Source organism: Triplophysa rosa, linkage group LG15, assembly GCF_024868665.1.
Source record: "Triplophysa rosa linkage group LG15, Trosa_1v2, whole genome shotgun sequence".
NCBI lineage: Eukaryota > Metazoa > Chordata > Actinopteri > Cypriniformes > Nemacheilidae > Triplophysa > Triplophysa rosa.
Window position 1 is genome coordinate 10,441,469 of NC_079904.1, and position 72,089 is coordinate 10,513,557.

General features: G+C 39.1%; 1 protein-coding gene across 2 annotated transcripts; it reads left to right on the plus strand.

Annotated features, from left to right (window-relative positions):
* The first annotated feature begins 24,906 nt into the window (after positions 1 to 24,906).
* syndig1l (synapse differentiation inducing 1-like) lies at positions 24,907 to 59,406 on the plus strand. Of its 2 annotated transcripts, none has more exons than XM_057353740.1 (4): positions 24,907 to 25,574; positions 30,571 to 31,140; positions 42,903 to 43,040; positions 54,528 to 59,406. In XM_057353740.1, exons 2-4 carry the CDS (start codon positions 30,676 to 30,678, stop codon positions 54,684 to 54,686), a joined length of 762 nt encoding a protein of 253 aa, XP_057209723.1. In that variant the 5' UTR covers positions 24,907 to 25,574; positions 30,571 to 30,675; the 3' UTR covers positions 54,687 to 59,406. The 2 variants fall into 2 exon arrangements, with proteins under 2 accessions (XP_057209723.1, XP_057209724.1); XM_057353741.1 differs by having other exon boundaries at positions 24,907 to 25,237.
* Positions 59,407 to 72,089: the final 12,683 nt, after the last annotated feature.

Sequence of the window (72,089 nt, forward strand, 5' to 3'; positions counted from 1 at the left end):
CGAGACGTTGTTTCGAACCGACAGATGGGGTTTGACTTCAGAACCTATCATCTTCTGACTATTTTGAAAAGGCCAATGAAATTGGCGAATGAAATTTGCATGCCGGACTTCGCCCTGGATATCCAGGTATAAAAGGAAGACGGCATGCTCATTCATTCACCTTTTGGGCTGAGGAGCCTGAGAGCATCCCTCGACCGCTGCAGTGGGCGGCCAGCGTTGTGGCATGAAGGACACAACGTCTCGTTCCCTCCATCAGGGAACAGAGGTTATAGCCGTAACCAAGACGATCCCTTTCTGTCGGACTCTCGACATTGTGTCGAACCGACAGATGGGGTTCCTCTGGAAAATGCCACGGCGCTGTGCCGCGTCACAATCTCTAGTGAAGCGATGCTGACTGGCCTAGGCGTGTCAGACGTGAGCACTAGCGTGAAATTGTAACCATCCAGTGGAGAGGTAGGGGGTTCCAGAGCTTTTAAAAGGTGGGAAGACCCTGCCACCGGCCGTTACGGGTGGAGCCTTGTTTCTCTAACAGCGATAAGCCGCCAGGCACCGTAAGGGCCACTGGGTAAGCGGTATTTCCTCACTGAGGAAACGCGCTACAGAGACCACTTCCTACCGTGGGGAGTTTAGTGGAGACCAGCATGGTCTTGCCAGCAGGGGAAAACTCATGGGAGAAATGTGCGGACTGAAGGGAGTACCGCAAGGTGGAGGTCCACCTAGGGAAGGTCATGGGTTGCCGAGGTGGGAACCAATCATGAGGATACATCAGACGGAACCGCCCGGTGGGGGGGTTACCACGTTTGGAGCACTAGGTCTGGTTAGAGCTATGCGGTAGATAACTCAGCTGGTACCCAGCCTAAGGGGGCAGGGCTGGTCATGGAAGGTACTTAGTGATGGATGGAATGCCTATTCTTCACCCAGTGGGGGAAGAAGGGAGGCGGAAATAGCACACTGACCCACCTAGAGGAAAGAGGGGAAGGTGCTTTCCACAGGCGTATGCCCTACCGGTCGCCGGTCTTACCTGTTGCCATGCAAGACACGGGCTGACACCGGTTCTACGCGGAGGCTGTAGAACCTCGCAAAGGTGTTGGGCATAGCCCAACCCGCAGCTCTGCAGATGTCTGCTAGGGTGGAGTGTGCCCTCACTGCCAATGGGCACGGGCGATCTTGGGATCGGTACGCCGTAGCGACGGCGTCCACGATCCAGTGCGCCAGTCTTTGTTTGGAGACAGCCCTCCCCTTCTGCTGGCCTCCAAAACAGACAAAGAGCTGCTCAGAGCTTCTGAAGCTCTGTATGCGGTCCAAGTAGAGGTGCAGCGCGCGTACTGGACACAACATCGCTTGATCGCTTCCTTCGCCAGAAGGGTGGCGACCTCGGCCCGAAGCACGGGAGCATCCCTGCCTCTGACTGAGGTTGAGAGGATGCCCCGAAACTTGGACGGGCATCTGGCGAATTGGATCATGTAGCCGAGACGGATCGTTTTCCCTAGCCACCGTGACGGCCTGGGAAGCCGTAGCCAGGCTCCCAGCGACTAAGACAGGGGGACTAGGGGTTTGATCTGCTTCATCGACCCCCCGGGGGGTGGTTTGATGGTTGGCAGTGCGGATCCCTCGCTGTGGGGAGGAGATCGGCTCTGCTGACTTACCTGCCCAGCGATGACGCAGCTCAACGCACCATCTGACTGAGAGTGCTGAGGGCTGCTGAGTGTGCTCAACGTTGTGTCTTGCCGTGACGCAACGCCGAGTTGCCGACCACCGTTGTGTAGAGGGTGAGAGCGGCTGTAATAAAAACCCAGAGAGAGAGGAAACTCTTTTTGTGAGGATGTGGGTGCTAGCCCCTGGGGGGGCCCAGCAGATGTTGAGACGGGGCAGGGACCGTCCCAATCTGATCGACCAGCGATGGAATGGCTGGGGGCAGGCCCGATGGTAACACTTGAGCTCCCTGTGGTCCTCCTGTCAGGGCCGCTTCTGCTCCCGCGGCAGCTGCTGATGGGGCGGTGGTCTCCTCCTCGACGTCTTCTTCCAGGAGGCCGCCTGACTGGGGGGCACTGGAGCCGGCAATGAGGAGGACCGGGGCTGCTGGGAAACAGACGCCGCACGGGATCTCGAAGGCCGGAAGGGGCAGAATGTGTTTGATGGCCTCCGTCTGCTTCTTCACCGTTGAGAACTGCTGGGAGAAGTCCTCGACGGTATCACCAAACAGCCCACCTTGCGAGATGGGTGCGTCGAGGAAGCGAACTTTCTGCACAACGCATCTGCACAAGGTTAAACCAGAGGTGTCTCTCCTGGACCACCAAAGTGGACATCGTCCGACCCAGGGCCCGCGCGGACACCTTGGTCGCCCATAGGGCGAGGTCAGTGGCGGTGCGGAGTTCCTGCATTAACCCTGGGTCGGTCTTACCCTCGTGGAGCTCCTTCAACGCCTTGGCCTGGTGGACCTGCAGGATGGCCATGGCGTGGAGGGAGGAGGCAGCCTGGCCCGCAGCAGAGTAAGCTTTTGACACCAGAGATGCCGAAAACTTACACGCCTTGGACGGGAGTCTATGTCAACCTCTCCAGGTGGCCGCCGTCTGCGGGCTCAGGTGCACCGCGACGGCACGCTCCACCTGGGGTACGTCGACATAGCCCCTGGCTGCCCCACCATCGAGGGAAGTGAGGGCAAGTTTGACGGGAACGAGCTGAGGGGCGTTCCAAGTCTTACTAAGCTCCTCATGCACCTCCGGGAAAAATGGGGCCGGGCGCGGCTTGGAGTCGCGCTCTGACCCGAGGTACCACGTATCCAGCCGCGAGCATTGGGGGAGAGGCGGTGCGGTGCATTGCAACCCAAGCTCGCGGCGGCCTGGGAAAGCATGGTTGACATCTCGATGTCCGCCTCTTCCTGGGCTCAACCCCCCGAGGGAGGGAGCTCTGAGGAATTGTCAGGATCGGATACCAGTAGGTCGCCCTCCAATGCTGCAAGGGACATCTCATCATCGTCATGCACTTCCGAGTACGTGGCAGAGGAACAAGACGGGGTAGGACCGTCTCCTGGGGGCCTGTGGCTGATGGATTGACGCTCACGGTAATCCCCATATCAACCCCGCCGCTCACCGTAACGGATGGCAGGGCCGTAGCCACTGCTGTCACGGAACGGGAAGCTGACGAGGTGGCGGCTGTGTCCAGAAAGAACACAGCTACCCGTGACTGCAACGTCTGGATCGCCATCCGCCCGCAGTGTCTACAAAGGCTTCCTCAGCGTGCTGGATACCCAAACACCTGAGGCAGACATCGTGTCCGTCCCCCTCCTCGATGAGTGTGTTGCACCCACGAGAACAGCGGGCCATGCCGCGCTGGAGAAATTTGCTCTCTTAGATGTGATAAACACCTCTGGAACTGCCGAGACGCCTAGGGGAAGTCGTTGCAGGAAGGGACAGTCCGCTGCACCACGTCGTACGAATCCACAAGTATTCGAAGATCAGCGTAGATCAGAGTTAGGATCATAAGATCGAAGGCTCAGAAGAACAAAAGGTGAATGAATGAGCACGCCGTCTTCCTTTTATACCCGGATATCCGGGGCGAAGTCCGGCATGCAAATTTCATTCACCAATTTCATTGGCCTTTTCAAAATAGTCAGAAGATGATAGGTTCTCAAGTCAAACCCCATCTGTCGGTTCGACACAAAGTCGAGAGACCGACAGAAAGGGAACTAACGGTACTGTTTAGCGTGTTGACAAAATGTTTATATGCTCTCCAACTTGTAAGTCGCTTTGGATAAAATGAATAAATGTAAATGTAAGTAGCTATTGAAGCTTTAAACAGGACATCAGATGCCCGTTTTCCACAAGTTGGTACAATTCTTTAGGGTGTGTGGACACCTGTGAGCCTTTACAGCCAAACACAGGGCAGAGTATCGCTTCATTGTCCAAAACTTGCCGAAACTAAATGTGCAGCCATATAAAGAGATTTCGTATAGATGGTTTCATCGGACGCAGGTGCCTTGCCTGATGTTAACTTCTGGTCTGTTTGTTTGTCAGTCTGGCTAGTGGCTAATAATATAACTATTTTATTTAATTTATATTAATTTATTGCATTAATATTGTATTGAATAATAATTGTATTAAATTAACAATTTGTTAAATGGGTTTAATGGGTCATACTTTGTCACATTTAAGTTTAGCCAACTAACAGTTTTTCTGCTGGTAACCCGCTAGACTTACTTTTAACTTGCTAGCTAATGTAATTTACTCATTTCTTTTGCTTGTTATCAGAGATAATCTACAGGGACTCTTTTCTTTGCGGATCTGCACCGGAAGTTAAGTTTGGGCCACAAAAGCGTGCATGCGCAGAAACGTTATTTATGATGTTGCTTTGAAACCGTCAATATGGCTCGGAGGTGGTTTTATTCAAATAGCTACAGAAACCGGCTGCAGATTGAAACAGTTCCAGACTAAGACGGCCCATACCAAACTGGCTGTGTATTTTCTTTTCAGCCTTTCTCAGCTGGCAGACACGTCAGAAACCTAACAAAACGCAGAAAAGCTAAAAATGCAAAAGCTCCTTCAAACACAATCTCACAGGAATTTGCAACTATTTTTCAAGGTGGCTAGATCGTATGAATTCGTACGACGGCATTCGTACGTTTTAGTATGATTTGCTTTCACATCAGTGACGTTAGGTTTAGGGGTGGGGTTAGGGGAGGGGCTTTAGTATAGCTTTTTTCTAATAATCATACATTTTTGAACGATTCATCATTCAAATTAGCCACATCGTGTTACGAATTCCTGTGAGATAAGGTTGAACATACCAATAACCACAATGGCTCAGTTATTCATATTTGGATACTTTAACATGTTTTGTTACTTGTGAGCACATAGCTTACATCCAAACATTCAAAACATGTCTGAAATTCAGAGACTTAAATCCAGATCTCACTACTGTTTTTAAGAAAATTGTGAAGAAAAGGGACTGTTTTTAAGTTACAATTAGTATGATATTCATGCAACGCTCTAGAATTATAGATCTAACTAGACTTATTGATGCCACACAATTGTGCAGACAAAAGATACTGTCGTTCAGAACAGTTTAATGAACTAGTGGAAGATCAAAGGCTTGCAGAGAGTGGATTTATAGTAACAGAGTTCCCACCCACAAAGCAGATTGAGCTGACGTGGATCCATTAGCACATAACACTTTGCCTGTGAAAGAAAATCCAAACAACTCATCTCATCATGTTTTCTGACCTAATGCAACCGAAATAAAGAAATCTCAGAGCAAGCCAGAGCAAGGTTTGTCCCTGTTTGTACGAAAAGAGATGAAAAATGCAAATACATAGTGTGACTATGAAAAAAATCTCATCTGTTGTGTCTTATTTTTACTGTAGACACAAACATGGCGTTTAGGTGAAGCAAAACAAGATAAGTCTTTAAATCATTCATCCACAACTGGCGCAGAAAATATTTCAGCATCAGTATACCACAATAGGGTGCAATTGGTATGTATAACAAAGAATGAAAAATGATAGATTTAATATCCAAAAGCTGTTATAAAACAGGGCAATGTCTATATTCATGCAATACAGAGAACCTAGACAAAAGGTCCTCCATGATTAATAATGACCCTTTTCTGAGCTATTAGGCGTGAATGATGACATCAGGGTTGGTAGGTGTTTCATCTGCGAGCGGGGACTATGCTTAACTTCTTCCCCTGTAAATGAGCATCTCTCCTTCTCCGCACCTGAAGATGAATGTGCTTTAGCCTCCGTTCAGAATTAATAAGAGGATGGGAAGCACTGCACAGACCCATTCTGCATGATGAAGACTTCAAAATGACTTTTAAATGAATGCCTTATCCATCAATGCTCCAAGATGTCATTAATACAGGACATTTTCTGTCTTTTTTTCTCTTTCTCACCCTTTCACGGTTGGTTTGCTCTCTTATTTGTTCCAGATTTGCAGCAGAGTGCTTTGCATGTCTATGAGGAAGGTTTATGTGCACCAAAGTTAGGTAATGAAATGTTCCAGTCCAACAGTCTTGGGTTACTTATTCACTCAATGACGACTACGACAGGCAATGCCAAGTGTCAAAAATGCAACCTAAAGTACATCATTTTTTCTCAAATCTACATTCTCATAACAAAACAGAACAAAGTCAGATACTGTATGCTACACTTTTTAGTTCCCCGTGAGATGATTTCTCTTAAAGATTATTTCTTTGTGAGTATCAATAGTTTGTTTCATAAAGCATAGAAGCGGCACGATTCTATTTTTTTCCCAATCCATTCTTTTGAAAGTTACTGAGGCAGGAGAGGCTTTTCTAGAAGAGGAGCGGTGGGATTTATTAAAAATGATTTGTGGTCTCAGTAAAATTTCAAGTATCTTTGCTCCGGTGTTGTAGGACTTCAGGGATGATGTAGCTAAACTGCAGATGGTACTGATGTGCTGAATGGAGAATGGGTTTGAGTCAGAGGTTTAGAAAGGTACAGTACATCCTAAAGTACATGCTATTTTATTCTTAATGGGAAATTGAGGACGATCCCTTTAAGCGTTAATGTTGAACCAGAGGCATATACTGGCAAATGTTGTTTACATTAATGATTGAAATTTTATAACAAAGATATAACAACACATAAGAAAGTATTTTGCTTTTACCAATTATAATTTTTGTTTCTATGATTATTCTGTATAAATGTAACTCTATTTATCTCAGTTGTGTTGCCAATTTTGTGATTATTGCCTGTACTGAAACAATACATTACATTTCTCAAAACAGTTCAAGTCATGTGTTATTTCTAGTTTTTGAACAAGATCAATGTATTCTGTAATCGATGTAGATCAATGTGGTCCACTAATGGGCAATCTATGCTAACACTTAGAGGAAGGAGTTTAATACCCTACAGTACTTTCTGTACCTGACATCGCTAAAGTCAAATAGAAAAAGGAAATCGCTTAAATTGGACAGGCACTTGACACGCCATCTGAAAGGTCTCAGATCTCTTCAGCACCTTAAATAAAAAAACCAAAGAAACCTTCAATTCTCATACCATGAAAAATTGTTAAGGGTTGCGCATAGCTTCCTGAATGCCACAGCTGTGACACGTTCAAGTGTTTACCACCTGATGATGTCACCTTTTAAAAAAAATCCATCCTTTTGAACATCAACAGCAGGTGAAACCATATCGTGATTGTCCCTCAACAACTACAGAAGTGGCTCTGACTGGCTGAGGTGTTACTGTGTCTTGGGTTCCCAAGGCAGGCCATTCACATCCATCTGCCTGAATGATGTGTTAAGAGCTCAGCTCCAGCCACCGCTTCTTCATTCTGACATCTTCCATCCCCTAAAACTCACAACGGAGACACTTCACTTGAACAGACATTTAAGGTCCTAAATTTAACGGTAAAGCTTGTGTTTCTTAAGGTTTCTACAGTGCAGAGGAGCACATGCTGAGTTTTCTTCCTTAAAGTTGCTGACGGGTTGAAGCAATGGACCTTAATTGATTGGGTTGAAATATGAGGTTGTGGTCACAGTCTATAGAAGGTAAAAATGACAGATTTTTCACTCTAGTAACCTACAGGTTTAAGAAAGAGCAGGAAATAGTTCAAAGCCAGTTGCTTCAATATGACCAACCGATACCATACTGTAAGCTACTGTAATACTATGCAAAAAAGTTTTACTAACCACCCACAATCAAGTTAGATAATGCATTGAAACTCAGCGCCTGCTGCAATAAACGCTACGCTACTATCGCCCACAAAAAGGTTATTTTATTTAAAGATATGTTCAAAAAATTCTAAAAACAATGGTCAAACTATGTTGAAGTGTAGACACGGTGTAGGTGAGAATTCATTCAGCATTTAAAAAAAATGACTCAAATACTGTTCCTGGATTGGTGGAGCAATGTTGCATAGTCCCTGGAAAAAATGATAGGTTGTCAGAGCATGCTGCATTCTCACAAATAGCACCTCTGATCGAGAAGCAGGGGTCGAATTGGGTTCAACACAAATTTTCCACATGTGTTCACCCCATAAGCAAATTATCAGTAGGCTCAGTAGGGTAAATGTGTTTAATACCACCTGGGCATTCACTCAAAAGCTGCCTTGATGTGTTTAAAATACAATTGTAAAAAACAACAGTATCCTCTACAATATGAACATTTTGAACTTTTGTCTAAATAGATTTTTAGTGTTGCTGGACCACCTTTAATGTTTTACTGATTGTGAACAGCGATTCTGTTAAAAAGACAATATTTTAATTATTTCTGTTTGCTGATGATACAGGATTGATATCGTTGGGATCACATTCAGAGGATTTTTGTCCAGTTGATAAACAATAAAACATTGACAGCCAATCAAAATCCTTTCCAGTTTAAAGGCCTTACACATTTGTGACGGTGAAACAACAGCATGGATAAAAAATAATGCTACTGTCCATTGCTGTGAATGCCAATATAGTTTTTGTTTTTGTTATGAACAGGCCTTTAGTCATACATCCTGAAATAGGCTGCCCTTAATAGGGGAAACTGCAAAAACAGAACGGCGTTAATGTTCAGCTCAAATGTTGCGAAAACACATAAACAAACCTAAATGGGAAAGGTCTGTTGTGTGACTGAACAAATAGATTTAACAAGCATTCTTTTTACATACTCGTGAAAGCAAAAAACAGCTGGAAACCAGGCACTGAAATGAAGTTTTGAAGTTGCCATTTTGTGTCAGATATGTTCAATTTCGAGGTAAAATCACGAACTAGGTTGATTGGATTGTTAGTTACTCACAAAATAAATAATTAGCTTCTTATATTCTAAGTACCTGTCTGTCAACATTTATTAAAAAGCATCTGTTGTGATGATCCTTGTGTTGTATATTTCCTAAATTTAACATACCTGTCACACAACATGCCTCTGCAGTGAATGGATTTTAAAGGTGCAATGTGGAAGATTAGGAGTATATATTGACAGAAATGCAATATAATATACATACACAGTAACTATGTCTTCAGAGGTGTATTAAAGACCTTACATAATGAAGCGTTATGTTTTTATTACTTTAGAATGAGCTATTTCTATCTACAGAGCGTGTTTCCTAAATTCGCTATCTTCTTTGGCAAAGAAGCGAAAACGTGACAACATCTTATGCCAGTTTCACACCGTAATTTCATCAGCATTTATACCGCGCGCAGGCGACGAGTAACCGTACGTTCACACCGCCGCCGTCGAGAGCATCAAAAATCGCTCTGGCCACCCTGCCAACAACGCTGTAAAAAGATTTGTGGACTTCTACGTTCCGATTGGTTGCCACCGAACCGCGTCATAGCTCATTACCATAAAATTGACTTGATTTCAACTCTCCTCAAAGCCCTCAATGGCCAAGACACGTCGCTGCTCGCTGCCGGCTCACATTGAAAATGAATGACTTCCGGCCACTTTGATGCTCTCGAACGGCGGCGGTGTGAACGCACAGTTAGCAGCAGTGCAGGGATCATTTCGGCGTTGAGTCTATTCGCTGCTCATGCTTAATTAAAGCGACAGTGCACTCTCAACAGTCAAAATGCAGATGGATTGACAGGAAAAAGTAACACTTACATTTAAAGCGTGTAAGTGGTGTCTAATGTGTTTTTAACAGTCGCCATGACTTCCAAAAACACTTTTGTCAGGAGTTTTTGGCCGAAACCACAACAGCACATTTAAAGGATTTATAATACAACATATATATATATATATTAAACCTAATGTAAACCCTGTAAGGCATTGTTTAATTCAGATTCTGTTTCAGCCATTACCTGATTTGCATAATTTGTTTAGTGAATCTGCGCTAAATAACAAATCAGACTACATGTGCAAACAAACGGCACAGTCAGTGGCCACAATCTCTTCCTCCGCAATTCAACTGATTTTCCCCCAATGGGTCTAGAATACTCAAAGCAATGGGGACGAGAAAGCAGTTAAATTAAGTTAAATGATAGGCCTACAGTTGTTATTGCAGTCTCAGTTAGGGAAATGATCCTTTACATTTGATAAATGTCCTCAGTATTAAACCAATACTGTGCTTCTCTGGCCCTGATGATACATTCTTTAATAAAAAACATTCTCCCTTTAGCTCAGTGTACAAGCTGACAGTTTAGAAATGGTACATTTTTTATTTCTTTCATTTGCATTATTTACAGAGGGTATAATATTGAATAAACAAATGCTCCATTGATTTAATAATCTCAACAGTTAGTTGTTTCTATACTGCAGTGTGATCATCATTTTTAAATGTCTGTTTGCATCTCATATAAACTAAATCCTGCATACGGCAACTGATAGCGTGATTATTTATTTAGGATTTAGTTTGTGAGAAAAATTAGAAAGAATTGACTTTGCCTTATGGAAATAGATGCAATGTACATCTCTCGACGCTCCATAGCTGTGTGGTGTGGTCAAAGCCTTAATCTTCATGTGTTTGCTTCTTCTCAGAGCGGATTAAAGGAAAGGATCAATACGGAGCTGTTAACAGACTGAGGGAGAAGAGAAAAACAGCATTAACAGCTTAGCAGCAAATATGCAGGATCACTGCGACCACCATGACAGACTAGCTTGTCTGGGTGAAAGACACATCACCACATTAATATCCACTGTTTGTACTGCTCCACTCTGTTTGGAGTGCGTTATTTCTTTTCAAATACTTTATAAAGTTTACCTGCAGCTCAACAGGTGGAGCATGGCACTACCAACATGAAGGTTATGAGTTTGATACCAAGAAAACTGTTACCACAGTTAAAATAAGGACACACGTGCATACCAGTACCTTAATGAGATCGATCTCTAACACAAACAGTAACAGGATTATTTTTTCAATAAAAGTAATGATCAGTTATTCATAGCTCAAATAAAAATGATATTGACCAATCAGCATCCACAACTAAAACTTGATCAATTTTATAAGATGTGCGAAGAAAAACACTGAGGAAAACATTTTATTTCCCTGACATTTTGTCTTTCATTTATCCTTACTATTTGCTGGTAAATGTACACAAAAACATAGAAAGATCATCATTTTATCCAAAGGTCATTTGCTATTTAATTTCTTATTTTCTGAGGAATTTGTTTTTTGTAAAGGATCTATTTTTTTGTTCATATACAGTATATTCATATTGTACTTTTTCAGATATATAATCATTTTGCATAAAATAATCTTCTATTCCCAGGGTACAAAAACAAACACGTTATTTGTTGCTTTGCAGGGGCCACTTCCACTAAGCAAAAAAGCAGCTGATATACTTTGGTCATCGGAAACAGCCACATATTTACTGTACATGCGCAATTTATGGAGAACACTGTGCTTTTAATGTCTCTACAAGGACCTCCTTCTGTATCATGCTGCTTGAAACGGGTAAATAGGAAGGCTATTTTGAGCCAAGCTTTCAGAAACATAATGACAAAGGGAACTAGACCTTTACAGTTGATGATGGAGAAGATGGAAAGTAATGAAGGGAATGTGAAGAAAAATAGATAAACATACAGGGAAGCACTCAGCTACCATAGCTAGGGGTCATTCTTCATTTGCAATTTATTTACTGTCTGACAGCTACATCCATTAGTCAAATTCCCAAAGGAAAACATGCACTGATAAAATGCGTCGCTTGAATGCAGCAGACTGCTTTAAACAAAAGCGTCAGCCAATGTAAGATTGTGCCTGAGATGTTGCTCTTACCTATTCAAATAAAACATCCAACTAAGACAAAAAATAAAATTGCAAGTGCAACTTACACGGCCTGAATTTCTAATTCTGAACTTTTAACATTGCCTATGGTCTTGTTGCTGGAGACTGTTAGGGTGAATCGTTTTATAGCTTATCCTTCCATTCACTGAACACTCGCAATTGCAGAGAGCAGGTGTCTAAAAATACATTTCAGCATCACATCACATCGCTGAACGCTTCTGACATGAGCTGGGTTGAAAGAAGCCTCTGGGAAACAGATTACCCAGTGTGGTTTTTCCGAAACTGTGCTGAGAAAGCTATGCAAACATTACTCTTTGACAGCTGTAATGAGCCAACAACCAAACTTATCAATGCTAGATGAATTCACGAGGAGGAAATCTAGAACTCTGAGCTCCAGAGAGTTATCTGAATCCCAGAGAAAAAAATGTGTAATATTGAGGAAATTACTATTGATTTGGCTCTGCTAGTGTTTGGCTACACCACCCCTCTGCAACACAGAATAATTTATTGTGATGTTCATAAGTATAATAATAAAGGACGCTGTTCCCACTTGAATTTTTTTCTTGAACAACACAGTGAGACCTCAGGCTATTCTATCAATGCCAGGACCATTAAATTCTTTTTGAATCGATTGAAAAAATAAAAAATGTATGGCCCCATGAGTTTGCAGTACTGGAACTGGTTGCCTGCTGACATTCTGTGAAAACTAAAGACAAACTTTAAGCTTTTCTTTTGACACAGGACACGTTTCTCATTGCAACTGCCTGGTGGAAAATAAGTGATCTTGTATGATGTCTTCATCTCTACCAAGTTTACAATATATACAGTACTGTGCAAAAGTCATAGGCACATTAGTATTTTCACCCAAAAAAGACTTTTAAAGGTCAGGTGTGTAGTTTTTTTGGAGGATCTATGGACAGAAACGCAATATCATATACATAACTATGTCTTCAGAGGTGTATAAAGACCTTACATAATGAAGCGTTATGTTTTTATTACCTTAGAATGAGCTATTTATATCTACATACTAGGGCTGTCACGATTATGAAATCTGGCTGACGATTAATTGTCTAGTAAATCGTTGCGATTATGACGATTAATTGTCTGTTTTAGGGCTTTGACATTTAATTCTCATACATTTTTGATTCAGCTTTGAAAAGACCATATTGTTCTGAATATAAAAAATATGTTTTTTTTCTTGTAAATACATCGGAAAATATTGGTGTATCATATATTTAAGGTTTAGGCTTTTACCTGTCAATAATACAACTGCCAAATACTTGTAAATTAAGTAAATTGATCAGGAATTTTTAAGGGTTATGCTTTAGTTACAATAAATACACTAATATATGTAATATGCAGATGCACTACAGCTCCCCCTAGTGTCTTCTATAGAGATGTGCAATAATTGCGATGATCTGAAACCATCGCGATGAGGCCAAACAATCGCAATGAGACGATTATTTAAAAATCCTGACAGCCCTACTACATACACCGCAGATCCCCTTGCATGGAATTCACCATGTTGTTTCTAGAGTAGCCCTAAACGGACAAACTGCTCTACAGAGCGTGTTTTGGTAAATACATTATCTCCTTCAGCAAAGCAGCGAAAATATGACAACATCAGTCCTGTGTCAGCCACTGCAGTGCCCCGAAAGGAAGGGGTGAGGGGTGGAGTGAGCCGTTGGTTAGTTCGCATTCTCACTGCTAGATGTCGCTAAATTTCATACACTGGACCTATAAGCCAGTTATTTATGGAGCCAGAAATATGACAAAACAATCTGAATTATTGACAAGTGTTTTTTAACAAAACTGAATATTATATGGGAGTTAAAATAGTTTTGAATTAGATTTTGATTTCGAATTTGAATTTTTTTTACTTGAATATTGAACATTTGAAATTTAACACAATTGCTTTTTTTTAAGGCAGAGTTTTATAGGCATGCATTTTCAAACAACATATTTTTTGCTCTGAATTCATAGATTGCAAATATCCAGTTTTTTTTAAATACAGCCTCACGTTTTCAAGATGAAGAAGAAATTCGGAACATCAAATTCAATTTTCTAAAATTCAAAACGCAGAAATTCAGATCGTACAGAAAGTAGGTCAGAGGTCGTCCACAGGGAAGAGTAGAAGATCTCGGAAAAGTCAAACGGAGCGCTTTGGCCACAATGGCCAGTTATTTGTTCTTATTATCCAATCAAACTCCAAACATGCTGTTTTGGAGAGTGGAACTTCTTACATTGCAATAAAAAGGATTTACATTTTTCAAATTGCGACCACGCCCACAAGACTACACGGGTTGATCGTTTGTTGTTGCTGCAGCATAGCCAAGCTCATACCACTGCAATCTTAGGCAGCTGCCCGGGATGTGTGCGCTCACTGCCTGCGTTTTTGCCTGCTATGCCTCCACTGTTTGCGCTCACTCCCAGCGTTTGCTGTTGGTGCTTTTACCCACAGTGTGCTTACTGCACGCTCGCTGCTAGCTGCCCCACTATGCGCGCTGGCTTCGAGCGTTTGTGGGTGCATATACATTTAATATATTAGACATGTATACAATTTTTATAAAGAACATTTGTGGGTCCTGCAAAGTCAATAGCCGGGTTTCCATCCAAAGTTGCGAATTTATGCGCAAAATTGGAATATCGCATAAAACATTTTCGAATAAGCATCGTTTCCATCCAAATAGTCAACCGTCACTTCCTAATAAACTGCCACTAAATATCAGTAAGAAAAGTAAGAGAAGCCACTGAATATAATGATTTTCATATAGAATAATACTTGCGCAAGCAGACGATTACCAAACACAATAAATGCGGTGCTTTTGTGGATGTCTGCTGTTTGTGAAACACAGTTGTGACAGTTCTAAGAGGCAATTACAGAATACTTTGACGACTTTGCTCAGGCATTTAAGAATGACCGTAACAACATTTCTCATGCTGTGTAACAAGATCAGTTCTCTGGTTAGTCAGGTTACGCCGTCACTATAGTGCAATTACGTGGCTTTTTGGAGGAATTTATTCGGCAAATGCATTTCCATCTCCCATTATTCGCATTAAACCTTTTTCGCAAAACTGAAAAACCACCTCAAGCGAGCGTAAAAACTTTTTGCGAATTAAGGGTTTTTAATTCGAAATTTGGCGTTTCCATCTCTCGTTTCTGATGCGAAACTTCAAAATGCGAATAAAACCAGAGTCATGGAAACCCGCTTCACGTGGCACGCTGCAATAAAAGTTATGCTTTTTACATGTTATGTTATTACATTTAATGCTACAATAGAGAGAAAATGAATAAACTATGTAAGCTACAGACTGAAATAATAACTTTTGTAATAAAAAAATAGTGTGTAATAGTATTGAAATGCTATAACTTTGATCCAGGACACATTTAACGACCAGCTGAAACAATCTGGACACAACACACGTAAAGATTTTTTCTTATGACTAGAGCCGCTTCCAGTCTTTGTCAGTCAGAAAGCAGCACAAACCTAACTGCTGTGCCAGACCACTACACCACACATTCAAAGACTGGACATTCTGCTGAACCAACAAATCTATCGATCTATGTTATATTCCCGTTTTGTCAGTAAAGCAACCATGATGTTCGTGTTTTTGTATGGTTATGCACTTTCTGTTTCATGCAGATTAAACATTTTGATAATGATAACAAGAGAGCATTTATTCCTCAGGATATAATGTAAGTTTGTTGTGGATATATAGTTCACTATAAATAATATGTTGAATAATATATGACTGAAAACGCCATACCTTAATATCGAGGTGCATTTTGCTGCATTCGTTTTACAGGCTACTGTATAGTAGATAGAAAATGTGTTTATTTTTATTTCATTTAGACTGTATTCACTAAAACGCATAAACTGATAGCTTTTTTATTTTGCGTTGACAAAGTAGGCTATAATTAGCTTAAGATGGAGGTGTGTTCGTTTGCTAAATGAAAATCGTTTTGTTTTAATTGTACCTCATTGCTACTTGTACTTCATATAAATAAATGAATAAAAGTACTTTAAAACTGCAGTCTTTGTCATTTAAAAAATGTACATAGAAATAACACAACAATAGCTTTTATATTTTTCTCCTCGTTTCTCTATCTCATTGTTTGTCTGTGTTCAGTCTTTAGCTGTGAACACATATCTGGCATTGTCAGCCATTATGATCAAATTCCATTCATAATATAGTGAAAATAAGATTTGATTAAACATGATTAATGTTTACGACTGGCATGCTGGCTGCACTGACAAAAAAATTCCTTTAGCCAAAGAATAGACAACAGTACTATTACACACTATTTTTTATTAAAGTTTTTATTTCAGTCTAAATGCAGTCTGTAGCTTACATAGTTTATTCATTTTCTCTCTATTGTAGCATTAAATGTTGTACATAACTTTTATTGCAGCGTGCCACGTATGTCATTGACTTTGCAGGACCCACAAACGTTCTTTATAAAAATTGTATACATGTCTAATATATTAAATGTATATGCACCCACAAACGCTGGAAGCCAGCGCGCATAGTGGGGCAGCTAGCAGCGAGCGTGCACTAAGCACACTGTGGGTAAAAGCACCAACAGCAAACGCTGGGAGTGAGCGCAAACAGTGGAGGCATAGCAGGCAAAAACGCAGGCAGTGAGCGCACACATCCCGGGCAGCTGCCTAAGATTGCAGTGGTATGAGCTTGGCTATGCTGCAGCAACAACAAACGATCAACCCGTGTAGTCTTGTGGGCGTGGTCGCAATTTGAAAAATGTAAATCCTTTTTATTGCAATGTAAGAAGTTCCACTCTCCAAAACAGCATGTTTGAGTTTGATTGGATAATAAGAACAAATAACTGGCCATTGTGGCCAAAGTGCTCCGTTTGACTTTTCCGAGATCTTCTACTCTTCCCTGTGGACGACCTCTGACCTACTTTCTGTACGATCTGAATTTCTGCGTTTTGAATTTTAGAAAATTGAATTTGATGTTCCGAATTTCTTCTTCATCTTGAAAACATGAGGCTGTATTTAAAAAAAATGGGATATTTGCAATCTAAGAATTCAGAGCAAAAAATATGTTGTTTGAAAATGCATGCCTATAAAACTCTACCTTAAAAAAAGCAATTGTGTTAAATTTCAAATGTTCAATATTCAAGTAAAAAAATCAAATTCGAAATCAAAATCTAATTCAAAACTATTTTAACTCCCATATAATATTCAGTTTTGTTAAAAAACACTTGTCAATAATTCAGATTTACGAAATTCAAATTCAGATTGTTTTGTCATATTTCTGGCTCCATACCAGAGGAAAGAAAAATTAGGTCAATTTAAGAAATGAAAGTGGAGATTTGTTGTGTTGAATTCAGCAGCACAGCTCAAGGATGACACGGCTTAAACACATCTCCTTTTGCTTCAATAAATAAATAATAATTAGGAATATTCTGCAATGAGCCGTTAACTTGAGATAATTTACAAAAAAAGTTGTAATGTAGTTACATATAGCAGGCTTGCTTTTAATTTAATTTGTTTTGCATATTGGAGTATCTGGTAACACTCTGCAGACAATAAAACCAGAATAAAATGAAATGCCTAATATCTTACAATAGTACACAAACAGACATCTTTAAAGAAAAACTGCTCACACTCTGCTTTTAATCATAATGTGTTTTTTTCACATTATGATATAACCACTCAAATGGAACTGTATGTTAAAAGTAATTTCACAAGTTCACTGTGGCTCAAAAAGAACACAAGGGAGTTAGTCAAATACAATAACTGGCATACTTTGTTGTTTAGTTTTACATTGTGCAGGCAAGAATCCTAATTTTAAGAACAACGAGTTTGATATAGTGCTTTGGGTTAGTGTAGTAAAAGAAAGCTAAGCAATGTAGTTTATTAGTTCTTCAACAAACTTCAATTTCTTATATTTTCTTTTTTTATTGGAAATAATGTAATAATTCTATTCTAAATAATATTATCAGCAAAGCTGCTGTAATAACAAAACCTTTCTGAATAAATCTAGAATGGATATAAATTAGATTTTTAATCCCTGCTCATCATGTGGATTTAAGACATGTGAACTCCACTGTATATCCACTTTAACACTTTAAAAAGAAAGTATATTCAGTTAATGATAATGTGAATTTAAGATTTTAATTTAGATAGCGAAAGAAATATGCCCCTGGGAAATTGAGAGGATCAATTCCTATTCCAATTGTCTAGGCAAGAGAAAACATTCAGAAAATAGACATGTAGCCTCTTGGCCCCAAATGGCTAAACAAGCCAGACTTCATATAAGAGATTTTAAGAAACATCATGTCTCACCTCAAATAAATGTTGTGAAATTCACAAAACAGCTACGGTCAGAACTACTTCATGTCTTACAACGTGCTTTAGTGTTGTAGCTGACAGAAAAGAATGTAAAAGCCTTCCTGAACCCCAGTAAAGGATTTCAGAATACCTTCACGACGGCCTTCACAAAGGTGATGAGGCCCAAGCCTGATGTCCATGGGTGTGTAAACTCCCAGGTCAGAGCTTCTGGCTTTGCTTTTTATGTATCTTTGTAAAGGCATACAGACTACAGAGAGATTCATTCTGCAGCAAGAGAATGTGCCTCATCATAGGTTTAACTGTGAGAATATGATTAAGGTCAGTCCAATAACACCTGTTCAAAAAGTTGAGGGAGAAACCTGAGGCACATAGCTTCATACAGTACATCCACAATTCCATTGTTTTGGCTGCACCAAAAATCGATGGTGAAGAGATAAGGAGTATGCATGGATGGGAGCAATGTACAGTAAAGACTGCATAAAAACATCCCTTTTTTGGGCCGATACCAACCACAGACCTATGACGTCACAAAGGCATCTAAAAATCCACTGACACATTGATTTTTGAATAAAATGAATATAAACAAGGTTGCAGGTCAGAGTAGGTTAAACCCCAAAACACCTAAAGTATGCCCAGTGCTGTCAATGCTGTACCATTGATTGAGACTTTCATTTATAATATTCACTGTATCTCCATCCACAAGAGGCAGAATTATCTCTGCAGTCAATTTGACAAGGCTGACATGTTCTTTATTAGTAATCTTGCTGCGATTCAGAGCCTTGAGGCTGTGATTATCAAAATACGAAGACTGACGCAGGGATGGTAATGGACTTCTGCAATTTCGATTTCTTTGTAAAGCTCACCTTTACATAGGTCGATAAAACCCAAAAGACTTCATCTTTGTTTTGGCTTGATAAAGCTCACTGGGTGTGAAGTCTAATTCCTTTCATGAGTGCTTGAGAGTTAATGGCGTAGTCAAAGCATTAACTTTAAAAGACAGACATTTAAAGGGCCATAATTATAATATAGCAATCTGTTCTACACATACGCTCTTTGTATGCATTTTTTTCCAAAAACTTGGCTATTAAGCATGCAAATATGGAACGCTGGGTAACTTCTTTCATAACAAGACCGCCAATGTTCAGAAGATTCATAATTGGTTTGTTCTTTAGACTGGTCAGGGGTGCCCAAATGGCCCATCTGTATGCTGTTTTTCACCTACTCATTTCCTTTTTGGATGAAATCTGTAATCTGAAAGTACACCCAAAATCCATTTGTTTGTTATAGAAACAATTTAGGTATCATTGTGAACTACTGTATATTTTCAGTATATCGAGCTTATGAAATACAGAAGCAATAGATGATGTAACAGACCATCATTATATGAAGCAAATTTTTTTTCTATGCTTATCTTGCTTTCAAATTAACTCTGCTCAGGTGCCATCCCTGCTAATCAATATTGATTCCAAATGTGCCATTTTACACATGTTTCACTGCAATGGAAAGGTTAACCATACATCATCATCTTCATGAAAACAAACATCTATTGCCATTGTTTCATGTGGAATGGTCAATTGATTAGCTGATTAGCTTTATTGGTAACTGAGAGAATTGGAAATAGACAATTTGTTCATGAAAAGGGAACAAATGTTTCACAATCACAATATCCACATGGTTTAAGAAGCGGAAAAGCAGAGCTGCAAGCAGCAATTGGAGGGGCTAAGCCCATTATGCATGATTCAAAATCACTAGAAACTAAAGTACGGCAATACCCCCCTATGCGGATATCAACCTTTGTAACCTTCTCAGTACAAACCAAGATCTGTAGCCACTGTGCCTCACCAACTGCAGCTTTGGTGTGTTGCCAAAAACAGTGCTGAGAAACTGCTGTTGTCCTTATAAGTGAATGGTGAATGGCACACAGGTGAAAGGACAAAAAAAGTGTATGTTTGTTAATAATTTTTGTGATAGACCGATATAATGCTGATGTCATGGCTCTGCTTCATTTAGTCATGTTTTTCTTGGTCCTGTAGCAGAGCCATGACAAAGTCTTTGGTTAGGTGTGGAGAGAAACATATTGTTCTTTTGACAATAATATGCATTCTCTCCAGTGTCTCGTCATTGGCCCCGCTCCTCTCGTTTCCTTGTTATCTTTCCCTGAGTGTTTGATGTTCCACACCTGCCCTTGCTCGTTATCCCTCGTTTGTGTTCCCTATATATACCCTCTTGTTTCTTTGTCCTGTGCTCGTGTATTACGTTTGTTGTGCGTGTACTGTGCTCACCTGTTCTATGGATTTACTATGTTGGTGTTTCGTTTTGACCCCGCGTCTCAGCCTTGCCTTGCCTTGTCCTGTCCGTTAACCTGTTTTGTTAAGTGAGTTGTTTTTAGTGTTCTTTGGTTTTTGTCTTGCCCCCTCGTGGGAAGTTTTTGTTTGTTGTATTTCTCTCAGTTTAGTTTTTCCCCATTGTGGGTGTTTTTGTTTCTGTCTTTGTTAAAGAATAAAATCTTATTTGTTAACACCGTCATTGCCTGCCTGCATCTGGGTTCTTCCACTCATCTTCTGACAGCTGCGGCCGATATATGGAAGTTTTTAATTCTAGGCATCGGCCGATATATTTACAAATGGCCGATATTTTTTCTGTTTGGCCGCCATACAGCACATTAGCATTTTATTCATAAAAATGCCACTAAGATGTAAAGCAGGAATTTGTCACTTAATGTAATACGGCCATAGTAAAATGGGTCGTGTAAGGTGGATGAGATACAAAAATTGTATCAATATTGTATTTAAATTGGTATATTTTATTCATATTAAGCCATGTTTAGCTGCTCACAATTAATATAACATCATGTGTGGGCCTCTTCATACGTTCAAGTCTGTTACTAACTAGGCACGAAATACACAATAATTGTTCATTTAGTTTCACCAATTTGCTGTATGTCTCTCAATTACACATTTAATTGCATTTGTTTTATATCGGCCACAGTGCTTTAGAATACAGTTACTCTCACTAAAACTCAAAAATAACTAATGTGTCTCATAACTAATAACTAATGTGTGACTTGATACAAACATCTTCTAGAGGAAATTTTTGTGAAGACTGGATTCAATTTGCTGCAGTTTGATCCAAAAGTTTTGGTTTTCAAACTACATGACTGACAATTAACAAGAAAGCAATTAAGATATTGATTATGTTTATGATTTCTAAAATGTCATTTAAAAAAAAATAATTATACTGTTGACCAAAAACTTAGAAATTGTAAATGGAAGACATTGTTGAAAATGAGCAGCTGTGGTGCTAGAGGGTTTGAATACGAGACCTCAAAATTGGTCAATTTGTGCCCAGACTTTACATATTTTCTTCTATAAATCATAAACTCCCAACCAAAATACATTTTTTTTAAATAAAGACAATAGGGGCTATGCACCCTAATTAACCGCTCGGCACTTGTACTGATAATATTCTTTATTAAATCTAACAGCATACACACTGGGAAATTGGATGTGTCTTGATGTGTCTAATAGTGTAGCAAATGTGAATTATTAGCTCACCTCTTATCAGAGCAGCAGAATTGAACAACGCATACAAAGTTTATCAAGATTCGGCAGATGAGCCAACTTAAGATGCGAAACTAATCCGATCATATGTTTTGCCAATTGTTAATGCTTTAACTATTACCATGAGCAATGTAGTCTGGCTTAGACAACACTGTATATTATATACAACATAAAACTTAACATCTTTACAGTATAAATTGGGTAATGATATCCAACTGAGAATAATGAAATTGCTAAATAACAAATAGTTCAATTGTGCACGGGAGGTGTATTGTATAAAGTTGTCCAATGTGCCTATTTCAGAGATGGCTCAGTACTGTGCCATTTGGATCCGGTGGTGGTGAACATGTGAGCTAGCCTTATAATGTTCTGGGCCCTTAATTTTACTATTATTGCATAGAACAGTAATTATTTATCTACATTTCAGCAAGCATAATGCAAAATGATTGTTTCAGTGACCAGTTTGATTATTCGTTTTTATAGGCTGCACTTATTTCAGTGTCTCTGTGGTCAATTGTGGCACTCTTGCCCATGTGGCGGCACTCAGATGCATCCAGCAGTAACTTGCCCTGGAGCTTGTGCTATTCATCAGCTTATCCACAGAGAGCAGCCTCTAATCTGCCTCACCGACACATCCATTTTGAGGAAAAACTCCTGCTATGCTCGCAAGTGCCCACCACCTTGAGGTCACCTGTAGGGCCGAAGCTAATGGGGTAAAGGTGTTGCTAATTTTAGGGTCAACTGATCCCAGGAGCCCACAACAATTTGTAAATGCTATTATTTAAAATGTAACAGGGCAACACCAAAATACAGTCGAAGGCCCTGAATTCCTAACTGGAGTCACCCATATTGGCTTTGATCCCATAGCTCCTCTTCTGCCGAGCAGAGAGATGGTACATGTACTGTATATTTAGCCTTGTCATGAATATGGATGCTTTTAGGGAGCAAAAGAGAAGCAGGAGTCTGTGATAACACCATGTACCCAGTAATCTGACATGAACTGTCACATAATTTCACACAGGGTCTCTGAAAGGTTTAGTCTAGGTCTGTTGCCTCTTTCAAAATTCAAGCTGTAAAATAATTCATTCATTCTGCTAATGCTACATCTCATTTTTTTCAGTGCATGATGGTTGCCAGAAGACTGAATAATTGAATATTAAAAGATTTTTTTTGCCAATTAGGATCAAAATCTAAACAAAAGGAACATAATGACAGATTAGCGTTGCTGTTTATCAAAGGGAAACAAATCATGTTTATTTAATGAATTGTACACGACAGATGAAAATGTGAAAGTGAATTCTGAAAATATCTGAATATTGCCTGGTTAAATAAGGCCATTCTGGACAGTATTGAATTAGTTTGTTGGCGCGATACAAATGCAATCAAAACAACTTTAAAACAATGGATGTCTGGTAAAAGCTTGTCAAAAAGAGCACATTTGTCTGCATGACAAGTGGACCAGAAACCGTTTGGCCACAGCTGAAATTTGAGATATGCTGGAGAACACTTTCAGGTGTGACAGCCTCAAACCACCCTTACTTAAACCATGAGGTCTTATATCCTTTATTGCACGTGTTTACCGGCTTCAAAAAGGAATTTGGCAATGGAATTCAAAGGAGTTTTAGGTTTTCTCTTGATTAAATTCTTTGTGGTTTGACATGTTTCATTTACGAAATAAAAAACTACTTCAGGGCAAAATGTGGAACTATGTTAAACTCCACAATTCATAGATGTGTTTGAGTATTATGTTTGACTTGGAGATATACCACAAATGTTGTCCAAGTTAAAAGAGACGAGTCTGTTTTTAGACAGTATATAAAAAGTCAGGTTATACAGAATTTTTGCATGCTTCTTACATTGTACATGGAATGGTACTTGTGATTCACTATTGCCCAAAACAACAATACACAGTACCCCGTTTTCTTTTATGTGTAGTACTTGTAAACCTTTTGCTTTTTTGCATTTCCCTCTTGAGTTCTTTCCAGCCGAAAGCGAAACATTTCTTCCCGTCACTGGCTACCATATCAATGTCAAAAGCAATCCCTGCTTCAGAGAAAACACATCCTTAAAGAGTCTGTCCAACTGTAATGGCTGTAAACTTTTACATAGCTCTTTGTATCCCATTCAGGAACGTGCAAAATAGTGTTTGTTAGAGTTATTCGAAAAACCGTGAAGAGAGGCACGACAGACCAGGGCTTCGCATTATTCACAAAATTGTTCTATTTTTCTGATGCCTATTTCCAGATGGACCCCCAAAAAGTGTGTGTGCCCTTAGGATATTCATTTACAGCTCTAATGTTCTGTGGCAAACGGATTGAAGTAATTTCAGCTGAAATAAATTGAATCTAGAGCTCATCGGAAGCTTAAGTTAAGCCTGCAGGTATAACCGCCCTCCTCTTTCCAAGCGAAATGGACACAAGGAGAAAGTCAAAAAACCTCAAAATAAATGACACCGTAAACAGCAGAAGGGGAGAGTGAAATGACGCTGCCTAGCTTTCTGCGAGCCGCAGGTAGCGTGGGAGACGTTCTGATTGATGAGGGGTTTAAAGCAAGGTAGAGCAGCTGTTTGCTATGAGCATTTTTAGGAAAGAGGAGCAAAGCATGGACACATGCCACCACAAAAGGCTAGAGTCTATTAAATCGCTTGCTTTTCACCCAGGGCTTAACTGCTGAATTAAAACAGCCTTTTTATGCACACTGACACATTCAACTTAGCAAGTTAAAAATGACAATCCCCTTTCTGTTCCTTTTTTCCCCGTCTTCTTTTTCTCCAGAAATGATCCATTGAGCTTTGACATCTACAAGCTGTTCAGCTATAGCTGTCTATGTGTCAGTTGTTAACCCCCTTTTTTCTTTTTCCCCTTTCTGATGGGAATTCAAATGGTGATGTTGGATGAAAGGACATCATTCCTGCACCCGGACAGCATTTCTCTCGTCTTTTATGCCCATCTAATTCTTACTTTTTATAGAGCCTCATACAATTTTTTCATTACATTATTTATATGTAGACAGCTGGACAAAATCTAGAAAGCTTCTTTTTGAAGATTCCTTTAAATGAATGCCATTTAAAAATATTTTTAAGTCAGTCAGACATACTCTTCAAAGACACTGACCAATCATGTACTTTTTATTGATTGGTTTTCTTCTTCATGTCACTCTACACTCAGTTTTTTGGACCCTAACAACTAAAAATAAATACATGCATAAATACTATATAATGTTTAAATATGACTGTAATAATTTTCGTCAACATCCTAAAATCTTTAAGGAAACTGTTCCACGCAAACGCATATATTGGCTGGGAGATATTGTCAGGTACCACAGTGACGCGCGCGCGCAAGTCATAAATCGTGTCCTGTTTGCAGGGGCGTGCATCCGAAAGTCCGTCCACTCCTCTTACGACAGACACGGCTACTCAGTTATTAAGAGTGTCTTGCTTTATCTCTCACATCGATGCACACTTACTCTTGAGGAATTTTCACGAAGTGCTTTTAGCAGACTAACGCGACTCTGTCTTTGAAATTACCCGGTTAAAAGCATACGGGCAGATAAAACTGTGTTTTAAGAGGTTTGCACGGGGTTTTGGATAACTTCTCGGACACCTTCCTGAACGCGGTGCTGTCCAGGTGATGTGACGGGGAAATGCCAGACCACTCCGAAGGCATCAGCTCGCAACTACTTTGAGGTGCGGTGCAGCCAACAGCCATAGTGTTTTAAAGGTTCAGTGTTGCTGACAGTAATTCACTTGTTTTCATCAGTCAATTCCGAAATCTGTTGCTTAAGAACTGCTTCAGAACCAAGGACTCGCGTTTATGAGGTTGTTCATTGTTTTGGTGCCCGTGACCATCCTTAGAAACCAGAGGTATTGTTTACCGAGTTTACCAGCGCATCGCTGGCTTATGCAATGCGAGACACGGAATCAGATGGTTTGACATTTCTGTGGAAATCCAGCCCATAGTCAATTTGTAATTGAATCAGATCGGATGAGGACATTATTGAAGCCGGACACCTGGAGACCTGAGGTAAGACATATATGTACATGGCCGAATAGGCGATTGATCACAGTCTTTGTTTCATCAACGTGAAATTGACAGAATTAAAGAACTGATCAATGTACCCTATTCACAGCATCGGGGTATTTGTTAGCTTGGCAATATAACGATTAATGTATGCGTAATGTTGGCTAAGTTTATTTGACAAATATAAACGTTTGGCCAGAGCGTGTTACGTTTTTAAATATCCATTTCAAACATTATTGTAAGTAATTTTAGGCTCTTGTAAGATTGCGCTCTGTAGAGAAAAGTTTTATATTACACTGTTAAAAAACTCAGAGTAAGCATTTATTACTTGTAATTTAAATGAATTCTTATTGCATTGCGCGCATGATAGGTGAATCTTCATTGTTTTGCGCGTATAGTTTTGCGAGTTCAGCGAATGCAACAAGAGTCTACACCTATCTGTGATGTCCACAACACTGTCCAGTTAACGTCCAGATGTATATGTAAGCAAAGCAAGAACTAGCAACTGTAAAGCAACTGTATTTAGTCAAGATCATAATGTTGACCTTATATGTACTTGTGAATAACAGTATAGCTTAATAACATGTAATTCCATATAAAATTGTCTCTTCTCTCTCCTCTGTTTTTCTCTATGTTAGATGAACAGTAATAGTGTACTGTAATGGATACCCTGTAATTATTCACTGTCATCAAAGAGAGGAAAGCACTTTAAAAAAGCAATTGTTCTTTAATCTTCACGCTCTGATTTTTCCCTTCACCCACAAGGTGGATGAGTAAAACCATCTTGGAAATAAAAGAAGCAAATTACTGCGTTTTTGTCTGAGAAATTGCACCCTTGTCTTGTTCATGCTTTGTGTACAGGGCGATTAAAGTGCATGACTAACAAAAGTTTCCATTAGTCATGTTGCCCATGCAGTACACTAAAGCGTGTGCAGTCTGTGTACTATTAGAATTCAGAAGCATTGAGACTCATAAGGGTTAATTGACGAAAACACAGACAGGGGAATTTGATTGCACCTTGGTGCAAAGAGGAAGGTGGTGTAATCAATGAGGAATAAAAGCAGATTGTGCTTCTCTTAGAAGCGTGTAGTTCAGACTGAATTGAACCATGATTCATAAATTGCTAAGGATGAGAATGATCCCAATTTCCTTATTTTAAGATCCTCTGAGAAAATTTTGGGCAAGGTGGTTAAACATGTAAGAGAACTCTATAACCCCCCCCATATTTCATATTTGAGTTTATGAAGAAATAGCCGTTACTGTAAACGGTGATGTGCATTTATGACTAATAACAGAGGAAAGCTTTTGTGGAATGTGTTATATTGGATATAAGACATATAGTTTCATCTTCATTTCCAGTAGTGTTCAATAGAATTGTGATATGAATATATGACTGACACCACAATACTGCAGTGAATCTGTGTGGGCGGTGAATTCTAATAAGGTTATTTATAATAAAAGCTAAACAGCCTTTTGCTCTAACTGTACTGTATATACCTCCTCTATACGGGTGCTTTTCAGACTCATCTGACCTTGATGTGTGATATAGGTACAACTAACAGGTGTTGCTAGAAATCAGTACACAGATGCACACACCATGGTCTTGATTAAAAGCTAAATAGTTGTTGCCATGATCACCATTTTAAGAGGTAGAGCATAAGCGTCTCAAGAGAAAGTCTCTTTACAACTTTCTCTGCAACAGAGAGTGATTAAAAATTTAATTTAGTGCAAAGATTTTTGTTTATTGTAAGTTGTAAAAAAAAGGTCTCTAGATAAATATGCAAACTTCTCTGTTGTGTTTAGTGAATATCGTTGGTTAAATAGGTTTGAGGCAGTTTGTCTTTTTGAGACAAACTCTTTTATTCTGAGCTGAATGAATGAAAACATGAATCATAGAAGACTGTGCTGTATAAATGTTTCAACAAAGGTAATTATGATACTGTCGTGTGAAATGATGTAATTATGCAGTGAATTAAATGTGTATAAAGTGCAATGTTCAAATTAAAACATTTCTAACACTCAAGTTGTATAAATAAAAGGGTTCCCACAACTTATTTAAAATCATCATAGCTTTAAAGTCTGTTCTTACTTTCTGACCTCTTAGCTATAAAAATACACATCAATACTTAAATGTTTTGCAGGCTAGGCCATAGCTCTTTCTGACAAGCAAGACTTGTGTAAAATATCACATCCCCAGGGCTCCACTGACAGTTAGAACCTGAGGGATTTTATCTGTCTTCAATTGCAAGGGGTTATGGTGCAGATTACAAGCATATAGTATAGCAGAAATAGAAATTAGGTCTGCTCTGCCATGCGAACGCAGCTCACATTGATATATACTTAAGAGTTTGGCAAGTGTAGCATGGCCTCATTTTAATTACACAAAAATAACACTTAATAACGCTATCAGACGGTACATTACGTTTTCACATTACAAAACTTAATGGGCCTAATATCTTGAGTTAGGATCCATCCTTGTATAAGAGGTCCATGCACACAATTCAATCAGTACCCCTAGTCTGTTTCAGCACAAATAGATACTTGTTTTATTTATGGGAGGATCGAGAAAGGATGACAAGAAGCCGATTGGAGTGAGGAATGTATCTGCATCAGACACTTTATAGAAGATGCAGGTCGAAACTGACCAGGAATCAATGCGGAGAGAGATGGAAAGGCATTCAAACTGGGAAGAGTAATGAGACTTTCTGTGCGTGTGAGCTGGCTGTATGCTGGTGTTGATACGGTTCAGTTTTAGTTAAATTAAGCATTTGAAATCTTGCACTACATAGAGTTTTGTCACATCATATGCCCAACATCCCACTAGGCTCTAGAATGAGAATGTGTCGCCACTTAATACCACCCGCAGCCAATTCGCAAGTAGCAAACTCCATGGTTCATGGTTGTGATGTAGCTAAATGCAATTTAGGCCATTAAAGGAATACTTCACCTTCAAAATTACAATTCTGTCATCATTTACTCACCCTGTTGTCATTTTAAACCTGTGCGATTTTCTTTCAACTGCAAAACACAAAATAAGATATTTTGAAAAATGTCGGTTACAAAAAACCGTTGGTCACCATTGACTTCTATTGTATGGACACAACCAATGGGGACCAATGGTTTTCTGTTACAAACACTCTTCAAAATATCTTATTTTGTGTTCTGCAGAAGAAAGAAAGTCCTACAGGTTTGAAATGACAGGAGGGCATGTAAATAATAACAAAATTTTCATTTTGAAGCTGAACTATTCCTTTAAATGTATCGCCAAAGCTTCCCGTTTCATTATACAATGTCAACAATGAAAAGACTGCACTTGCCGAGCAATTTAATACAAGCTTCAAAGTATGAAAAGTCTAAGAATAACCAATAATACATTCATAATTTGATCTCTACTGAATAAGCTTTGGTTAGCTCTGATAGAGTAATATTATTGAGCTGGGACAACGCGCTTGTAGTAGATGCTGACTGTGTCGAAACGTGTATTGAGAATTGGGAGAGCTCAAAAACCTCTCCGAGCAGTGGAGTCAGCACTCCTTGATGAATGATCCTACATTTGACAATACGCAGAAGCATCAGCACAAATCAAATTAAAAGATAGGAAATAATCTGCTTTCTATCTTATTGTCTTGCTATTTTAATCACAGATTAATGATGAAGAGGGTGTACAGTATACCAACCACCATGGCCACATGCTGTTTTCTCTAAAATCAAAAGAGTTGCAGTGTGACAGGATTTAGATGTATGGGTAAAACTGATTTTCTCTGTTAAAGAGCATCAGCATTTTTTTTAACAAACCTAAAAGACATCTATTATTTAAATTAATGGAAGAAAGTGAGTGTTTTTCCTCATTAAAAATGTTATTAAAAATTTAAAAACAATCTGGTCATATCAGTAAAAACTATTTTGTTACATGGATCTGGGCTGCCGTATTAAAAGGATAGTTCACCAAAATAAAAATTCTGTCATCATTTAATTATTTATATAATTTATTTAAATCTGCATTTGACTCTTTTTCTGTTTAACACAAAAGAAGATATTTTGAGAAATGTCTCAGTGTTTTTGTGTCTTTACAATGGAAGTAAATGAGCCCAATGTTGTTTGTTACCAACATTCTCTGAAAAATCTTTTGTGTTCAGAAAAAAGAAAGTCAAACCGGTTGGGAATGTGTGTAATGAGTAAATAATGACAAAGTTTTCATTTTAGGGTGAAATATCACTTTAAGTTAACATAACAGGCTGTAGACTCATTTTATGACACATTCACTCACAAAATGAATTAATAATGTCCGACTGTGAATTGCGTGCTTCTACGCAATTGTGCAGTGGTAGCCTAACTGAAAAACTTTCGCTTCAATGTGATGCTGCATGTACAATATGGTGCCAAATGCATAAATGTAAGATGACCATCATATTGGCCAGCACAACATGAGCAAAAAATGATCTTTGAAGATGCACTACATTTCTCCCACTATTGAAAACTGGATGGCAAGTTATTCTCTCTGAAGGGGTCATTGGGCATGTTTGGAATTGTATTGTATTAGAATAACTGTCTGCTTTACCTCCCGGGCCGCCTATTTACAGGGTTGTCACTGTGTGCCATGAGGCGGCAGCGAAAGTTAATTAAAATCTGCCTGATAAACAGATTTTTTAGATTTATCCGCTTAGTGGAAAAGGATCTGTTTTGTTTTTTCCTTTGTAACTGCGAATTGTTTAAAAACCTATTCTCTCAGACTGACACCTAAAATCGCTCAACACACAGCGACAAAGCCTCAATCTGCATTATTTATAGCACAGTTCCAAATAAGAGTCTTCACAATTCAGCTATGGCTTTCGGTTCCACAGACATCATTGAGTTAACTGCATGGCTGCCTTCCCATTGCCGAGCACCTGTCTGTCCCGAGTTCAGTCTTAAGTCATTAAACTTTTCTCTGCATGTGTTCAATAGCCCGTGTCTTTACAGCAAGCTGCCTCACTTTTCTCTCTTCTCACTCCTCCTACAGCTCACGGCCTATTGAACACATTAGCACCTGTCACGTCGGTCCAGCCAAGGTCATCGCTTCTTCCTATATTTCTCCATCCGGCTGTTAAAGGCTCTGCGTCCTACAATGGAAAACCTAAGTGAGCTTCAAAACCCTCTTTTGGATAAGAATACCAAGCATGTGGTCAAGTCCGACTATGGCTACGGGGGCGACTTCCACAGCAACCAGTATCAGGAGAACATTATTAATTATTTTGTGACTGGTGGAGGAGGTGGAGGCGGAGGTGGGGTCGCGGTCACGGGAGGAAACGGCAAGGCCAAAGCACAGCTACTGGACGCCACCTCGCTTCATCTGGCGGTGGAGGCCTTTTACAAGCCAAACTTCATCCTTTACAAGGACGACGTGAGCGGCAAGGGTAAGGATTACAAAAACGAGTGCTGCGAGACCACCTTCGTGGAGAAGAAAGACAAGGAAGTCGCGGTGGAGACGCCCAGTACGGAGGACCCTCAAGCTAAACTGCTGGACGAAAATGAAGTGAAAATCCAGACGGTGTCTTACGAGGTAGAAGAAGAGGAATATGTAGAATATGAGGTAAGTCGGCGGTTTCTTTGCCGAAGAGTAAGAGAACCCTCACTGTTCTGTACTGCTGGATTAATTCATCTAGTTTATGACAGGTGGCCTTAAAGCACAGCAGCTCAATTCTCACAGAGAGCAGCAGCATCCAGTAATAGCCTACATCACAATATGAGACCCTGTCTGATAAGAATGGACATTTTAAAAAGCTGTTCTCTCAAGGTTTAATTCTCCATTTGGGGTTAAATCTAGCTGTAAATTATCACCTTATGTTCCTTTAACATCTGCTGGCTCTATTGGATTATGAGTGACAGCCAACAATTGAATTTTTCAGATATGCTGTTAAAATGGTAAGCTCTTATTTGAGAAGTTATGTTTTATAATACTTTACACATTTCTTAATACCAACACTATTTTTACTACCTATTATAGCTGGTTCTTATTTAGACCTGGAAGCATTTAAAAATTCTGTCACCATTTATTCAGCCTCATGTCATTTAAAACATGCATGACTAGGGATGTAACGATTCACCGTGAGCCGGTTGAAAATCGGTTATAATGAGTGACGATTCAAATCGGTTGAGGCTTGAACTGAATCGCAATACATTTTTTGAACAGCAGGGGCCGCTATTTTCACTGCAAACCTAAACGTGGATGCTGATATTTCTTAAATGCAAAAAAATCCAAGAAAAGCACAGACAGTATTAGTTTGTTTATATAAAAGAGACTTTTTCTATTATTCATTTGTTATAAAATCGCAGTTTAGTTTTGTTATTTGAAATAAAACATTATTTTATTATGCAAAGAAACGTGAAGCATTTAAGAAATAATGCAAGGGAAGTTGTTCATTTCTAATTTGTTTCAACTCATTTTTTAAAAATAAATCGTGAGTAAATCGTGAATAAATCGCATCGTGAGATCAGAATCGTGAATCGCATCGCATCGTGAGCTGAGTGAATCGTTACATCCCTATGCATGACCCTTATTTTTGTGAAACATAAAAGAAGTTATTTGGGAAACGTCTCAGTCTCACTGGGTTTTGTATGTGTAGTGGAGGTCAATGGGGTCCAATGTTGTTTGGTTACCAACATTCCTCAAAATATCTTCCTTTGTGTTCTTCAAAAAAAAGAAAATCATGCAAGTTTGGAATGAAATGAGGGTGAGTGAATAAGAAAATAATTGTCATTTTTGGGTGAGCTTAGTTATACGTTATATAGTAGTTCACCCAAACTACAAACCACCTAGTTATATAGTTCACCCAAAAATGAAAATTTACTTTGTCATTTCAAACCTGTATGAGTTTCTTTCTTCTGTAGAACACAACAGAAGATATTTTGTAGAAAGTTGGTAACTCAACAACAGCGGTACCCATTCACTTGCATTGGACAGAATTTCAATTTTTGGTTAAACTATCACTTTAATTCTAAAATTATCTGATTGGCCAACAAACTGCTAGGGGCAGAAAATGTGAAACATTGCATTACTTCATTCAAACACTAGTTCACACACAGAATGGTTAATGTAATTGTTAAACTGTTGGAAGTGCCAAGCGGTATTAACCTTGAAACCAGAATCATTAAATTCCTTACAATTTTCATCCCTACTTACTTGCCAGTAAGCATGACAAGATTCAATGAACCAAATAAAGCCTTTTCATATTCATTACCTACATGAAATGATCTCAATAGGTAGAGAAGAGCAAATGAGATGGGCTGGGCAATGTTCTGTGCTGCTGATGGGGTATAATGGTGCTGGATGGGGTTCATCACTCTTGAAGCTCACAGAGAGGAAGGTATATGTATGCAGGTCATATCCAGGATACTGGCCCTTTCAGCGTTTCACATTGAGCGTTGTTCTATGCAGAGCACCACTGGAGTTCACCGCAGGTGTCTCATGATAAAAAAGCTGGTCTCCAAATGTGTGGCTCTGGACCTCTGCCTATATACTGTGTGGTCTGCTGTTGTGATGTGATAGTAAACTGTTAGAAAACATGTAAAAATTACATTTTTTAAATAATAAATAACGTAATCAGATTATCAGACAATCCGATTAAATTACATGCTGCATAAGTAACTACAATCCACATTAAACTGATTCATGCCTGCATAATTTGAACCATTATGTCAATTGAAATGAGTGATTCTAAAACTGACTCATCTAAATGGCTAATGATTCAGCTTCACACAATTTAACACAATTTAAGCAAAATTGTCTAAGAAATATGTATGTAGTGCATTAATAACACTATGTTAAAGGGATAGTTAACCCAAAGATGAAAATTCTTTAATCATTTACTCACCCTCGTGTCATTTCAAACATGAATGACTTTCTTCTGCAGAACACAAAAGATGTCATTTTTAAGAATGTTGGTAAACGAACAACATTGACCTCCATTGACTTCCACTGTATGGACACAATGCCACTGGGACATTTCTCTAACTATCTTTATTTGTGTTCCACAGAAAAAAAGAGTCATATGCAAGTTTTAAAAGATGTGGGTAAATGACAGATTTTTTTTGGGGGGGGGTTGGGTGAACTTTATCTTTTAGGTTGTCTATTTTATTTGTATTCTATAGCCTTAAAATTAATCTGTTCTAACTCTTTGGCAGTGAAAGAAGTTAACCTTTGAGTTTGTCTCTAGAGACACCTCTAATCTCCCCATTTTTATGTATTTTCAAGTGTTGTGAAGCAAATGGTAAGAAGTATGTGGACATCTGAACAACACATGTGCTTGTTGAACATTTAATTTGTAATGTGGAATAGGTCTTTAACAGCTTTTACTCATATGACTCACTGATGTTGGGCAATGAGGCCTTTATTTAGGTTTTTATTTGGGTTCAGATCATGGCTTTGTGCAGACCATTGAAGGTTCTATGAATCAGTAAACCATTACTATACGGACGACACTTTGTTTGTAACAGCTGCAGTTAAAACAGCCAACCCTGTTCATTAAAACAGGATGTTCACATGATTTTGCTTCGTAGTGTAAAAGTAAAGTGTGAACCAAGTACTATGCCTTAGTTTTCTCCTCTCTCAGAGAATGCACACGAATGTCTGAGGTTCTTATTTAGTAGAATTGACAGTAAATCTTGTATGGCCAATTTCTTCTAGATAAAAATAGACACTAATGGTCAGAGTGTTTCTTTCTGAAAGTAAGATGTTATGAAAGGACCATTTTATCTCCTTAAAACCCAATTTAAAGCCTTTAAAGCAAATTTAGTGCCTTCTCCTTAGATCTCATCGTCTTTTAGAAAGAATGCACTGAGGACGAATTATCCAGAGAGGATAAAAGGGGAATTAGCCTCACTCTAGACATATTAAATGGGGAAGTGTTCTAAATATCTAAATTGTGTATAAATTGATTTTGAGAGATTATTATTTGTGGATATTATTTGTGGAGCTTTCCTGTGGCTCAGTGGTTAGAGCATGGCACTAGCAATGCCAAGGTCATGGGTTCGATCCCAGGGGATTGCACATAGTCAGAAACAAAAATGTATAATACAACGCAATGTAAGTCGCTTTGGATAAAAGCGTCTGCCAAATGCATAAATGTAAATGGATAACTTGAGAAACTTTAATAAACCTTCTTAAAATGCAAAGTATAATAATATGTAATGATGACAATGATTGTGTTGATGGAAATGATCATGCTTATCGTCCCTGTCCTGTTTTTAATATGCTTAACCTTAATTCGAGCAGTGTATGCAACAGTCGATATTACATATAAAAAGTGAAACTGTGTTTTTAAAGGGATAGTTTGCCCAAAAATGAAAATTCTGTCATGAATTACTCAACATCAAGTTGTTCCAAGCCTGTATAAATTTATTTGTTCTGTTGAACACAAAGAAGGATATTTGGAAGAATGTCAACAACTGAGATTTCTGGGGTTCAACCAAACAAAGAAATTTAAACAGATTTGGAACAACTAGAGGAAAAGTCATGACAGAATTTTTATCTTTAGGTGATCTATCCCTTTAAAGTAGCCAGAATTTACTTTAACAGTCAAAAATACCCCTAACTTTGTTTTGCCATCAATGTGACATCATCTACTATCACATACCATCTGTGTTTCTCTGTTTTTGATTGATGGTTCGTAGGCAGATGATAAAGATGAATGTTATAAATGTTTTTCAGCTGCTAGTCATTTGGATGCAGTTATCATGTGTGTTCGATTGGCCAGACTTTGTTTTTCAAGAATAAGTTAAACTGCAGCATATGGCCGAAAGTAGATCCAATAATTTACAAAATAATTTACATTGCGGACAAAATTTGGCCAGTAAGTCTGTATATTTTCTCTCTTTCAATATTTTCGCTCTTTTAAAAGAAGCCAAAATGATATTCACATGTCTCCAAGGGACTGTGGATTGTTCCTTTACATTCAAAGTGTTTTGTCGTCAATCCACATTGGATATAAAAACTCTTGAAATGCTGCTTCAGCATCAAATTAGATGAAAAAACGAATTGTTGTTTAAAAATAAAACCGAAAGGAAAGCTTCTGAGCATTCAGCTAAGAATGCAATAGAGATCCTCTTCCATTACAGTTATAGAGATTTTAAAATTGTAATTACTTGACCCAGAAAACATTTTTCTTGACTTTGAAATACTAGAAAAGCTGCACTGGATTTCCTCAGCACAGTATGTCTCATTCTGTCTTCTAAACAAACACACAGCTAAAAATGTGAGCACTACCAAATACGTCGTCGTCTTCATCAGAGAAAGACAAATATGTTCTCCAACCACCGTTCATATTCTGCTAAATCTCTGATGCACCTGCAGTTCTTGAGATTAATTTCAGGGCTGTGTCACAACATCAGTCGCTTACCTGTTTTATATAAAGCTCCTAGAAGATTTCCAATAAAGCACAGGGCAAGAAGCAAGTTAAAATGAAATGGAAAAATGCCTTATGCATGATAATGCGGATGTATGTCTGCAAGTTCCAAATAAGCTTAGCTGGGAACGGTTTTAGATAAAATAGTCTAGCAAAAGCATGCAATGTACCTCTACAAAAAGCATACAGTATGCATCCAGAGCAGGCTTATTAAGGGTTGTTGAAACATGAGACAAAAAAGTGAAACTATTATGTGTGAAAGTGAAATTATTCAAATCTGGTTATGCTGTATGTACTGTACTTCAGTTTTTACAGCATTGGAGCTAAGTACAAACGTTATATCGAACGGCTCGTATGTTGCTCTGCAGTCTAAATGAAAAGCGTGGCACCAGGCAATTAATTAGTCTTTAAATTATTAAGATCCACATAACTCTGTAAACACTTACCCATTCTTAATCTCATTACTGTTGCATTGTGGGCGAGAGGGTACGCTCAGTTCCCAGGTGATCAAAGGCTATTTACACAGGCTGAAGATAAATGAGCTGGCTGTGTATTCTGTAGAAAATTAATTTATCATAACTGTTGATGGATAGGTTAGCAAGAGTAAACACTGAATAAGGAATTAATGTGCTAATGTATCTCTGTTAGGAGGTAGCATGTATCAATTACAAGAGTTTATCCAGGGCTAAATTGATGTTTTGTGTAGGGAATTTTAAACAGAACGCAAAGTTCTCATACATATTGTATTGTACTTTATAAAACCGATTTAACCAAACATTTAACATACTCAGATCGAGAAATCCCAGAACAGAAAAGTATTGAGTTTAGAAATATGGCTTTGAAAAAATACGATATTGAGATATTATTCCCTTCACTTGCATAGTTATCATGCCAGCATGTCATTCTGATTATTTGCGCTGTGATTGAGTGTCCCACCGTGGTCCTTGAACGCAGGTCATGCCATACGCAAGTGTGGTCTCGGGGTCTATAAATCAGACGGGCTTATTACCAGCTCAGTGAGGCTGTATTTTATATTTGTCTGGCATTAATCAAACCCCCTGATGAATTATATCCTCATGACCTGCTCTTGAAATGGTGCCAGCTCCTGGCATGACACAACTTAACTACTCTCTGCCATGAGCCGGCAGTCTATAATCTCTGAAACAGTCCCTTTAAAAATGCATGCGGCTGTTTTCAACGTCAACATCGTGCCTGCCGGGACAATGACCTATCAACATCGCCGATCCAGTTGTATGCCCCTTCGTAGGAATATAATTGCCTCTGAGAGCATTTCACCTGACAGCTCTTTTATTTCATGACCCACCCCATCACCCCCAAACAGACACGTAAAACCACACACATACCTTTCTATCAGTCTCTACTGGCTGCTGTTTAAACTGCCTCATTCGTTTTCCATCCGAAACATCTATTTTCATTTGTGCGGCTCTCACCGCCCACAACGGATGCGAAAGGACATTGTAGAAACCAAGGGATAGAAAGAATGCCATGAAACTGATTCTGAATTCATTTTCATTTGAAACTGTTTAAGTCATATTCTACTGTATTGTGATGAAAATGTGTCAGCTGAAGTCACTGAAAGGTATTTGATTAAGCAGCTAATTACAAATGTATATGGATTCAATTATTTCAGCAAAGGAGGGCACTCAGCTACAGCTCGCATACATGACACGTACATAATAAGTTTGAAAGCGCAGACATCGATCACCTTGAAAATAAGGTGACATTTTATTAGCTAAGAGATGGATCGTGATGGGAGGATAGAGAGAATGGGAGAAAGACAGGCCCGTCTTTCTCGTGCTGGGGAGGCATTTGGGTAACATAAATTACATGCTTCGTTTCCTGTGCCTCTTGCCACCCTGAAAGGATAAAACCATCCATTAATCTATCATTACCTGTCAGAAAAAGCTGGCAGGCAGTGACAGCATCTGCAGTCGCAACCCCCCGACAAGAGGAGACCCCCCTTTTTCACACAGCAAAATCGCCAGTGTTAAAAAAGGTCAAATTAACTCTCACAGTGTATATATAATCCACACTTTGATAGTGTGGATTATATATACACTGTGAGTGTTAATTTGACCTTTTATAACACTGGCGATTTTGCTGTGCAGGAGAGGCACCTGAATGGTAAAGGTAAGGGTGGAGGTGGGGTTTATCGGGTCACTCAATGGGATTCAAGGTTAACTTACTGTCACGAATGGTAAGGGGAAGAACCCAAGCGCAGGCAGGCAGTGAAGGGGTTAACAGATAATATTTATTCTTTTACAAAAAACACGAAACAAAAACACCCACAATGGGGAAAACTAAACTGAGATATATATACACAAAACAAAGACTTCCCACGTGGGGGCAAAAACAGCAGGGAACAAACTAAAACCAAACATGACAAAACATCAAAAAACACGGCAGGGTAACTAAGGTAAAAAACACAAAAACTGACAGCTCCAGGACAGGGCAAGAAACAGGCATGAGAACATGAACGGGTACACGTACACATCAAACAGAACACAATGAACAATCCAACAGCACAAGACAAAGAAACATGAGGGTATAAATAGAGAAAACAAACGAGGGATAACGAGCAGGGGCAGGTGTAGAACATCAAACACTCAGGGAAAAATAACGAGGAAACGAGAGGAATGGGGCCAATGACAAGACACTGGAGAGAACGTATATTATAGTCAAACGGACAATAATACGTTTCTCTCCACACATAACCAAAGACTTTGTCATGGCTCTGCTACAGGACCAAGAAAAACATGACTAAGGAAGCAGAGCCATGACAGAAGCCCCCCCTTTAATGAGCACCTCCAGGTGCTCACCAAGGGGTAGACGGACAAGACAAGGCAGACTGAGACAAAGACAAGACCAGACAAAACATGGAGAACAGAATCAGTGGCAAACAAGACAAAATTACAATGGGGTTGGGGTGCGACAATAAAAATAACAAACATGGGAGGGGGGTGGGGCAAAACAAGGGCCATAGGGGGCAGTCCATGGGGGTGGGGAAAGTCCCAGTCCCCGGCTGCGCTCGAGGGCGCGAGTCCTGGGGACTTAGGAGTCCTGGGGGGAACAGTCTTTGCCCTGGGAGTCTCCCAGGGACCGGCTGGAAAGCCGGCTGGACAGGGCTTGACGCCGGTGGAAGGCCGGCTGGACAGGGCTTGACGCCGGCTGGAAGGCCGGCTGGACAGGGCTTGACGCCGGCTGGAAGGCCGGCTGGACAGGGCTTGACGCCGGCTGGAAGGCCGGCTGGACAGGCTTGACGCCGGCTGGAAGCGCCGGCTGGACGCCGGCTGGATCACCGGACTGGACGCCGGCTGGATCACCGGACTGGACGCCGGCTGGATCACCGGACTGGACGCCGGCTGGATCACCGGACTGGAGCGCCGGCTGGTAGCTGCACCGGACTGGACGCCGGCTGGATCACCGGACTGGACGCGGCTGGACACCGGACTGGACGCCGGCTGGATCACCGGACTGGACGCCGGCTGGATCACCGGACTGGACCCGGCTGGACACAAGACTGGACACAAGACTGACACAAGACTGGACACAAGACTGGACACAAGACTGACACAGGACTGGACACAAGACTGGACGCCGGTGCACCGGACTGGACGCCGGTGCACCGGACTGGACCCGGTGCACCGGACTGGATGCCGGCTGCACCGGACTGGACTGCCGGCTGCACCGGACTGGACTCGCCGGCTGCACCGGACTGGAGCCGGCTGCACCGGACTGGAGCCGGCTGCACCGGACTGGATGCCGGCTGCACCGGACTGGATGCCGGCTGCACGGCCGGGAGGAGACCACGCTGCCCGCCGTTGCCTCTTCTTCTTCGCCTAGCCACCCGGCTGGTGGTCGGGTGATGGAAGGAGGTAACGGCACGGCTGGCTCCGGCTGGGACTCCTCGGAGGTGGTTCCCCAGACTCCCTCCTTCCTCGCCTACCTCGTAGGCTGACTGGTGGGGAGGTGCAGGGGTTGAGGAGAGCGGTGGTGCAATGCCCACGACTCCGAGCTGCAGGGTCTGGCCCTCCGGGATAGTCGCCAGCCCCGTAGAAGACCCCGCCACGGACAGTCCCCTGGACTCCTCGCGATCCATCGCGATCTGGAGCTGGTCTACGAAGCCCAGGGGCCTCAACCTGCGCATCTCCGCAGGCTCAAAGGGTTCGTCGAGGCAGCTGTTGAAGATAACCTTCAACTCCGCCTCGTCGAACCCTGAGTGGCGCGCAGTGGAGAGGAAGTCCATGGCGAAGGTCTTCACGGGGATGCCTTTCTGGCGAAAGCCGAACAAGGTGTGAGCCTGGCGGCTCCTAAACGCCTCGTCCGTCTCCTCCATGCTGCCCGCTGGGTTCGGTGTTGGTTCGTGGATTCCGTTTGCATGTGTGTTTGTACGTGCACCCTGTACTCGTGTGCCTACGTCCTGTCTCTGTGGTATCCTGCGGTCCTGTTGGATTTGTGAGTGTTTCGTGTTCACCTAGCTTCCCCTGTCGTGTGATTTATTCCTTGCCTTGTTTTGGTATTTGTTTAGTTTTTGCCCTCTCATGGGAAGTGTTTTGTTTTGAGTTCTAGTTTTGTTCCCGTTTATGTAGTTCCGGTTTTGTTTTGCACCCCATCGTGAGTTTTTGTTTGGTTATTAAAGTATTGTTTTGTTACCTTATCATTTACCTCCTCGTGGGTGTTTTATTTCTGTCCCTTTGTGTGTACAATAAAGTCTTGTTTTGTTAACCCCTTACTGCCTGCCTGCGCTTGGGTTCTCGTTCACCATCATCCGTGACACTTACATTGTTGGCCAGCTACTCAAATGTCGTGATTTTCGAATGGGGAGATGATTACATTTGCTTTGACTTATTTGTTTTTATTTCAATTTCTGGATGCAAAAATGCATTAGCTGTTTGAATCAATAACGGCTACTGAGGGAAAGATGTTTGATTCTACAAAAGTTTCTACAAAATGGTCCATTGGCTACCTTTACATTTGCAAAAACAATTCTTGTTCTGATGAATATTATAGAAGTCACACTGTATATCAGTGTAAAGCAGCAAACCGCTGCACCGCACATAGCCGACTGTCTAACACAAGCCCACTGAAATATTTATATCTTCTTATGTAACATCAGGTGTTTGGATGCAAGCAAAGACTTGGAGCGTAGGAATGACAGTTCATTATATGGACTTAAATTTGCCAGCATTTATAGCATTAATTACAGGCGGCGATAAGCAAACATCAAGTTTCCACAAAGCTTCTTACACCCAACCATTACAGAAAATGAACAGAATTTCAGCTTTTATCAGAACACATTCCAGACCATGTAGCAACTTAACAGTACCTGGGCACGAAAGCCACTCACTCCACCCCCCTTACAGAGAAATCCAATCTAACATCCTGTGCTATTTTATAGAGAGGTAGGACTATTGTTTTCGCAAATAAAACCCTGGTGACAGCGAGATCCCTCACCACCGATGATTGCGGCTTATAGCTGTGGATCAGTGCGGAAATATTTTCCTAACAGCTTTGTTCTCTTCTCACTCTCCAGCAGGTCGTGTTATTTATAGTTACTCAAGTGAATCACTGGAATCAAAGGAGAGATCTGACAAAGTGATACAAAATTCCCAAATAGTTGTTAAGTGGAAATGCTGTGATGTCTGAAAGCCTTTGTGATGACCTGCATTGCATATTTAAACTACAAAGAATATAATTTTAAAATGCATAACATGTATACCACAAAAATATTTTATGAAATCTCATACAGACACAAAATGGTATTTGTTACATTAAAGGCTTCAATTCCACAATACAAGCTCTATCGACAGCATTTTTCTACCACAGAAAAATAAATGTTATTTATATATTTGAATTACTGTAATATATATTAAAATACGTATATACAACATTAGAATGAATATAATAAAGAATAATTTCTTTGACAAAAGGGGTTACATAACTCTTACGTAAAATCGAAATAAGGCCGGCAATGTGAAGCTAGTATTTTGGTTAAAGCACATTTATGAATTATTCAGTAACTCTCCTATTTTGATCTAAATCATCCTTTTTGAGGTGGAACTACTTTTCAGGCGGATGAATATTTGGTATCTGGCTATGATTCCTACAAACTAAGCTTTACAGATTTCACTTCGTTATAATACAGTATTATCACGCATAATGTGTAAAAGTTAGACCATAATAACAATGTTAAAATATTATACAAAATATATATTATATATATATATATATAATATACAATAAGTTAAAATATTCTTTAGAGCTTGTTAATCGACGTCACGCCACATTGAATGTTGCGCCATCTTGGGAGGATGGCTGCTAGTGCGTTCAATGCTGTGTTTTGTTTTTCTAGTTTGATAAGGAAATATAACTATGGTAGGTCGGTCTTGCTGTGTTAAAAACTGCAATAGCATTATGCAGAGTCGTTCAGGAAAAGCCCATAGCCCCATACATCAAACAAAACAAGTAACGGTACATATCAAAACAATAATAGCAGAGGAGTTTTATCCTCCCAAGATGGCGGCGCCACTGCAACATAGGGCGTGACGTCAGCTTCACCTTCTCTATAGCACATACAAGATCATACTAACACATATGTGGGCGGCTCTCCGGACAGGGATTAGATTAAGATAGGACTAGGGTTTAGTTAAATTAGGACATAAGTAGTTTTTACAAACATGCATTACAAAAAAAAACATTACTTTTCGGACACAACCATGGTGTTTACTTTAAGATGTGAGTGCAAGCTGTTTTCAGTTTAGACAGCGCTAACACTAATTTAAGTCTATGTTTAAGTTTTCTAAATGTTCAATGACTGGACAGAGCTTGTAATGAACCTGGAATATGAATCTTTTATGAACACTGGAGAAAATGTTAAAATAACTTAAAAGTTTAAAGCAATGTTCTCATAATGCTCTTTCGTTTTCTACAGACAGATTGTTCCAGCGAGAGTGAGAGCGAGGACAACTTTATCGTCATCCCTCCTCGCGATCACCTGGGTCTTGCCATCTTCTCCATGCTCTGTTGCTTCTGGCCTCTGGGCATTGCTGCCTTCTACTTTTCTCAGGGGGTAAGTGCAGAGCCAAACCATGGTCTATCCATTAGGTATGCTGAGGATTCTGCTCAATATGACACATGACAGAATGAGACCAAGGTGGTCTATAATATCTGGAAAAAGTTATCTGTTAGCATTCTCATTCATTTAAATGGCATTTGCTCTAAGAAAGATGCTCTGGAATTACTTGATTTGAAATCTGTCTTCTTTGCTCATGGCCATTTAGTTTTTTAAGCCAATCACCTGTGCTGTAATTAATATGGTGCTACAGGAAAATTTAATCGCAGATGGCACCTTGAGAACACAGCCTATCATGAGATATGGTGTGAAAATACAGAAAAAAATGAACCATGTTAAAGAATCTGTCATCGGTATAAAACATTTACAATAATACAATATAATACGATTATGATGTTGATTAATCGATTGGTAATCATTTAATTAACAGTTGTCAATTTATCACATTTAACACAAATGCATTCAGTGATTATGCCAGCATATGGTGGAAAAACTGCAAAACTGTATACAAAATCATCTGCCGCTAAAGTGCTCCATCGATCTTGATTTGTGTCTAATGGTATTAACGATTAATCGATTAATTGATCAACAATTTTAATGAAAATAGATTATAATTAATCTCCCATAGTCGGCACAATACAAACCTAATTTTGCATCACCATTACTTAGGGAAGATGCTTTATGGATGCTTTAGTGACAGCTTCGACCAGCATGGACTAAGCAGCCAAACCTTGCTCCCCTATGAGGTGCATATCAAATGGCCCTGTGCAATTCTTTAAAATTCTGTTCATCTCTGTTCCCTAAAAATCCTACAGTCTTCTGTTAGAAAAGAGTTTTGCGATCTTTATCATCTTATTTATTAATACAAAACAGGTGCCTCATTATAATACAGATCAAACAGGCAAACAGCTTTGCTTGTGCAACTGCAGAATTATCGTGCACTTTGTGTAAACATATTTAAACGAACGCACTGATCAGATGGCCGTGACGAGAGCGGCGCCCCTGGTGGGACGTGCTTTGAGCTCCATGTACACATGCCACACAGAACGCTTTCCAACTGCTCATCCCACCTCAGGCTGAGACTCATTTTATTCTTATCTGTAGTTTAGTCCATGGCAGACACAAGCAGGGTAAATTATTTTGTCAGAAGCCAAGATAATTCTCTCGGTGTAATCATGATGATGGTGGTGTTGTTCAGGAAAGGTTCTCAGCATCCTTAGCGTGTGTGTGAGGAGGATGGAAATGAGATGTGGTGGAGATGTGAATGTTTCTGCCCTCTCTCCTGGCTGGGTATATTCCACAGAGAACATCCTGAACTAATTCTTTCATCTTCCCAGCAGCGTAGGGTTGAATGTTCATGAGGTGTCGCCCACCCTTCGCTCCTGACTCCACGTTTTCAGCATGTGCCTCTGTCTTAATTCTCTTGGAAAGCGAGAGAAAATAACCAATGTAACAAATGAAGCATTAAAGCCTTTGAGAATACAACTGATTGATACAATTAATATTGTACAAATACAATTACATATACAGTACAGTAGCTGTTTCCTTTTTCACTCTAGGATGGACGACTTGGAAATGTGGATAATGTTTTATATTATGAATGACATTTAGTGCTGTTTAATATATATCTTCAAACTGATGTATTTCAAAAATAAAAGGCACACATGCTTTCACTAAATACCCAGAGGACATTTTTGCTCATTGGTTGCTTTTTCTAAGCTCAGGAGACATAGTTGTGATTTTCCTATGTTTCTTGATTAAAGGTGGGGTGGTTGATTTGGAAAGGTGCTAACTTTAGCCTGCTAGCACTGAAATTATAATCCCACCCTCTATGCGATTCGCAGTCCAACACCACACCTCCTCCAAACACATGAATGTATTTCGTAAATCCACGTAACGAATTACAAACTAAATCCATTAAATTCTTCTTGAAGTTTTTCCTCTTTCATGATCCAGACGTTTTTTCGTCTGGATTTCGTCTTTTTTCGACTTTCGTTTTTTAGATTTACTTGTTGTCGGTTCAGCAGGAAAGTTTGATTGTTGCTGATTGTACACCATTCTCCCTACATTGACACAGCATATCATGTCTGCGTGAACAGGGTGCGCAGTGGTATGCAAAATACATTGGCTGAAAATGTACACATGACCAGTCACAGCGTTCTGCCAGAACGTTTTGATTGGGCGAACGTTTTTTGGTCCTACGCCTTTCACAGACGTTATATAATTATTTGACCACTATACTTCTTGATTGCTATAAGGATGTAAAGAGATTTCCAACCAGCATGACAAAAAATGCTTCTGGACAGGATCACCCATCCTGCCTTTAAGTGTCAGCAGTTTATCAGATATTTCTCCTAAAATTCTAGGGATGCAAGATATTATCAGCACGCCGATATTATCGGCAGATAATGGCTTATAAATTAATTATCGGCATCGGCCCGATAAAGAAAATAACGCCGATATGCCTCGCCGATAGGAAGCTGTAATTAAATCATGCTTGTAAAAGCAGCACATTTTTACATTAACTGAGTGCGCAAAGAAATCCACCTCTGCGCCCGTCAGCCGCGCACAGCCTATTTATTAATTAACGTTTTTAACTAAAACACAGAGTAAAAATAAAGATGAATCCTGCCCATCGTCCATCGGGAGTAGACTTTGAACTTGAGCTCAAGCGTGCAGAATATGCAACGCGCAGCCCTGTGACTTTCATCTCTGCACACTGCCGTTTTGTAGTCTCCATTTCAAAGACACATATGCTCTTGTTGCTTCTTTAATTAATATTCACCAAATTCATTTTCCAAATGTTTTAAAATTATTTAGTTTATCATCATTTTAAAACGTGAAAAGCAGGGCTCGACATTAACGCTTGTCCGGGACAAGTGAATGTTTTGTATGGGCAAGTGAGAGATAATTTTACTTGCCCGACTGGACAAGTAACTTGAAAAAAAATAACAACAGTTCGACATATATGTAGAATAATAAGAATGTGTGCATTAGACAGAGCTGTGTGTTTGTGTGTAGTGCATTTGTCGTGGTGGTGCTTGTTGTGTGTGACAATAATCAATGGCGCATTGCACTGTCTATGTGCACCCATGTATACATGCGGACGCGGAATCCTGTTATTTAAATGTCATCTGGCTGTTCTGCGTGTTCTGAGTCCGTTCTGAGTGAATTACGTGCACAGTTTAACATACAACACGAGTGATGGTCGAGTATTTTATCTGCGTCTGCACTGTATGAGGATGTGAACACATGAACTTCATCACCAGTCAGAGTTGCTCTGAGAGTTATTTTACGAGCGTTTTACTGTTTGAGTGAAGCTATCTGCAAACAAGCGTCTTCCCGAAGACCCGTCAAAATAAAAGTCCCGTTAAATTGAAAATTCAGACAAAAAATACTGTGGTGTACTATAGTATTTGTTTTTGAAAATTGTAGTGCCCTTGTAGTGAATTTATAAACACTGCATACTATAGTGAAGTTCAGAAACACTATAGTATCTAAGATTTTACTGCAGTTTACTATAGTATACTACAGTAATTTATGTGGACAAATATACCACTATTGTATAGTTAAAAAGGAAAAATACACAACTGAGAAATATTCAAACAAATTTAGGTAATCTAAAAATGATATGGCCCAAATTTATTCATCTGTATGTAACATTAATGTCTTTTGTCAGTTACCTGTCTATTCATGATGAACTGTACTTGCGTATTTTTTTTAATGATGACAACAGACGATTTATACTCCTACAGTTTGGCCTGTGCTACCAAACTTTAAACCTTTCTAGCACCAGTGCTATGTGCAAAAAAAGTTAACCTACAGCCTTAACACTAAAGCCCATTGCACATTGAGTCCGAAATTTGCGTCCGAAATTTCCGCACGTTAAAAAATAAATACGACCTCACGTTGTGTCAATCACATTTACACACTGCCTCAGATATTTTCGTCCGTCATAAAAAATTCTTCTGCGTTTTTCGCATCCGTCAAGCATTTTGAGTGGCCTTTTTTAACAATTCAGAGACACCGTACAAACAAGAGCCAAATACGAAAAACGCATATGAAAATTTCGGACTGTATGTGCAAAGACCTTAATAATAATAATTACTGTTTGCCTTTGTTTTATAGCAGTCACGGAGAGTAGGCCTATAACCAAATTCAGGCACCCAAAGCGGAAACGCAGCGGATATGCCCGGTGTAAAAACGCCCGGTGGATAGACAGCATATATCGGCATCGGCTTAATTGAGGTGGAAATTATCGGCATATCGGATATCGGCAAAAATCCAATATCATGCATCACTATAAAATTCCTTAGGAGAAACAAAAATAGAGGCAAATGAGAGATGTCTAAGAGAGTCAAAACTGAGATTGTGTTGAGAGAAGCTTGGGAAATCTTTTTATTGTCTAATTTAGGTATCAGCTTTGTCTTCCCATATTTCTCCTAAAATCCATTAGGAGAAATATGAGTAGACACAACTGAGACATGAGAAATATCGGAGACTTAGTTGAGATTCTTATTTATCTCTCATTGTAGTATCAGCAGTGTCTCAGATGTTTCTCATAAAACTTTTTAGGATAAATAAAAGTAGACACAACTGAGACATGAGAAAGTCATGAAAATAAGAAAAACTGGAGAACTTTTTATTGTTGTGTTTTTTATGTGAATGATGATGATGATATTCGGTTGTTAAGTGGTAAGGAATACCGTTTCCGGGTCCAAGCATCTATTCATTTTAAGTGGGGCTACAGCTTAAATGGCTGTTAATGAACAATGTTTACTCACATCACATATTTAAGCGGACCATTTAGTAACTCACAGTATACAGTCTCCAGGCTTACGGAATCTCCGACATCCATTTTTGAATAACTTATGAAAAATGAATCACTGACTGGCCATGTGGGATTTCGTTATGAAGATAAACGCTAGGATCGTGGTTTTCCGAAAGTTTTACAGCTCATGTATATTAGCATTTTTTGTTGTTTGCCTATAGCATCTTATTGAGCGTTTGGACGCAGTATACGACCTTTCATATATGGTGCCGAATTGTTTTTCACATTCATTGGACATGACCGTAGGATGAGAGACAAGAAGGGAAGACAACACAAGAGACTGAGCTATAACGCCTCTGCGCACATTCATTAGCACGATTCAGAGGCGAGAACAGTTTGTAATCGTGCTGCCATGTCGTACCTGGAGAACCCAGATGCAGGCTGCGGTGAAAGGGTTAAATAAACAAGGATTTATTAAGAAACAAATACAAAATACCCACAAATAAAAAAAAACACGATGGGGCAAGCAAGACACGACTGTACTAACAAAACTGAAAACAAATACTTCCCACGATGGGGCATAAAAGGAAAACCAAAAACTAGACTTTACAATTAACAACACGATGAGACAAACCAATGACAGGGAATGAACATACAGTACAGGTTTCCAAGGTAAGTAATCCAACAAGGTATCCAGGACAGACAAGACTCTCACCTAGTGTTGGCACAAAAAGATTCAGCACAAGACAGAGGACACAAGGGCAATATATAGGGAGACTAACAAAGGATAATTAACAGGGGACAGGTGTCGGGAATGAAACACTGATGGAGAGCTAAACCAGGAACGAGAGGGAGGGAACAGAGACGCGACTGGAGAGAGCATGTGGAAAGACAAGTGGGCCAAAATGCTTCTCTCCACATTAAACAGGGGATCCAGCCGTGATTCTGCCACAAGATCAAGAAAGACATGACAAGATGAAGCAGAACCATGACAGTCCTGGCTTAAGCTAAGACGTGTCTGTGAAACTGTGCCTAAATGTATTGACATTACTGACATGACTTTATTTAGAGTATTACTTATACACAATGCACATTTCTTCATATTAAGCCTGTGTTTTAATAAAAATTTGTACTTCTAATGTCACTTTTGATAAGGATTTTATGATTTTTTTATAAAATCAATCTTTCAATGCAAGGTATGTGTACCTGAAGTATACTTGCAATAGTTCCACTTTACCAAAATCAAATACACTTATCCTAAATGTATCTTTAGTTGGACTTCAGCACTATTCTATGCGATCTCATGTTTGATTTTCCTTTCCTCTGGGTATTTACAAATTTACATGTACAAATGAGTGATTACGGAAACCTTCTTCACTGAAATACAAAACTATTTTATAAGACAAGGAATGATCTAATGGATCAACTAGTTTAATATCTACTCAAAATAAAAATAGAAGTTCCAAGTAAAATCACAATATTGATGACGTTTACATGTATATATATGTGCACGCACGCACTCACACACAAACACACACACACACTGTTTTATGGGGACATTCCATAGACTTCCATTAATTTTATATCAGGCTTATGATATATTATATCCCATAACCCTACCCCAAGACCTAAAACTAATAATCACAAAAACCTTTCTGCATTTTTACATTTTCAATAAATATCATTCTGTATGATTTATAAGCTGTTTTTCCTCATGGGGACCTAAAAAAATGTCCCCACAAGGTCAAAATCTACTGGTACTGCTAACAGTGTTGAATACCATTACACACACACAACCTCTTATGCAAATGTTGATTGACATACAGTACATATGAGTTCTTACATATCAGGGCTTACATTAAGCATTGTCATGTGGTTGTCCAAGTAAATGACAAAATTTACTTGTCCGAGTACAAATATAAGATATTTGAGATAAAAAATTATATTTCATTTGAAGTGTCAATATAATTGTTTCGGATCCTGATTGATCAAGTTTGCTTATAAACGTTTTACCTAGTGTCCGCTTGGCCACCTAAATTTGTTAACACTCTCCATGATTGCTATAGAACAAAGGCAAGCAGTAATTATTATTAGTGTCAGGGCTGTATGTTAACTTTATTTGAAAATAGCACTGGTGCTACAGAGGATTAAAGTTTTGTAGCACAGGCCAAACAGTTGTAGCACAAGTATAAAAGGTCTGTTGTCATCATTAAAAAATATTAAAAAATAAGTGCAGTTCATCCCATGAATAGGCAGGTAACTGACAAATGACATTTATGTTACATACAGATAGACAAATCAGGGCCATATAATGTTTAGTTTACCTTAATTTGTTTTTTTTTTAGTTCTGTGTACTTCATTTTTTTACAATACAATAGAGGTATATTTGTCCAATGTAGTACACTGTCTATAGTGTTATTTACTATAATAAACTGCAGTGAAATTCCTAGATACTATAGTGCCTTTGAACCTTACTATAGAATACTACAGTGTTTACTACAGTTTATCAATTTACTACAAGGGTTTCCTTTAGCAAATACTACAGTATTTATTCGTCTGAGTGTTCAAGTTTTTGACGGATTGCGCGATGTGATGACGTCACATGGCACGTCTTCGGCCAAATTATGGGGAAAATCTGCGACAATCTCTACATTTTTCAGAGTTTGTTTGATTATGCGTTAAATTTTGCGATCGCAAAATCCTGCAGGGTCTGATTGATTAATATCACACACAAACAAGCACAACCATGACAAAGGTAATTCACACAAACACGCAGCTCTGTCTAATGCCCCTAATCTTATTATTCTTAGCACAGACAGATTTTTTTCGTAGCACTGTTATTTTATTTTTTACAAGTTACTTGTCCGGTCGGGCAAGTAAAATTCTCTCTCACTTGCCCAAACAAAAGATTCACTTGTGCCGGACAAGCGTTAATGTCGAGCCCTGCATATACATACATACATACTCATATGCAGGGGCGGTTCTAAGGTGAGTGGATATCCGGGGCTTAGCCCAGAGACCTCCACATTTGTGTTCGAATACGGTGGCCTAGCAAGTCAGGTCCGGGCCCATATGCAAAAACTTTTAACGGGCCACCTCCGTCTGTTCGTGACTGCGTTGCGCATTACTGGAAATCGGTTGTTTACTAAGGTTTGTTTTTTAAATGTTAATGCATTAAGAGCATTAGCCCTGTGGTTAGTGCGCTGACATATAATGCCAGTGCACTTGCAGCCTGATCTGAGTTCGTATCCCGTCACAAGCATCTTTTGCCGGTCCCACTCCCCTGTCTCTAACCATAGCTTTCCTGTCTTTTCTCCACTGTCCTATCAAATAAAGGCAAAAAGCCCCTAAAATATAACTTAAACAAACAAAAAAAGAAAGAGGAAAAAAGCAACACAGCCAGCGTATTGCGCGTGTTTTTACATGCAACATGTGAATGGCCCTAACATTTCTATGATAAAACAGTTATCAAACATTCAAAATTTAGCTACTTACATCGTGCTGGCTCTTTTACAGTTAAAGCGGACCTTAACCTCGGCTTCTGTCCATAGCAAATCCCGCCTTCTTTCATTTGTTTGTCCATCTCAATTACATTGATATTGATGAGCTCATATACTGTAAATTAAACTTAATTCCATTTCGACACAACAAGGTAAACAATTAATGTTGTACATTATACAATAATAATAAGAGTGTAAATGATTTTATGTATTAAAATGATTAAATAGAGGACAACTAATTAGGACAATAAAGACCTCTCTACTTTCAAATATTTTCTTCATTTTGTTGAAAATAAATGCCTGTATGATCTGATATGTGATGTGAATGTAGTTCGGCGAAAGGTGAATTCGATCTTGCACTCATATATAACGTCAATTCTACTTTTCACACGTCTTACGCACTGCGCAGGCTGCTGGGAGAGTGGCATTGTTTTTTCACTCAAGATTATTTTACGAAGAAGGACCCACACACATTTGCCCCTAGGTAGATGCGCAAAAGACGCAAAATGTAAACGTCCCCTAAGTGATTCGTACACGGCATGGTAATAAAACAATCGGGGCTTTACTGAAAACTTCAGCCCCCTTAGCCCACCCCTAGTGCCACCCCTGCTCATATGTATGTCAGTTAATGTTAAATGTGCTGAAGCATGTTTAACATGGCAGTTCATCTAGTATACCATAACTGGTGTATCCAAACAACCCATTATTGACTGTCAGTAAGCGTGGGAGTAAAAAAATCAATAGCATTTTTCCTGGACTAAAGGGTCAGGTGGGCAACTCCCATCTTCATGACAAGCATATAGTACCATTTTAAAAGTTTAGGTCTACTAACCTATAACCATATTCTTCCACACCTTAAAATAATAAACTCAATCAAAATTATGGAGGAACACAAATGTCACTATGGGAATTTTGTTGTTACATAAAATTAAGAAATCAAAACTATGGCCGTTTCTCAATTCCAAGAATGCAAAGAACAGACTTGTGTTCTTTTGGAGACCGGTCTTGTGAGGCAGCCTCGGAAGAATGAACTTGGATTCCGTAGCCGCCCAAGGCTGCATACGATGCATCCTTGATATCTAGAACACATCTGGGTACTTTCATACGTTCTCTATTCTTGTATTCTTGAGATTTGGAACCGGACTTTGACGGTTATTGATGATGTAGAGCGAGAACACAAGACCGATGAAGAACGCATATTGAGAAACGACCTATGTTACTCTTGAAAAATAGCCACCCCTCTGACAAACATGTATTGTTGGCATTTCATCAGCCAGATTCTTGAGGTCTCACCCTGGGGTGTTTTTAAAAAAAGTATTATAGCAGTTCCTATCTATTCTGGTCTCTTATTGGGGGATTTTTTTCATTATTTGGTGCAAATCATCGATTTCAATAAGATTTTTTTAAATAAAATATTTGTATTAAAGTAAAAGAAATTAATGTTGCCACTATATTTTTTTAAATATATTTTTTATATATTTATATATATATATTATAACTCACTTCAATTCTGACTTGAAATCAAATGGATCAATAAAAACATTTAAACTTTAATATGGTAGAAAACAGAAAAAACCCAACTAATTCAACCATGTTTACACATAAGGACATGCTGAAATCAAAATGTTTTATATTATATCTGTTAAATTCTAAGGAAGCGGCTTATAAGAAATTCACCCTATTAAATGCACATAGCCCTTGAGTCGTGTTCTTGGTATATGAGCAGCATACTATGACTTAATTATTCATTTGAACTGGGGAAATGAATTGATTAAACTATTAAACGGGTCTTCGAAGGCATTAGTATTAAAGAAATTAAGGCGGCATGATGTTCCATTTTGGAGTAGCTCTCAGGAGTGGTTATATGGAAAGTGTAAAGTTAAACATTAGATAAAGCCGTTCATAGCCATTTCAAGTCACACATGTTTTCTTTAACGCCCTCAGGGGGTAATGGTAAAAGATTTTTAGCTGGGTTTTTTTAGGTTTTTTAGGAGGTTTATAACTCCACAAAGCAACCATACAGCTATTTGCATACAGTATTGCAACATGGGCTTTGAATATATTTCCTTCTGATCTTCTAGCCTTTTAACAATCCCTCCTGACACTGACTCATAACAAAAAAGAAACAATGTGAGAAGGTAGATTTTGACAAACAAAAAATCTGTACAAGGCTGGCTACTCGTTTCACTCTGGTTTCCGCTGCTTTGATCGTGACTGAAACCTCAAAGGTGGTTTTCTATTTTTTTCAGAAGGTTTAGGAGGTGAAATCAGCAGGGACTGAAAGCAATCACAGACCAGAACAAAGCAAATGACAATAATCACAAAAAAGAAAACAGAATGCTCCCTATGGAAAACTACAGATCTTTAAAGATACAACGAAATATATAAACTACAAACTACAACCGCTCTTGAGAATAACGTTTTGTTTCAGTGAATCTCAGTGAATCAGAAAAGTGGACACATGAATGCTGTTCCCAGTCTTTTCCCCTTATGGCTGTAATACATTTCAAAACTTTTAAAATCTGAACAGATTTTTTTAAACTAGACATCATACACTTGCAGACTTTTTGAAAGTTTCAGATAGAAACATACTAACTGATCAAATCTGCAGACTGGCACGGCAACAAGTCCAGACTGAAAATCTTGGCAAAATCTGAGCAAAAGTCTTGTAGTGTATTTTAGCCTTTAGGTTGCTGTAGTCTTTATGAATTTGTTCCTCATACAGTTTTCCTTCAAAACATTTGATCAAAATGGATTTTTATTCAAAATGCCCTCATTGTCATACAACTAAGTTTACTATGTATTTTCTTATAACTAGGGCTGCTCAATTATGATGAAAATCATAATTACGATTGTTTTGACCAATACTGAGCTCACAATTATTGAACATGATTACTCACTGAGTTTTGAAACAACATAAAACAATAAATAACTTGTCTTTTTAACTTGAATTCAACTCAAAAACAAAATTAAATGTAAAAAAGCTGCACCGCTGTAGATCCTTGCAAAATGGAATGCTGCACAATAATCATTTCACCTCAATTATTTTTGTTTTTGTAATCGTTGGAAGCCAAAATTGCAGATTACGATTAATTACAATTAATTGCACAGCCCTACTTATAACATGTCCAATATTACACCTACATGCATCAATGAAGCCAATGCATCTTGTAATCTTTATTCTCTCATCATTCCTCTCTTACTTTGTTACAGACTAGCAAAGCCGTAACTAAAGGAGACTTCCCATTGGCTAGCATCGCCTCCAGACGAGCCCTGTTCCTGGCCGCTCTCTCTATCACCATTGGGACAGGGGTGTACGTTGGAGTGGTAGTGGCCCTCATCGCATATCTGTCCAAACCAGGCCACATATAGCAGGGCCACGAGGGAACAGCAGGACTCATGATAATACACTATCCCCGTCTTTTTCTAAATGTCTGTCTCATTCCTCACTGTGGACTGCTTGACCGCCCAAATTAGAGAAAGGGATGATGCAGAAAGAGATGAAGAACTGGGGACTTGTCATCACCTAAATGTAAGCGTAGATCTCCATCACATCACAGCAGCTGTCCCGTTGGATACAACTTGTTGCTTAGGTGTACAGATGGTATGGTTGAAGAATATAAACTAGAGACAAACAAGCCAATCCAACGAACCAAGCTCAAAGGGAAGCTATTCCAAAGGACACCAAGAAAGGATCAAGAGACCGAGTACCCTTGGATTTGCTCATCCTTTCTAACTGTGCTTTATTCTGCACCTGAAAGAGCACTCAAGACGTTCTCTGTTCCTCTCTCGTTATTGACTAATTCCATTAAAACCAGTCAGTGTGTGTGGCTCAAACAAACCAGCGTTGCTGAATACACAAACAGCTGCGGTATACTATTCATGAAGCACCATTAAAAAGGATAGTATAAAGCAGGTGATGGATATGTTTTCCTGACTATCTGGAACAAATAATACAGCCTTGTTATAAGCAAAGGTAGTGTTTGCACGAAAATCGAAATGCTTACGGCCACAGTGCTGAACTACTGGAACTAGCTATTAAAGACAATGCAATCCTCTACGAACTGAAATTCATCTGTGAAATTCAGCTCCAAGTATACACAACCTATGCTTTTCCCACTTTAGGGCTCAGTGTTTTGTGTTGTAAATTCATGGTCTTTTGTTTTGTTAAAAGTCCACAGCTCTGTTTTGACCGAACACAGGCTGCTAGGTTCAAGACATGGTAAAAGAAAAGCCAGATAGTATCCAAGGGTGCAGAGAATTGTGAACAGTATTGTAACACCAAGGAAAAAGAAGCTTTGCTTTCATATCCATACGGATCCTCGCTTGAATTTCAAATGCTCTTGGTGTTGGTGTGAATTTACGCCCAGATGTCTGAACTGAATATGAATGATTTGATATAGGGATGGTAGAGAGATGTGTCCTCCTAATTCCCAAATGCATTACATGTCTTATGATCCGAAAGATCCTCTGAGCTGGCACAACTTGAGATGGATGATCAAATTCAGGGATGAATGTTTGAACAAAAATGCAACCTGCAAGAAAGCGGCTCAGAATGAATTGATTAATAATGTATTGCATGCCTGTGGGCTTGTCGTGGGCTAAGGTGCGATAGAATGAACACACGGGGAATGTAGTGGTGAAAAGGTCGGAAAAGATCTATTGCAGCACCAATTGAGCTTGAATTTGGCGTGGTCATCCGCATAATAACTTCAAAACAAAAAAACAGAGAGTGCCCAGGTGGCTGAAAGGTCTAACGTACGGTGCTTGATTTGAATCCCAGTGATACGAGGCTCAGGTGGTAGAAATGAAAACATATTTAAATTGAGAGTAATCTTATTGCTTCAGATCCTCCCATGACATTTAGAGGTGACAGGGTAATCTTGAATAGTCTTGTTCTATACAAATTACATTTGGCTGATGAGACCTATTAAGTACAAAGAGTCTATGGCCGACATCATGGAATTACTGGTGTGCTTTACAGAGTTATGCTGCGTTAAAGACACCTTAGATTTAAGATATTTCCCACCTCAACCTGGAAATAATTCTTAAAATTAATTGTAAAATTTTCAGTCCTCTGCCATTGAAATCATTGCCAAGTGCCAAAACCAAGTGTAGTGACATCACAACTAATTTGTTTTTCATTTCTGCACTGAAATAATTTGCCCTAATATTTAAATATCTTATTCTGATGCCATATACTATGCATCACTGCAAAATGAAGCACCTGGAAACACAAATCACATAAAAGATGGCCATACTATAACTTTTGACTGCTCTGAAATAAATATGCAGGTTTTTATGTAAAAACGCCATCCTACAGTCTAATAGACCGTTTCATTGGACGCGCACGCCTGGACTGCAGTTAACTTCTGGTCTGTGTTTGTTTATCGGCCTGGCTTATAACTATTTATATTTTATTTATTTTAATATTAATTTATATTATTATTTTAGTGTGTAAAATTGTATTAAATAAACGATTTGTTGAATGGGTCCTGTAGTTTTGACGCATTTAAAGAAACCATATGGGACATCTAGCAGTTGAGCTTGGTATCTAAATTCTAAATATTGGAAAGGCAAGTTTAGCCAAGTAACGGTTCTTCTCAGTTTCTTTTGCTTGTAATCAGAAATAATCTACAGGCATTCTATTGTTTGTGAATGTGTACCGGAAGTTAACTAAAGCCCACGAACACGCACATGCGCAGTAACGTTTATTTATGTTGTTGCTTTGAAACCGTCTATATTTGATTTCATCAAAACTGACCATATTGTTTAAAATCCCTAGATATGTAACAGAATGCACTACACGGTTCACAATAACAAAACTGTCCAAGAGTTAGAATGCATCAGCCCAACGCCTGGATGGCTCAAAACAAACCTCATCTGCTTTCTTAAAGCTTGTAATTCATGCACTCAAAACCCGCTGGTTTTGTTGTGGTCCTTAGAAAATGCAATTCCACTGCAACCACTGAAGCGTTGAAAGCCAACCTGGGACACTTGCAGTCTCTCTGCACAGGTCATGCATTAGTCATACCTGACATTTACGGTTCACAATTAGCTTCCCATAATGGCTTTTTCTGCAGGAGCGGATCGCTAGAGCATAGCTGGAAATAACCAAAACAGAATCACTTTTTACAAACAACACTGCTATATTAAAGGCACTAAAACTTGACCAAGCAAATTTAACATGTGTTTTTCTCTTTGCTAAATAAAATGAATGTTACAATGTACTCTTGTGGTGGAGTCCGACCACACATGCAAAAGCTCTCTACACAGGCTGTAATGAAAGTAGCCTTTACTTAATGATAACTGTAAGAGCTCAACTGACATCTCTTATCAGTAATATGGTAACAGTAGTATTGTCAGACAGTTAGATTAGTCATTGACTCCCAAGTGATTTCATTTTTCCTCGTGTTTGCATCATTTGATTCTAAATGAACGATGTCAGTCTACCTGCCCTTGATTGTGTATCAGACTGGCTCTTTCTCTCCATTTTACGTTTCCATAGTGACTAGTCCTTTTTCGAGATTCATTTTAAGCCAGGGCTTGCACTTTGCAATGACCTACACTGTAACAATAGTGAGTAAATGTGCATTTTCGTTTCGAGAGTTGCAATCATTTCTGTTTGCTTTGTGTTTTGTTATTGTCACAAAAATGAGTTGTCTTGGCGTCACTCATCAACAGTTCAGACAAAATGAGAGTGAAGTGTTTATAAAAGAATGTCAGTGTTTTTTGGTGTTGTGATACTTTGAGTTTTCTCACTCATGATCAGAATGTGCTTGTAAGACAGTGACAACAATGTAAATACTGCAAATGAAAGACGAGACACAGCAGTAGAAAATAAAACGCATTTGAGACAAAAAATGACCTTGAGTCTGTCAGTATTAATGCAATAGCTAAGTGTTCCCTTAGAAAAAATGCTACATGCAGAAGTATGTCAAAACTTACTAAACTTATTTTCACACAAAATGCATTAAAGAATGTTGATAAGAGTATTATTAACCTAACATACACTATATGGACAAAAATCCTGGGACGCCCCATGTTTCAACCCGGTCTCATGAATTGCGTATAAATAACACGCTGTTGCATTATCATGAAATACGTACACCAAAGTTTGATTTTGCGTGCATATGATACACCAATGTTTGCGTGCACCTCGCTGGAGAGCAGCCATTTTGAAACGTACATGAAGAGGAAACACTGAAATAATTAAAATAATACTGTTAGGTTTAGGGTTTGGGTAGAGGTTATAATATGCACGCACGCTAACATTAGGTTTAGGGTTTGAGTTAGGAAACAGGTTAATAAGACAAATTGCAGGTTAATATGCACGTGCGCTAAATTGGCGTATCATATGCACGCAAAAATAGGCGTATTTATGCACGCAAAATCGAACTTTGGCGTACGTATTTCACGATAATGCAACGCGCGTGTTATTTATATGCAATTCATGAGACTGGGCTCCATGTTTATCTATTCCAGGAATTCCAATCAAAACAAATATTAATACTACACCATACAATATCATTAAACAACTTTGTTGAAACAGTCTCGGAACAAACATTTTCAGTTGTGAAATGACTGAACCCCAAGTCATTGATGGGTGTGGGTGATTGGTATGATTTACAGGCTTTGAGGCAAACACTAAAGGTGTTGAAGTGGGTTCACATGGCTTCATGCAGACCAGTCAAGTTCTTCCACACTTGACTAAACTTTGCTTTGTGCAAAGGGGCATTGTCATGTTGGAATAGAAAAGAGCCCTGTCCAAACTGTTGCTATAAAATTAGAAGCACACAATTCTGTAGAATATCATTGTGGCTAGGAAGGCGGGACGGGAGCCGTGGGGCGGGGCCGGTGGCGTGAGTGATAATGGAAATCAGCTGTGTGTGCGCCGGTCCCGCATCGCCCACGGAGGAGATTGGGAGCATAAAGGGAGGAATCGGTGGGACTGCAGACGAGAGAGGACCAAATGCTAAGTTTTGTTTATGTGTTTATGTTCGTGTGGCCGGCAGTCGTCCGTGAGGGGCTGCCGGACTTTTTACTGCTGGATTTATTGTTTATTTATTTTGATTAAAGTTTAGTGTTAAATGTTCGCCGGTTCCCGCCTCCTTTCTTCCGTTTATTGAACCTCGTTACAATCATTATATGCTGTAGCATTAAGATCTGCACTCACAGACTTGACTAAAGCAGTCAAACCTGTTCATTAGAAAGGAGCGTCCCAATACGTTTGTCCATATACAAGTTACTTTAATTAAAGGACAAACTAAAGGACACTACCTCCAGTAATCCAAAAAGAGAAAATCTTCTGTTTTTGTTGTTTTAAACTATTTAAAAACGTAGCTGGATGAATTGATTATAAAATGAGATCACACAGCTCAAGGGCGTAATGTCTTTAGACCAAATACAAGGCGGCATTTCAGTGTTTGATTACAAAGGATAATCAAAACAATAAGCCAGAAAGGAACTATTCTATAAAGCCTTCAAAGATGCTAGAGCAAAACAGTTTTGTAAGAAAAAGCCTGCAATACATTTACATACATTACATTTATTGAATTACTTTCTAATTCAACACAGAGCTTTAGTATAAATAATTATTCGCATGCATTCGGATTTCATTTCAATCAGTACAATTTGTCAAATTGTACACCGACTATTTTTTATTCATATTTGTTATATATACATAAGCAGCATAGAGTACAATGGTGTTCAAAAGACAAATTTAGGAGTCCACATTTAAAAAATGTGTGGTTCTAAATCCATTAATTTTCCAGAATAAAAGTTTCTGATTAAAAAATACCTATGAAAGGTTATAACATATAAACCACTTCAGCACTATTTATATTTCATTATTAAAATAGCTTTAATTGCAAACAAATAAGTATATCAAATACAAAGAAAAAAAATGTATTGTAAACTTTTCAATCAAATTGCTATGCTGATAATGAAGTCTGTAATCATGTTATTTGTTCATTTAAACTACAACAGGTACAATGTTTTACTTTTTTCGAAAAGTACTTTCAAAATTACCAGCATTAAATAATGAACACAACCAGAATTCATGGTGTACTTGCTGGATTGAAACACTTATCTACATGTATGATAAATGGTGCATTTTTTTATTTATTTGCCTTTTTTTGCAGAGATTATCATGCAGTCTAACATCTGTCTAATTATGTTCATATCTATGTATCAATTTGCTTTTTTCCATTTCAGCTCACTACAACAGGAGGCTGCGTGACGTGAATAGCCAATTGTGCCAGGAGAATATTGAGCAGAGGTAGATGGGTCCAGAAGTAGATCCTCCTCCTGAACAGCATTTTCTTAGACACCTTCAGGGTTCCTCCCAGCAATTTTACAGAGCTGCTAAAAGTGACGGGGAAATCTGAAACATGAGGAGTGTGGGTGCGGGAGAGCGAAACTTCCACTCCCACTCAGGTCAATCTGCTGCGCTGTTCATATCTGCTCAATATGAAACTATGCAAATAGCTGCACATTTCTCCCCAAAGCATAGTTGTGTGTGTAATACCTCTTATGATTATGTGCATAAATTGGGATTGCTTTATTTCTTTGTACCAACATTTGTTTTTCAACTTTTTTCCAACCCTTTTAAGCTTTTGCTGTTGGACCGCAAGCTTCATTTTTACGCTTTAGGCAAGAGGTGCATCTTTTCGATGCATTTGCACACACGGCATCCAGAGTAGGTTTTTCAATTTCAAGTCTTCATGAAATTATAATCAGCTGGAGTATGGAAATGACAGAATGCCATTTCCATTTCTGAAACATTAACCAGTCGAGTAAAACAACACCCAGAGTTCATTTAAGTCCGATAGGAATGTGAAGAAAATTTGCATACCCATTTACTGTTCCAATCCAGTGGCCCATAGCGGGGTCAATCCTCCGGGAGTGAGATGTGCACCAGTGACAGCTGTGGATGACTAGTTGTTCATTCGTAGACTTCCAGTGCAACCCTAGAGACTGACCTAAGTGTTGTCAGTTCCCACAGTGCTCTAATGATGAGAGTGGCCCCTCGGGCACTCAGCCTCTGGAACTCAGCCTTTACGCCTGAAGGAAACAAGACCACTTAGCTGACATTATTATAAATAGTCTTGTAATAAGTCTAACCAGAGAAAATGCCCAGCAGCTGCATTTATTAAATTTTGAGCATCCTTTAAAAAATATTGTAACATACCAAAACAAAGACATTTGAGTCCCCACAAAGCCACCATCAAAAAGTAAGAAATGCTAAACTTATGCAAATGAGAGATGGAAATAACAAGATAGCCCATCTTTTTGAGGGATAACTCAATAGGATTCCTGTAGCTCAACTTTAAGTCGCTTTGGCTAAGAACGCCTGCCAAACGCACAGAGAACCAATGAAGTTTATCATTAATGTTGAAAAATCAGTTGACAGTTGATGGATTTAGTGTTATTCATATATATTGTTATTATAATTGAATATTATGTGATTCAATTCAGAGCTGTGCATTTAGATATAAAGCACAAAAGTGCCCACCCAAGTTTTGAGCAGTTTTTCTTTCTCTAAGTATTTTCCCATTATTTTTCTTTTCATTCAACAGTTCTGAGACATTAACAAAACAAAACAATCATGATGTTACAAACTTTTAGAATTGTATCATAACTGATAATAAGGTTAAGTTTATTTCAAATTCAAAACATTCAAACATTTTAGGTGCATAACGAATCGCATAGGCTACTGTACTTATGCACTAGTCTATGCCATTAGGTAATGTTAGTGTGTTTACACTGAAAGTTCCAAAAAGAAGTGCACTTAAAGTACTCGAATGATGGCTGGAATCATGCTGGGTAAAAGCGACGTATGACGTAAGCTGCAAGCCGCATTCATAGCAGAAACTCAGGTAAGAATAGACGAATGAGGAAGCACAGAGGTTAGAACAAAAGTAAACGCCGCTCACAAATTAAAAGTAAAAAACTAGACGTTTTTTTTTTAAATGTCAGGGGATTTTTATATAAAAGACGTCATACGTTGGGTCAGAGGTCAGACTTCAGCCAGAACTCAACTCTCTCGTGAACGCACATGCTGCAATTGCCGGAAGCCATAAATTATAGTTAATATTTTTTTTCATATACATATTTACAAAACCCATCGTTCTGCTTCAGAAGACTTGTGTTAATCCCTGGAGTCAAATGGACTATTTTTATGACAAATATATGTGCTTTTTTGAGCTTCAAAAACATGGCCGCTATTCACCACCATTACCAGTTTGGGAAGAGCCAGGACATTATTCCATATAACTGCAATTGTGGTCCGCTTAAAAAAGAAGGTCATATACTCCTGGGACGGCTTAAGGGTGAGTACAATATAGGCTAATTGAATTTCTGGGATAAACCGTCCCTTTAAATATTGATATAGCAGAGATAAGAGAGGTCAAAACTTTGGAGACCCCCATCCTGTACTATCACATGACATGTAATGTCATTCATTACAATGTTCCATAATAATCAATTAGAACATTACTTCATATTCATAAGATCTCATAATAGCTTTTTGATTAGATAATTTATAATGATAACATTCACAGTGATAAATGAAGCCACCTACAGCATGCATTTCATTAAAAAGGGAGCGTTTAAACTAGTGGTGGGGGGGAAAATCGATATGGCGATTTATCGTGACATTTCAGCCCGCGAGACGTTATCGATACTCTGGCTCAAAGTATCGATTTTTTTTCAAATACAAAAGATCTAAATTCATACCTACACTGTGCTTACCAGAACGGCAGTACCCACATATTTCTTGTGGTGACGCTCCCAGATTACGGATGGTCAGATGAACGGAAATTGTCATTCACAGCAGAGAAGAAATACAAGCATAATGGCGGACAAACAACAAATTAGAGATGCGCCAGAGCCTGGATTTCGTAGTGAATGTAAAAAAGTAGGCGTGGTTAACTCACGCTCTGCAAATTGGGAATACTCTTTTGACCTTCTTTTAGTCTGTAATTTCGTGATTCGCTCCAGTCCGGCGCTTTCTCTCTCACCCGCAGGAAGAATAAACAAACCTAAAGACAGAGAGTCGCAACACACTAAAAATGCTCATCTAATAGATCCTTTTTTCCTTCATTTAAAGATGTCGTGAATGATGTATTGTTATAGAATTGCCAAGCGATATATCGATTATCGCAGAATCGGAGCATTGTGATATTATCGGTATCGCGAGCCCTGTATCGCGTATCGAATCGTATCGGGAGGTACCCTGCGATTCCCACCCCTAGTTTATACCAGGAACAGAAATAATGCATGGAGGACAGTGCGGGAAAACAGCACATTTTCATCTCTCACTGAGCTGTGGTGAAAAGCTGTCCTTGTCTCATTGTTTACACTGAAAAAGGAAAAAATGAAGCAGAGGCACTAGAAGCTTTTGTTCTCACACCTTTTCTCTCCATGCTTTTCTTCACTCCACTATGCACATTTCCTGAGAGAGACAGCCATGAAAGATCCAGATTCATATCTCCTAAAGCCTTAATGTGGCGCTGCTATATCTATAAGGATTTTGTATTGACTTTAAATCTTATGAAAAGGGGAGAGGAAAAAATGGAAGAAAGAGAAAGTTACACCACATGCCGTGGCACACAAGAAGACCAGAATGCAAAATGTCCCTTGTTTGTATTTGTATTGTTGTCCAAATGGCACACTCAGGAACCCATGGATCTAGCCAAAGTTGTTCGGGTAAAGTTCAGGTATACTGATGTGAGAATCTTGCCTTAATTAAAGTGAAAAAAGCGAAATTATCTGAAGAATCAATCAAATATGACTCATTTGCATGAGTTTTGATGGCATAGTTGCACATAAATCACTATACAAGGGACGCTACTGCATCATCCAATACATACACTGTCACCTCCTGAAATGTCCAAAAAGGTGCAGTAAAAATGCCCTACAAGCAATAAAAACGCAAAGGAAACTATTTCTCACTGAGGTTTTCAAAGTTCATGTATAAAAGGGTTAGATGTGCAAATCAACATTTTCATAATTTTCATATGTTAAATAAAAAATAAGCAAATTATGATCACTGCACCGCAATACAAATGAAACATGAAATGAACCCTTTGTGGGAAGAGCTCACTTCGTGGTGCAGTTCTCAACCTATTAGCTCTCTCCAAGCCCAAAATCACAGAAGCTGGTCATTAAAAGAAGCACTCTCACCTGTGTCCTTTCCAGAGACACAAAACTGTGTGCCAGTTTCCCACACCCTCTAATGAGGCTTTCCCTCTCTCTGCTTTCTTTGCCATGCTCTTGTAATGATATATCTATCTTTGGCCCTTTCAATCCCTCCATTTCATTATTTCTACTTCTAACATTCTACTTCAGTGTTGCTTCTAACAACGCCAAGGTTCCCTCTAGCCACAATCCTAAAGAAAATACTACACTTTTTATGTAAGCCTTCCCCTTGAATTGATCATTTGGCTTTTTTACAAATTTGTTTTTTTTCTGTATCTAAAAATACATTACAAATGTGAAACAATGCATGAATGTAAGTGATGTGAAACGTAATATGTCCTAACAGGAAAAGTAAGTGGACCTCGCATTTTCCTTTACTGAGGGAGGTGGTGAGATGTCCTCCTCATAATCCAGCTAAGTAATTAACCTTTGGAGAGGTGACTAAACGAAGCGAGGTGTGTTAATTCCAGGATAGAGAGAGAAATAGATATAAAGAAATTGAACTGTGACATTTTGCCACCAAATGTGACTGGAGTAACAAGATCTAACAGATCCCACAGACTTCTGTGGTGTATTTGAGTTTGCAATTGACAGTCAATTACCGCCATGACAGCCGAATCCAATGGTGTGGGGCGAGCTTTCTGAAAGCTTTCTCGACACCTCTATATACAGAAACCAGGTTTATGCCATGTCCACGAGCAACAAATCAATCTCACCTGACACGTCCCTTTCAAAGAACACAAGGAAACTGGTTAAAACCTATGAAAGAACACGCTCAATTCAAACATGGGCAAATTACGGTAACAAAAGAAGGACGGGTCCATTGCTTTATGACTCTACGCAATGACAGCAGTCTTATTATTTGCATGATAATGTTTATTGCAGTGTTGACCTGGAGGTCTTACTAGCAAAACATTTTTTTCCAGTGGCTTCTTTTAATCCGCATCAACCCCTACCAGATCTGAATGTAGCTATTGAAAAACCAAATGGCTCAGGTGGGAGACCCTGTGAGGTAATCGCAGCCTGATCAATTCTTAATTAGAGTGCACCAGCCAGCTGTCAGGGTATTTATAGAGAAACACTTTACGTGAGGTCAGTAGGTGACAGCGTGACAAAAGGTGAATCTTATTGATTGAGCTGCAGCAGAAGCAAGACTGAGCGGTATGCAGCGGCTGACAAAGAGATGAGTTTCATGCTCTTGTGTTTATACGCTTGGAACGACTGTAACGTTCAGAAATGGAGTTTGTGTTTATGTTGAATTTGTAAAGGCCGTGACCCTGGTGTTTTGAAGACAGCTGATAAAAAAGAAAGCGATGACAGCGTCTGTAAAAAAGGATGTGATAAACTGGCTGACAGGAACATTGCTGCAGCACCCGTGGGGGTGGTGGTGGGCTGTCTGGGGGGGTTAGCTCAGCCCTATGGGGGGAGTCTCTATGAGCCAATTATATTATGAATACATTTGCCTATCTAGAGCGATTCTGCTCAGCATAGAAGCGAAGCTTCAAAGCAGCAAAAATAACATGTTTACACAGAGTGTTTAATGCCACACAGAGGACGCATGAATGTATTCACACAAGAATCACAATGTGTCATGCACAAATATTGATTACTGATGCACAGCGGACAGAAAAGAAGTATAAAATTGCATCCCTCTCATTTATGTCACAGTCAAGTATTTGCTGATAAGGTTTCATCCCCTGATACAAATGTTTAACTGCGACATCACCAATTACGTGCAGGTCTCCATCTTATGGTTTCCTTGAGGTGCCTCCAAGATTTGCTGTATGCCACTAGCCTGACATGAAATAAATGAACAGTAAACAAATCAAGGCAGAAAAATGCTTTAAGCTTTCCCCAAATTTACATCTGTATGCTGTGAGGGAGAGAGCTGTAATAGGCTTTAATTTGTTCCTTGCCTTATCATTGTCTTACTTTCATGGATAACTTCAAACTAATTAATCAGGGCATGATACTGATGGAAACTGCCATTGTGTTCTCCTCCCTTGTTATTTTCTCTGTGAACGTCCCTCGCAGCGCTGACAGCGGCCTTCTGAAAGGCTCTGTTATGGGAAGATTAATTCTAAAAAATAATCATAAATTCAATAAATATTTGATGAAATTACATTAATTTATGCAACCTCAATTACTTTTGTTTTGTCTCGTGTTGTTTTTGTTTTATATTCTCTCATCTGGCCCCAAGCTGTCCCGTATTCAGTCATATTTTCAGCATGTTTGGATTCTCTTGTCAAAAAATGAAAATGAATAACTAAATAGGTCTTACTCTGCACGTCATATTTGCAACATCTAGTTTAATATGTACATTCTAAACACCGTGAACATAATTTCACACGTTGTGCAGTGCAGATGCATGGGAAATAAGATGACAGTGCATCTAAACACAAACTCTAGTATTTGAAAAATGCTGTTGTAGAACAAAACAGGAAAATATACTGAGCTTGTGTTAACCACAGACCTTTTTCAAGCATATAAACCAAAATTCCATTCACTTCAGGATGAGGGAACATGAAGTGCTAATGGAAAACTTGTTTCTGAGTTTTAGCCTTCAAAACTACGCCATTACTGCCCCACTTTGTTAAAACCACCTTAAGAAATTTTCTCTCTTGAGTCCTCCGGTCAAATAGTAACACCGCGTCTACACCGGACACGACAGGCACGGTTTGTCGCTTAGCATCCAGTGTGGACAAAATTTTAAATTATAATCTAATGCATTTCTAATGTCTTTTGTCGTGTCGTGCTGGTCGCGTCCGGTGTAGAGAATAAGGAAATAAAGAATCAACATTAATAAGCATACACATAGATTATCAATTAAATATAATATATATTACATCTATTTTGCTACAAACATGCTAAAGCTATAAAGGACAAAAAATACCTGAATGTGTGGGTACTAGGCAGTGGTGGCGTTTCACCAAAACCCAGGGTATGGCAAATAATGGAACCATAAATTATACCACATCATATCTAAACAAAACGTGTACAAGAATCCACGAAACTGAAAGAATGCACGAACATGCACAGAGACTTACAGATAACACACCTTACCCTCTCATATCATTTAAAATGTGCCTTTTAAAGCTCTAATTCTGCAGCAAAAGGGCGACTCCAACAAAATATCTATGATACTAAACCATCTGTCATTTATACTGTGTGTGACAATCGCTTCAAACCACAGCCAAACCACCAACGACAACGTTAATCGGGTATGAGTCTAAAATATACGCCAAACATTAACTGAAATTAACAGCAAACAGGATTAAATATAAAACACGTCTTACCTTTTTCGCAGTGCAGTTTATTGCGTAAGTAGCGGCGAGGTTGAAGCAGTGCAAAATCTGTGACATCCAAATGAAAATATATTATAAACAAATTATAATTGCCAATTTATTGGCATATGTCGACATTAAAGACCTCACTACTACCCCTAACCTTACCATACACTTTATTATTAAACACCTTTATTTTAGCTTCTTCATTTTGTTGAAAATAAATGCCTGCATGATTTAATATGTGATGTGAATATGTAGACATGGGAAAGGTGGATTCGAACCGCCATCGCGATAGTGTAAAAATCACGAGTCTTACTCACTGCACCATTGAAGCTGTTGGTGAGTGAATGTGGTTTTTGCAGTGCAAAAAACATATGCTTATGACACCCAAGCAAGAAATATACAGCAGTCTAAAATATTTTGATTATCTTTAATGAACATCATTATGCGCACTTTGTTCATTAGGGACGTTCACATTATAACGATAACTATAACAATAAATATGAAAAATAACGTTTTAAAAATAGTTCTTAATTCAGGAGAATAGCGGGGTTCACACTATAACTATAACGATAAAGATACAGAGAACGATATCGTTGGGATCACTAAAACATACTGTCAGACAGTTTCTGGCAGATAATGTTTGACTATTGGTGATCGCAACGCGGCTTTTATGTCAGAATTAAAGACTGTAGTGGTCGGAAAACGGTGCATTTACGGCGGGATATTATATATGTAACGCTTATGAGTCAGCAAGCTGGCAAAATATATGCTTTACATCCTAGACATGAGTGCACAGCCTTCAGTCAGAGCATCCAGCCTTTGCTGTCATATTTTGGAGAAAAGACGTTCAGGAATGAAAACGAAAGCATCAGCAGGTCATCTACATTCATTTTAGTGACAGAACACTGCAGCACGCAGGCTTAAAATAAACATAACGTTATTGTTATCGTCCGCTGGTATGGATGCAAATATAGTTATAGTTACAGTTATCTTTATAGTTATCGTTATAATGTGAACGGCCCTTTAATCGTGAGCCAGTTGAAATCGATTATAATATGTGACGATTCAAGTCGTTTGAGATGTTAAATTAATTGCGATACAGGTTTAGATCAGCAGGGGCCGCTGTATTTACTGCAAACTTAGAAAATGTGGATATATGCTGATATTTCTTTAAAAATGAAAAAAAAATCCCATTTGATATGGAATTCATTTTAAAATTGCAATTTAGTTTTGTGATTTGACATAAAATATATTTTTATTTTACAAAGAAAATTTGAAAAATAATAAAAGGGCTTGTTCATTTAATTTCAAACTTATTTTATATAAAAAAAATGAGTGAGCAGAGTGAATCGTTACATCCCTAGTTGGTACCCAGCATACCCATCATCCTTTAACTCCGACTACCCAAAATCTGGTGATTCACCCAAGCGCAAAGTTACAAACTCTAATCTAGCTTTTACCACATAGAAAATATATTCACATTAAAGGCAATAACATAATGGAGGCTTAAAAAAAACAGCAAAATCTTCCGGAATTAGAAGCAAAACTACCAAAACATTTAAGACATACCTTCAGGCATTGAAACACGTTATGATTGCTACCTCCTAACAAGCATATATGGGGGTCTCACGAATGAGGTCTCTTGTATGATGTCAGATTCAAAAGTGGATGTATGTGGGCTACCATCAACTACTTAAAAATTCCAGACCAAAGTTGTCATTATCACAGTATAAATCTCTCATTTGATGCAGTCACAGCAGGCTCAAAGACATAACGACTGCCACTAGATTTACAGGCGCTGCATGCGGCCACTGTAAAGTGCCTTAACTGTTTCCTGCTTTTATAGCCCCAGTGGTTTATTTTAGCAGGATGTTAAGGTAGCAGGGAAGGCACAGAGGTCTGAAGCAATAACTTCAGTTTTATAGTGATGAACCATGGCCACCTAACACAAAAGCAAGCACAGGTCTTCCACACATCCATAAAGGAGCCTTCTAAAGAAAAAGCCATTTCATCATGTCCTTGAAAAAAATGGGTAATCATCTGTGGCATAACTTTGTTTTAAAAAAGTGGTGGAGACAAAGACGACAAAAACAATATACTTTAATAAATTGTTTCTGTAATAAATAATATTTATGATATATAGTGGGCAGTCGTCCATTGGCTACTCTGCTTTTTGACTCCAGCTCTCACAGTATGTAGTTCCCCAACTGTCATTTGGGGAAGGTCACTTGGTTGTTGTGGTGCATTACACTTAAAAACAGTTTATTCCTATGACTAAAAATTCACTTGTTCATTGGTTTACGTGTTTTTGTGCTTGGACACTGGATGCACATGCAAACGCCGCAAGCACGGATGATGCACGCATTTTATGGCTGCGTTTCTGGAGTCGCGGCCCTCTGTCTTCAGCAAATATAACTGCCCCTAAACAATGCACACCTTCGGCAAGCATTTCTTAATTTCTTCCAAAAGTGGTGGGGACATGTCCCACCTGTCCCATCCACAAATTACGCCTATAATAATTATGAAAACATTATTTGCACTTAAAACATGCTTTGAAGCAAGAGAACAAAAACCCTAAAGACTGGATCTCACCAATGCAGGGCTCTAGACTAAATTTTTGCACTGGTTGCACTGGTGCGCCTAAAAAGTTACAAAAGTTAGGTGCACCCAAATTTTTGACCGCATCGCATTTAACACATCGTTTTACAAATTCACTTTTTTTTTAAATCGCTGTCCATATAGGCAATATTGACTTGTAAATAATTAACTAACAATCTGGTCAACATAAAGTTCTTTATTTGAAGCACAATTCTACAAGAAAGCAGGGCTCTAGACTAACACTTGAGAGAGGTGGCCCTGGTGGCACCAGCCCTTAATTTCATAGCACCAGAGACGTGGGGTGAGGTAAGAAAAAAGAATCACTAAAACTTCATTATAATGTGTTTAATACATTAATAAATCAATTAGAAATTAATACAAATCATTTTTTATGATTGAATTATTTTTATTGTATGTAAACTCTCTTTCAACACTTTACCATATTTAAAGCACATCTTTCTTAAAGCTACTTTCTTCCTTTATTTGTTGTGAACGACTCCTATAAGAGAACACAATTCCTTTAATATCAGTGAGTGTTTTTGGGCCCGTCCGTTGTTGTTTGATGAACATTATAAACAGAGATCTTTATTATGCTGCTGCCCCTTTAAGAGCTCGCGCAATATACTGGAACACGTGTTTTGTTTCCCAACTGTTTGGTCACGAAACAAACTGAATACCTTTACAAGGTTTCTTGTTAATATGGGAATTTTTAGGTTATTTTGTGTTAATATGTCCGTCTCAGAGTAAGAAGGAGTGAAAGAGAACTCCGTTTAGTATTTTGTGCTCTGACTCTCTGGGCGCGCGCATATATCAAACAACCCGCGAGACCTGAAGGCTTTTAGTGATTATTCTTCATGAAAGCTGCATTGATACACGTTTGGCTTCTATCAATAGCGACTTACAAATAAATAGCATTTAGCGTGATGTATAACGTTTTGTATGCTTTGCAGTATTGTTAGAGATCTTTATACAATAGTTCAGTGCTTAAAGTTTAAACACGTGTTTCCTGCATTAGCTTCACATGCATACAATACTTGCAACACATTTCGTTATCTTTGTGGCTACATCCACTCGGTTTATCTGACGGGCCTAGGCTACTCACCTCTCTGTCCAACTACAGAACAGCATTTTCAAACGTACACACAGGTACAGGAATATCTGGACCACGGCCAATCAGAGGGGGGTCCGCCCTTCATTATCTCTGATTGGTTTAGACCACGATATGGGCCTAATGTGTCTGTTGTTGAACCACAGGGAGACTTTAGCAGAGACTTTTTTTCCCTCGAAAGGCTGGTCGCACCAGTGCGACCTCAGATTTTTTTTAGTCGCACCATTGAGAAATTAGGTCGCACTCTAGAGCCCTTCAATGGCTTTGCTACCAGAACAAACATCAAGTGTCTTCATCTGTAAAACATTTTATGATAATTTGTCATCAGTAAATCAAGCTAGATAGTGTCAAAATAAGTGCTTTATACATATACAGGCTGTCACAGAGCCCTGCTTTCTGTTTAGAGTTAAGCGTATCAAGGCTCACAAAATCTTCAAGTCTTTGAATCTATTCTGCATGCAAGATGAAAGATGCAAGATGAAATAGAAGTACATGATTACAGAGAACATAATGTGTACTGCAATAGGTTAGGTGTAGAGAGGCAAATGTCATCACATTGATGGACTGCTGAGCAAA

Bases quoted from the DNA above. Each gene is read 5' to 3' on its own strand.
- syndig1l (XM_057353740.1), top strand. From the start codon at position 30,676: ATGGAAAACCTAAGTGAGCTTCAAAACCCTCTTTTGGATAAGAATACC. The intron at 31,141-42,902 runs GTAAGTCGGCGG...CGTTTTCTACAG, and splicing joins AGGAATATGTAGAATATGAG to ACAGATTGTTCCAGCGAGAG. The intron at 43,041-54,527 runs GTAAGTGCAGAG...ACTTTGTTACAG, and splicing joins CCTTCTACTTTTCTCAGGGG to ACTAGCAAAGCCGTAACTAA.